We start from the raw sequence: 72,089 nt of genomic DNA on the forward strand, positions 1-72,089 counted from the left end.
CCAATCACTCTACCTAGCCATCTACATAACAGAGCTTGCATAAAAGTAAGCACACAGGTATAAAAACATAAAAGAGTACCAACTATTTTTCTTAATAAAATAATCAGACAAACTCTCTACATCAAAACCCTAAGGTTTCCAATCATTATGCTGAAACAATCGTCTCTTTTGACTGTCCAGCTGCTCCATTGGGATGCCAGCTTCTTCTGGGATCTCCTGACCCTGCATTGATGGCATGCCAATAACACTTTTGCCCTCTGTATCTTCTTGCACCCTTGGTGATAACAGGTTTTCACCTGATGACTTTGGATGACCTGATGACCAGGACTGGGCCATACCCACTTTGGTGACCAACACAATGATGAGAAACCTAATGATGATTTTGTAGCCAAAATCCTCCTTAAATTTCTATTGGTTAGGTCATGCCTGTCTGGTTGAAGAAGCATCGCTGGGGAAAGGTTTGCACTGGGATACATGAATCCACGGTACCTGGACTGCAGTTGGAGTTGTCAACAACACCTGGTATGGTCCCACCCACCGGGGCTGATGCCAGTCCTTGACCGCTACCAAGTCTTCAGGCTGGATGTTATGGAGTTGTGCTGACACAGGCTCGGAAAGGGCAACTTTTACCTCAGGGATGATAAGCTTCAGACCATGGTTAAGTGGACAACAATATCTGAATGTCATCCTAAGTTTCGGCAAAAATTGAAAATCTTAGTGCATACCACAATCTATTTACAATATCCAATATCCAACATCCCACCCTTTTGACACATGATCAGAACCATGGGTCAGTTTTGCCAAAAAGGGGGAAATGGAGTCTGGGAGTTCTGGGAAACCATCTGCATTTACGCAGACCCCAGATGAGAGATTTTTTTTGCACCATTACTTTTGCCACAGTTCTTTTTCCTTAGCATCAGCTCCTGTTTGAAGCAACGAGACATCATCAATGGAAAAAATGTCATTCTGGACAAAAAAGGGCAAAATGGGGAAGGCAGGAGGTATGGGTCTGTCAATTAGTGCATCATGTGGTTTTGACACAATGTCATCCACCCCCATACATGAATGGGGTTCAGCTGTAGGAAGCAATGTTGAAGGATTTAAAGTGACGTGGTCCATGGTTAGTAGGACATTTTGCCAGTGCAATAGTCTTGCTGGAGTCAAATGAGCAGTTTTTTCCTGAAGGATTAGGAAATGGACAGCATGCGGTACAGGCACAGTCGTAACAATATCAACTGTGGCCAAAACGTCTTCAGAAGCAGCTGCTACAGCTCTTAAACATGGTACCATAGCTCTCCCTGTGGTGTTAAGGTGTTTTGAATAATATCCTATCGGTATATAGGATATACCCTGTGATTGAGTTAAAATAGCTGACATGAACCCATCACGTTAAGAAACAAAGACGTTAAAAGGCTCGGTTGGGTTTTTGAGTTCTAAACAAGAAGAGGTAGATAGAGCTTGTTTTAATTCAGTAAAGGCTATGTCTGCCTCAGTAGTCCAAGTCAACAAGTCAGTCATGGCCAAATGTTGTCCCCCATGTGTAATGTCATACAGGGGTTGGGAGATCTCCACAAAATTTCTGATCCATGGACGGTAATAGCCTGTTAAACCCAAATAGGACATCATTTGTTTTTTATTTTTTGGTTTTGGAACATCCAGAATTGCCTGGATGTGGTCCAGACCTAACTTGTGACTCTTGTGACCAAGGTAACCAACTGATTATGATACAAGTTGCAGCTTATCTTTTGAGACTTTATGACCATTTTCTGCCAGAAAACAAAGCAATGACACTGTGTCGATTTGACAATCCCTTTGTGTAGGGGAGCACACCAAGAGGTCATCAACATATTGCACAAGTGCACTACCACATGGTGGTTGCCAGTGCAACAGGTTTTCAGATACAGCCACAGTGAACAAACTGGACTGGACACATAACCTTGAGGCAACCTCCACCAAGTATAAGGTCTGGAATTGAAAGAAAAAGCAAATCGGAACTTTGAGTCAGGGTGTTCAGGAATGCCGAAACATGCATTTGCCAAATCAATTACAGAAAACCAACACACATCGGCTGGGACCTGTGACATGAGTGTTACAACATTTGGTACAATTGGGGCTGAGTGATGAACAGCTTTATTTACTGTTCTCAGGACTTGTACTGGCCTCCAACTGCCATTTGGCTTCTTAACAGGAAGGATAGGGGTGTTGCATGGTGAATTAGGACATTCCAAAATGGCACCTTTTTCTATGAGAGAACCTAGAGGGTGCTTTGAAGTCTTGCTTTAATTGTGCATATTGTTGGTATGTTACAACTAGTTTGTCATCTCCATCATTAGCATTTATGTGTGTGTTTATGTTTATGTGCTGTTGATGCTCTGACCTGCCTCAGCTGTCTCCTATGGCTGTGTTGCCTGGAATCCTGGAGAATGAACGGTAAGCTCTTTTGATGGAGCATGTGGCCATGTTTCCTCTAGATGTTGTCTTTCTTGGTAATTTGGAGCAGGAGTGGGACAGTCACGGCTTATATGTCCATAGTCCTCGCAGTTGTAACATCTCAATCTGCGTTGACTTTTGATGTTGTTCTTGAGGCCCCAGCCTCCTTCTCTCTCTACCATGGCCTCTCATGTCGTTCTGCCAGGACTGCCCTCTCTGCCCCGTGTTTTGTATTTCCCCCGCTGGTAAAACATTAACTGAGCAGTTCATGGTTTTTTCTTCTGCTTGAGATCCAGGTCTACCTTATTCCTTTCAGCGTGCAAGACATGTATTCACCAACGCAGTCTTCAACAGGTCGGTGTATATGCCATTATCCTGGTCAATGCCAGAATGTGCTGCAAAAACAGTTTACATACGAGTCCAATAGTCAGCAACTGACTCACCTTCCTTTTGTTTCATGTTGTGGATCTCAGACCAGCAGACTCTCAAAGGAAAGGCCTCACGCACTGCATCATGGGGTAGTGGGGTAGTCGACCAACTGGTAGGACATTAGTCCATCTAAGCTAGAAAATCTGCAAAACACAGCTTCCACCTCTTGCAGGGTTATACATAGACAATAGCTGTTGCATTGCTGTTACCCACTTCTCACCTCCTGTCTTTCTCATCTGGCTGCTATGGTCTGTACACAAGGACTTCTGGCTCCCATTGTTCTTGTTCATCTTCATCTCTCAGCCGTGTTTGGGGATTTGGGAATGTTATCATGGGCAACTGAAACACATTTCCTTGGTCCCCCTTGCTCCGGAGCCAGTAATCAGGAGGCTGCTGCTGGGGGAAAAGATTTTTTGGGAGACTTGAGGTTAATTTCTGTCTTTCTCTCAGTCTACCTTTTCTCAGTCACTTCTGCAGATTCCAGAGAAAGAGCTGACAGGTCAGGATACAAAAGTGCCCCCTCCTCCTCTCCGGTTGATCCTTCAGCTGTTGCTTCAGCCCCCTGTGGAGAAGGTGTCCTTGCTGGAGGGGGCTCTGCAGGCATGGAGACAGCATATGGAGGAAGCAGAGCCCCTTCTCTTTCTCTATGTCTTCTTCTCCCCTTCTCATCTGTACACAAACCTTCACTTTCTTGTTTTACCATTAAACCTGCCATTGATTTGGCTTCTTTCAGGTTTGCTTCTAATTCCCATTTTTCAAAATCTTGCCAACCCATCTTTGTCTTCCCTACTTTCTTTTTCTTTGCATTCTCTTCTAACATGACTCTACACCTTCTTAAACCATCTGTGCTTAGTGTGTTTACTAATGGAAACACTCCTTGGGTTAAATGGTGCCATGGTAGAACTTTTTCAACCCAATTTTTTTTTGTCCCAATTTTGCTGCCATGTGTGTACTGATTCACTGGGACAGATGTGCTTTGACTTTTAATGACCTTATCTTTCACACACAGTTCACACACACTCTGATCATCCCATAAGAGTATGATTGGATCTAATCATACACACACTAACTTTGGGTGACTTGATTCAGCCAGGTGGTTGACAATTTCATTCTGACAAACTCACCCTAATAATATACTCTCTGTATATTAGCCACTGAATTAATCACTACAAAGCTTGTTCTTTTATCTTCATATATTTCCACTCATATGCTCATTTTATTTCAGTGGGACACCTTTTGCTGAGTGTGCTGTAAACTTCTTAAATGTTAGTTCCCTTTCTATTTCTTTTTTTGGGGGGGTGGGGTGGGATTGGGTCCCCAAACCACATAGGAATTACAGTATATGGACGACAGGCACTTTTGTCTTTTTGTGATGTTCACTACTACTCAAGAATTACTTGAATATGTCTAATATACACAACCACTAAGGATTTAAGTGTTACACAACATTCGCTACCACAAAGGAATTACGTGGGAATACACCATTCACTACCCCAAAGGAATTATGTGAGAGTACAACAGTCAATACCACAAAGGATTTACATGCCCTGTTAACCTAGGTTTCCAAACATTAAAAAAGGATTGATTCATAACATCGTACTCAATTATCAAAATTGATGGAGCGTCCACTGTCCACCACCCGTTCCTGAAATCAGGCGGGATCCTATCCTCTGTTTGTCAGAGTGGAACTTTACCTAGCCAGCAGTTACCTTCAATCTAGGCCCAGGCGTTGACCAGCGGAACATCCATCCCATACTCTGTGATAGATCAAAACTTTTTATGCATGAACACATGGAGAGAAGACACGGCTTGGACTTGCTTAAATACCTGGTCATCTTCCACTTCCACCACAAGGAACAAGACATCAAAGAACATTCAACATGAAAAATAACACAATAATAAAAAGGGGCAACCAAAATACCAAAGGGTGATAAACCACCAGGTGGAAAGACCACACCATAAAATCTTAAAGACAGGATGCCTGACAACTGCTCCTATCACACAGATCAAACTTGCCTAAAAATCTCTCACAAATAGCTGAGCTAAAACAGTCAGGTGACAGTACTGAACTGTGTTGCTGTAAAGTGATCAGGTAATCATTATGGTGTAGGTCTTTATCAGACTTTAGATTTATAAATATGATGCATCACTCCATTTCTCATCCAGCTGCTCTCTGCTCATTTTGTTGTTATCAAGGCAGATTTAGTGATTTGGGGGCCTGCTGCCTAAGACTATTGCCTTGCTTGCCCATTCTCTGAATGATGATGGGCTGTTGGTAGATATGGTAGAGGTTATGCTATTCTGAATTTTGGAAATAAATACATCAAATTGTTGTCATTATATTTTGAACTTCGGACTTCTCTTTGCTCTGAAGCTACTGATAATCTTCTTACCTGCTGTGTTGGTCAGCTCGGCTCAGAGCTATCATGTTAATAATAGGCTACATACAGTTTTTTGCAGATGTAGTACTTAAATTTGTCTGTGGATTTTTTTTCAGGATGGTAAGCTAACTGCTTGTAGTAGTAACACATTCTTTGCCTTAATAGGAGCAAAATGACAAGGAAAATGATGATCGAAAAATGTTGGGTAGACTGAGAATATAACTGGGACACTAGAAAATCGAGAAAGTGGTCTGAAGGGGGAAAATAGGTTTCCTTTTATTTCTACTTCTCATTTGTTTGCTCTTGTGGTTATTAATTAAACACTCACCTATGAAACACCCATGTTAATATGTTTGAAATAAACTAAGCAGACATGAGATAAAGGTGCATTTGTTATGATCTAAAGGTTCTTAGGACTCACAATGCAGATGCAGGACACAGGTGGAGATATATTCAGTTTAATGCTCAGATGGAGAAAATAATAATGGGTATCAACAGGGTCTTAAGTGTATGTGTGTGTGTGTGTGTGTGTGTGTGTGTGTGTGTGTGTGTGTGTGTGTTTGTTGGTTTGTCCTGTCTGTGTTTGGTTTTGGTTTTCTTTTTGTGTGGAGATTTACTGTAGGGTTACTCTTGCTCACAAAATACCTCTTGTTGAGGCAAATTATTGTTTAACTGTACCTAATGGAAAAGTTGTCCCTCTATTTATTATAAACATAACATTATAAATATATTGTGCCTGTCTCTCATTGATTGGGAGACAGGCACACTTGTCATGCCATGCATGTGTGCACTAGAAGATGTATGGTACCAATACGTGTCATTGAAATCAGAAGCTTGTAACTGCAGTTTGAAGGACCTACAAGGCTCATCTCACTGATGAGTCTGTGAAAATCTAAATTTGAAGGTGTAGCTTCATCTTTTGCTGACAATAAAACAAAAGGTGTGTTAATAATAGTCGGACGTTCACTGGACTTAAACATCACTGGCATCGGCAATGATACTGAGGGTAGGATTGCTTTTATTCAAGCTACAATATCTAATATGAAAATTGCTTTTGCCAGCGCTAATGCTCCTGCTAATTTTGACAAACGATTCTATTCAACATTATCTAATTTCCTAATGAATTAAGACTATTATGTAATCATTGGTGCAGACATAAATACTGTAATAGATCCAAAGCTAGACAAAGCAAATCCCTTAGTGAGCAGCTCTCAGCTCTCCTGTTCTAAGGCTTTGCCACAGTGTATGTTGAACCTCAGTCTGATGATATATGGTGATTTTACAACCCAGGAGTTATATATACTTTCTTCTCCAACAGACATAAATCATACTCAAGAATAGACTATATATCTTTTTTAATCTCTAACACATTATGCCCAATAGTGCACTCAGCCGACATCACTGTAGCATCTCTGTCTGACCGTCATGCAATCAATGTAAAGATTTTATGTCCAGGAGGTTCAATATCACCTTACTATCCCAGTTTAAACTCAAGCTACATGAATTTATCTCACTCAACTTGGATTCAGTGGGAGACTTTAGGTTTGTTTGAGAAGTTACTAAAGGTTTTATAAAAGACAATGTCACATCATTTGCTTCAAATTTAAACTGCTCTTGTTGACAAAAAACTGCTGAGCTAGAAGGACACCTGGCATCGTTAGAAAAAACACGCCTCCACTATAACAAGCAATGGGCATGCATTTCTGCTTTAAAATCTGCAGAGGGCAACATACCAACTACTTCTAATGAATACAATACCGCTTTCTCTTGTTTCTACAAAAAAAAAAAAAAGAAAAGAAAAATTGTCTAGTTCAGAAACAACTGACTTAGGAGCTAATATATCCTTAACAGAATTATGGGACACTGTACAGGAGATTAATTCTGTCAATTTTTTATTGAGGGAGGTTATATTTAATCTGGAGCTGATGAAATGATACAAATTAATTATTAATGTAAAGATCTTCAATGCAGCGCAGTCCCCTCTCCTTCCAGTCCAGAAACACCTTGTCCATCAGCGCTGGTTTAAAAAGGTGATTATGTCCTAAGAGTGAATCCTAAGACATTAAGCACTAGTAACTTATATGAAGGCTGTGCACTAGAAAGGAGAAGCACTAGAAGAAAGGTTACCGAGACTGACATGGATTCAATTTTAAACCAGGGTGGGGAGACAGCTGACCAGTCATCATCAGGGAAACCCCATTGCCAGAAAGTAAGAGCCTTCGCATTTGCAGCCCAATAGTAATGCCTAAATAAAGGAAGGCCGAGGCCACCACAGTTTACATTCTTCTGTAGGTGAGCTTTAGAAATGCGAGGGGGCTTATTGGCCCAGATAAATGAGAGAATAACTGAATCCAGTAATTTAAAGTAAGACCATGGTAAATAAGAAGACTAATAAAAAGTAAATAAAAGGCTACTGACATGTTTGCTATTGTAGTGGACTGCCTTGGCGTGGTCATTACATTTTGCCTCTGAGGAACTCCAGAGTTCAACGCCCCCTGGGCAAGTGGGGGACACGTCAAAAGACACTGTTTTATGGACCAGAAAGCATCCTACAGACGGTTGTTAATTAACTTAACTGATACTCCATGTAGGCATCTGCAAACACATTCTGCTTTTAAGTTACAGGAAGTGTCAGTACTTGACCCTTTCCATCATAAAATGCTGTGCGAGATAGGCATTCTTGAGGCCACATCCAGCATACGACAAGATGTAAGACATCTGAATGACCTCCTGGGGTCACTCAGGCACATGCCCCCCCTGCTGAGATGACAAAAGGCAGGACATGTTGTAAAGTCATTATATATCCTTGTGTTGAGACTAAGATCTGACAGAATCGCTTGGACCAAGGTTGCGAGTTAAAGTTTAACCTAATTCTCTAATCCTTCTCTTTGTAGGTAAGAGTTTCTCTATGTGCTTTGATAAAGAAGTAGGACCAACTCCCATTCTTTTATCATTTAATTTGAATGATTTAGGTAAAAGGATGTTTTATTCCCTTTTTGTGATGGAGCCCTATTGCCATCTAGTGACCTTAATTATCATTAATCTCGTAACCAACTTTATAGTTACATCTTATTTTGCATTCATTGTATAATGTTAAAAAGTAATCCTATATCTAAGTAATCACCAAGTTTGTTAGAATCCATGGTACAATGTTATGTTATGTGTGGTCATTTAACAGAATTGAGCAAAGGATCTTCAGAATGATGTGTTACGTTATAAATTGCCTTTAGGTCTCCTAACATGTATTTGAAATTACTGTGATGAGACTATAGTGGTGATGAGATACTTGAATTTATACACAACGGGTTAGATTGCGTAATTCATCATAAAGTACAGAGAAATAAATGTCTCCTAAATTACATTAGGTCTTTTAGAAACTAATGCCAGATGTGTGATCGCTCGGCGTGAAAGTTCGCTAACCCCGCCTTCCATCCGCACCCCAAATGCAAAGATAAAAACTGAGTGAGCTCTTAGCTCTTTGCTTCTTAGTGTCTCTCTTTGCTCTTCACGTTTTGCTTCTCTTTGCTTCACTGTTCAAGCCTCTTCAGGCTTCTCTTCAGGCTTCTTCTTCTAGTGCTTCTTCAGTGCTTCTTTCTGCGCTCCCTTTTACCGCGGCGCTTCTCGTGCATCTGCGCTCACAATTTTTTCTTTTCTTCAATTTTATAATTGGAGCCACAACAGTTCACCAGAGCTTTGCTGAACTTTAACTTTTGAAGCCATTTTCTTTTTAAATCTGTTTGATGCTTTTCTTTATACCAGTTTTTGGTCAGTAAAGACACTTTTGTAATTCCTTTTTTTGTAAACTCAAATTAATAATTTAAAATGACTCTGTCAGACCAATGGGACTACTTTTGATTATTTCTGCGAGTTTTAATTGAGAAGGACATTCCGCGATTCGCCATCAACTCTGCCACAGATCTAGAAGCAACACCTGCTGCACAAACTATCAGCATCAGTTGCCTGCCCTTAAGGACTTTGTTTAGAGACTTTTACCTGTTCGCCGAGGCGAACACCGAGGCCAGTTAAAGACCGCCGCACACCGACTCCACCTGCCCGGCTGCCGCCGCCTTTCAGTGGGTCACCTCGCCTGGAAGACGCACCGCAGCTCTCCCCTGGAGTGAAGCGATGACCTGGACCTCCCCGGAGAAGTCTAATCAAGTCGGCAAAAGTAGGCAGAATAACACTTTCTAGTGATCAGAGTTGATGTTGTATAGCGAAACTTTAATGCCAACTTTCTAAATTCTAATTCACCGTTCAGTGCGCATCCACACTTTAGACGGTCACGTATTTCCCCCACTATCATCCATAATTAATCATTTACATCACCCGAACATACATCACGTAGGTTCCCTTTCATTTGTTCACTGCCCCTTATATGTCATACTACTCCCTCTATTTACTCATCATGTTATTAGCCTAAATAAATTATTTTCATTTATCGCCAAGTCATTGTCTGTGGATATTATTTCATGAGAGAAACAAAATCAATGTATAAAGGATAAACGGTACAGATTGTGAGATTGATTAAAGTGATGACATGTTTTAACACTGTCATAATTTAAGATTTAATTTTCTTCTGAATGGAGAATGGTGCCCCTTTTACTTTAATGAGTGCAAAATCCAAATTCTAACGTCGTTATTAATACTGCTACACTATGGATGGCACTATATTCATACTTAAGTTTTACTATTTCATTGTAATCACATTGTAGGAGGGGAGGATTTGTAAGACTCTTCAAGTGTTGGAAACATTTTTTCAATGTCTTTAAGTCGACCATTAAGTTCACATTTTTTAAATAATTCAATTGAAATAATGTGGCCCCTCATCACGGCTTTAAAGGCCTCACACAACATAGAATCAGAGATTTCTCCTGTAGTGGTGAGGACAACTCTTGATAAGAAGATATACAAATGCCTACCCATAACTGAAACTTCTTAGATGATCCCTTAGATCCCTTAGATGAACCCCGGGGTCAGTTTATGGACCTAACTGCCTTGTTCAATTTACGACTCTTGTAAGCAGACCTAAATTACGACAGATTTTATTGCGCGACTGGCAGTTTGAGTTAACTTGTGACTCATTTGGGGCAAGGAGCTGTCAACTGAGCTCCTGCAAACACTCAAGGAGACATCAGGAGACTTCTACATCATAGAAACTGACAATTCATGTCTTTGTTGCACAACCAACATGGGACATACCCGCACATCTCCAGACTGTAAGAGAGGACCACATTAACTGATTTTCGTATTCAAAGTACAACCTACTTTGAAATGTTGTGTGTTGTGTGGTCTTATACCTACAGAACTGGGACTTTGCTTACCTGCTGATTTTAAGGTCAAACTCACAAACACAAGCTGTGCCTGTGTGTGTGTGTGTGTGTGTGTTGAAGGTTGCGACCTTTCCTAACCCCCTGCCAGAAGTGTGCTACACACTGAATGGAAAGACTTTTAGTACAGACTTGCATTTTGATATGCATCTTCTCTATCTGTATCTTAATTAACCTTCCTGGAGCTGAGCCTGAGCTGATGCGCAAGGTTGGGAAGTTCCGACTAGACATAGTCGGCCTCACCTCAACACATAGCATGGGCTCCAGAACCAGTCTTCTCATGAGGGGTTGGACTCTCTTCCACTCTGGAGTTGTCACTGGTGAGAGGTGCCGGGCAGGGGTGGCAATACTTAGGGTATGGGTGCTGTAGAGTGCTCCTTCTGGGGATTCCCTCGTTCTGCTGGGGGACTTCAACGCTCACGTTGGCAGCGACAGTGAGACCTGGAGGGGCGTGATTGGGAGTAATGGCCCCCCTGATCTGAAACCAAGTGGTGTTTTGTTATTGGAATTCTTCTCGCCACAGACTGTCCATTAGAAACACCATGTTCCGCAGTCCGCAGTTTAATGATTGACTTTGTAGTCGTGTCGTTGGACTTGCCGCCGCAAGTGTCTTGGACACTTGGGTGAAAAGAGGGGCGGAGCTGTCAACCGATCACCACCTGGTGGTGAGTTGGCTCTGATGGTGGGGGGGGACGCCAGTCAGACCCGGCAGACCCAAAGGTATTGTGACGGTCTGCTGGGAACATCTAGCAGAGTCTCCTGTCAGAAGGAGCTTCAACTCCTATCTCCGGGTGAGCTTCAGCCATGTCCTTGGGGAGGCGGCCATGGTCGGAGCTCGAGAAGCTTGAGTCCGAGTGCGCCATGTTCCGTGCCTCCGTTGTTGAGGCGGCTGATCGGTGCTGTGGCCGCAAGGTGGTCGGTACCTGCCAAGGCGGCAACACTCGAACCCGTTGGTGGACACTGGCGTGAGGGATGCCGTCAAGCTATCGGGCCTTCGTGGCCTGTGGGACTCCGGAGGCAGCAGGCAGGTACCGGCAGGCCAAGTGGAGCACAGCTACGGTGGATGCCGAGACAAAAATCTGGGCATGGGAGGAGTTCAGTGAGGCCATGGAGAATGACTTACGGATGGCTTCGAAGAGGTTCTGGACCACCATCTGGCATCTCAGGAAGGGGAAGCATGTTCTCTCACAACACTTCCGGTGAGGAAGCAGGGCCAGGGGACTCGGTGGTGGGCTCTCCCAGGGAAGGAAGCACCAGGGAAGACCCAGGGTAGAGGGAAGTCTGGGCTTCCCTGCTTAGGCTGCTGCCCCCGCGACTCGACCCCGGATAAGCGGTAGGAAATAGATGGATGGATGGATGGCATTTGTGATTCTCCAATTATAGGTTTTGTTGATAGACCTTTGGTCATATTAAGTACTTTCATACTTTGTTATATTTTGATGCTAATACCTGTATACCTTTACTCAAATAGGATCTTTAACAACCTTTAATTATATCAGAGTGTTTTGACAGCGTAGTATTACACTTAGTTATTTTCACACATATTGGCTATGTTTGTTAAACATGGTTAATACTGTTTTACTTAGTTAATGATCTGCCAAATAATTATTTGGTTTTCACATAAGTGTTTCAGCAGAGGAGAGCATCATGGTTTCAAATTTAGAAGATTTGAAGGCCTGTAGTGAACTTTATTAACACTTTAGGAAGAAATTAGATCTAGACAGTTAAAACAGTAGAAGTGATAGAAGGGAGAAGTGTTTTTTTCCTGCTTTGATGATCAAGTACCACACCCTTTTTTCACAGGAGTTATAACCCCATGAAGTCAAAGAATTTCGGGAGTCTTTTGGCTCTTTTGGCTCTTTGACTGTGAGACAAAGAGAGACTTCGAATGAGATGAAGCCTGATAAGCTGTCATCGTGATCTCATCTCAGGGACATGAGGTATCAGAAGATGATCCAGCATCCCTCACTGGTTTTCATTCCCTCATTTTTATTGTTGCTGGATTTATGTGTTTGTTGTTCATTATATGAAAGTTATGTTAGGTAGTATTTCAGAAGATACCAGGAAATAGTCAGTCCTAGTGTAAGACTTATGAGCATGGGAGTAAAAGGAAAATTCTCTGTCAGTGGGATGCTGCAATCGCTATACATCAACCATGTTTCTCATTTTGATTAAATCATCCAACATTTGCACTGAGGTTATGGTAGGTGTGGTTTTGTTGACAGTCTGTCTAGAATTGGATCTAAAAAACAATTAAAATCACCTCTAATAATTACATTTGGGCTAGAAGCTGGTATCATATCAAAAACTTTACGAAAGAATTTGGGATTGTCAATATTTGGGCCATATATATTAAGCATTACTATTTAAGGGAATCTATCTGACCTGAAATCATTAGATACCTGCCATATGGGTCTGCTGTCATTGAATTAAGGCCAAATGAAAAAAAAATTTTAACAGAAAAGGATAGCAATCCCCTGAGCCTTGCAAGTAACAGGCGCTTGAAACACCTGAGAAATCCAATTAGCTCTCAGTTGGCGCTGCTCGTTTAACCCCATATGCATTTCCTGAAGGAAAATAATGTCTGGCTTCAGCGAGTAAGGTGAGAAAAAACATGACCCCTCTTAATCACATGACCAAGGCCCTTTAAATTCAATGAGACCAATGTTACATAGCTATTGGTGCTGCTATGTCTATTACTGTCAGATAATGGCATTACCTCTGAAGTGAAAACAGTCTGGCATCCACCTGAAATGATACATAACAAAGAAAAACACAACACATATAAACCATACAATGTGCAGAACAACACATTCAAAAAGCCCCCGCAAAATGTTCCCCCAAACGAAGCACAAATGAACATCCTAGCTCGCGAGTGCTAAACACGCGGCCTGTGACCAGCTCCCACGGAAACAGCACCTAGCTAAAAAAAATGTTTTAAAAAGCTACAAGAAGCTAGCTCAACTCCGCAACCAAACATGGCTGACTGGAGTAAATAAATTGATAGTCCCATATGCAGTCAAACTAGATAATCTGAAAACACAGAGTCCTGTCGAAATAATGTGATGAGCCCTCTGCATAAACACAGAGTGGCATCATAGTTATTAGGGAGTGTTCTTTAAGTAAATGTTCAGAAATGACATTGCCTCACCCTGTATGGTGAAAATCTTGAACTGGTCCTTGTGCTTGATCCGAAGCCTCGCTGGAAACAGGAGACTGTGTTCCACCTTGAGCTCTTGCAGTGCACTCAGGACCTTGCTGAATTCACATCGTTGCTGCATCACCTCTGGTGTGTAGTCAGGGAAAATAAGCACCTTGTTGCCTTTGTATTAAAGCTCCCGCGTCCTCCGGAGTCACAGTATGTGCTCCTTCTCCCGGTAGAAGTGAACCTGGGCGATGATGGCTCAGGGTCTGGCTCCCTTCGGGGGTTGTGGTCACAGGGTCCAGTGTGCCCGGTTGATAACCACCGAAGATTGAAAATTGATTCTCTGAAGGTTTCGGTATCAAAGCCTTGACAAACTCCACTGGTTTACTCCCCTCTTCTCCCTCAGGTATGCCAACAATCTTAATATTATTGCGGCATGCCTGGCTCCAAGGTCATCCAATTTGAGCTTGAGTACGGTGTTTTCACTCTTCATGCTGGAGAAAGCCTTCTCTAAGCAGCATAAGCAGTTCTTATGCTCAAGCACCATCTCCTTGACAGCTTCCACCTTTTCGAGCAGCTCCTTTTTGGCGCTTTGGACTGCCTGGAGAGTCTGTTCTAACTTGTCAAACCTGTCATTCATGGGCTTTAGGATCCTGTCAGACACCTTCTCCCAGATTAATGGCAACTCATCCATATCGCCATCGGTAGTTTGGCATGGAGAGTCGCCGCCATCGTCAGCTTTAGTCGAAGCTAAAGCTGCTCGGGGTGGCTCGGACTTTTTGGCTCTGTTAGGCATGATGTTTCAAAAAGTCAACAAAGTAAGTCCTCGCGGCATCAGCAAACATCTCTCAATGGTTAAAATGAGAAAGAAGACTGTGGAGGAATGTGGATTTTGGCCCAGAGGAGCATCTGAAAGCCCATCTACTTCATGCGCTGCTTGACAGCACCCCTCCTCATTATTATATTACTATTACTATGTGAATTTTAGTCTAGCTTTTCTATATTTTTCCTTTTTTAAATATCTATTTATTTACTTATTTTTATTATTATTTACATTTCCCCAATTATTGATTTTTATTTATTTATTTTCTTCTTTTTAGATATATTGTTGTTATTTCATTATATTATTATTCAAATTCTATAAATATACCTATTTAATCGGAAAAGTGTAGGCTTATTATCATATATTATATTACATTACTCTAGTGTATTATTATGTACATTCTTAGGGCTCATTCAGAGCACCTACAACTCCATTCCACGACCACTATACAGAGAGGTAAAGGAGTATATTCAAAACCTCTTAGACAGGGGATGGGTCAGTAAGTCAGAGTGAGCCAATTCCTTACCAGTAGTGTGTGTGTGCAGCAAAGACAGTCCCCCTGTGCCTGTGTGTTGATTTCAGCAAGCTCAACCACAAGACCATCCCTGATCGCCACCTGCTACCACGGATTCAGGATCTATTGGACAGCCTGGCAGGCAATTCATGGTTCTCCATCTTGGACCAAGGGAGTGCGTACCACCAAGGTTTTGTGAGTGAGGAGTCAAGACACTTGCACACCCTGGGGACTCTACGAATGGGTAAGAATACCCTTTGGGCAATCGAATGCACCTGCCGCATCCAGAGGTGCGTGGAGGGAGTGTTAGAGGGCATCAGAGATGAGTGTTTATTTATTTATTTTTATTTTTCATTTATTTTACCAGGTGAGTCAATTGAGAACCAATTCTCATTTACAATGAGTAAATGAGTACGAGTGTTGTGTGCCATATTTGGATGATGTCCTTTGTTATTCTAAAACTTTTGACGAACATGTGGATCATCTCAGACAAGTGCCCTGCCAGATGTGACAACATGGCATTAAGCTTCTTCCAGCTGAATCTGAACTCTTCAAGAGGCAAATCCGATACATCGGTGAATGTTGTCAGGAGAAAGGATCCATATCGACCCAAAGGATTTGGAAGCGGTAATAGCTCTGAAGGATAAGAAACCCTACACAGTTGTCATGGTTCCTGCATCCTCCTCCCCCTCACTGCCAGTAAATTTCCACTCACCTTCCTCTGACCTGCTCTACCTGCAAGCCCCGCCCACTGCTGCAGCCTGCTCTCCCCACAGCTGCAGCTCATCAGCAATCAACCCGGTATTTAAGACACTCCAGCCCACACACTCATTGCCAGATCATCCTCTGCAGCATGCACGTCTTTCCAGCACTCGCCAAACAGATTCTCCATTGCCGACTTTGCCTGTCCCCGACCTGCTCTCCTCGCCTGACTCCTCGTGAACCTACCTGCCTTCTGTCCCCGACCACGTGCTCAGTTTCGGCATTCCGGAAATCTGACGGATTCCCTGGTAAAGACCTCTCTGCTCTGCTTCGACGATTCTCCTGCCTGATCCCTGCTGGTACTGTTGTTTCCGTGGACGGACTTCCCGGTAACCGAACCCCTGCCTGCCCTCGACCACCTCTCCGCTCGATCCCCGACAACGCTCACACACGTGTTGTCGGCTCACGGAGCTACGGGGTTTCCTCGTCACCAGCCACAGTGGGTACAAGCTTCGTGTCTTCGCTTCGTGTGATTCCCAGAGACATTGCTAGGGCTCACAGCTCGAAGAACGAACTCTCAGTCTGTATCCTGTTTTCCATTCGTGTTAGTTTTAATAAAAGTCATTACCAACTGCCAGTGAAGTGTACTGTACTGCATCTGGGTCCTCCATACACCCGTTACAACAGTCGGAGATGTCCGGACATTGCTTGGATTTCTAAGTTATTATTGGTCCTTTATTCAAGACTTTTCATGACTGGGAAGGCCCTTGTTTGAGCTTCTCCAGAGCCCCGCTGAGACAAGTAATGCCACCTAACCCCAAATAAGAAAAGGAAAAGTTCGAGCAGTAAAAGGAGAAAAAGGACAACTTCCCTCTCATACACCGTAACTTGGAAATCTGAACATCAGAACGTGGTATCCAGGTTTGTGGAGATGCTGACAAACCCTCCCATCCTGGCATACCCAATTTTTGATTGCCCTTCTGACTGCAAAGTTAGGGAGGCAACAATTATTATCATATTAATATATATGTGTGTGTGAATAATTTTTTAATCATAGTCTAGATTTTCTATACTTGCCCTTTTTTAATATCTATTATTTTTGTTATTATTTTATTTCCCTAATTATTTTTTTTTGTTTGTTTTTGTTTGATTGTTTTATCACTATTGACATTGTTTTCATTGTAACCATTATTACATTGCACCATCACTCCAGTGTTTAATACATGATAATAATTACAGTTACATAGATCACATTTAAGATCTAATGTTGATGGTGTTGAAGATGGCAAGGTAATGATGATAATAATATAATAGTAGTAAAGTATTGTTAACATCTTTCAAAATAAAAAAGTGTTATTATTATTGTTATTATCATTGCAGCTACATTATTATTACCATTACTTTTATTATATTATGCTATGGTATTAGCTTTGCCATTGCAGAATTGTATATAAAAAGACCAAGCGCACCACCAACATGCACTCAACACCTACAACCCCCCTCCCCCCAGCCCCCTACTTTATTATTTATTTATTAATGTATTTATTTTTTGGAATAACTCCTGTCGTCAGTTTTACCATGATGCCTTGCCCATCCCAGCTTCCCTGGTCCTGTCCCCCTGCCTCCTTTTCTATCTTTTTTTGAGAGTGGAGGTAAAAGAAAAAAATAAATAAATAAATAAATAAATAAAATAAAGCAGAATTGGATGGAAAACCTCCCAAAACAAAACAAAAACAAATTGAGCAAATGAATGAATGACCGCCCACCCACACGAACAAGCCACCTTCCACCGGGTCGGCTGTTCTGGATGGATGGATGGTCCGTGTTACAAACATTAAGAATTTAAACAGAAATTGAATTGAGTCAGAGGGGTTGGTGGGGATGGAGAGGGAGGGGAGGAGCTGTGATCAGTTCTGTGACTGACAGACATGCTCTGACCGACCTGTACTGTGCCTGACTGACATGCTCTGACTGACACGCTCTGACTGACATATACTGTGCATGACTGACACGCTTTATATGGGAGACAAAAGATAAATCTTGATCAAATAAAATTCTGAGGTTCCTTACAGTTGTGCTAGAGGCCAAGGTAATGCCATCTCGAGAAAATGCATCGTTGAGGTCCCCAAGCCAGACCCCTTCCTCCTCGCGACTGTGCATTGAGATCCTGTCCATGAATATCATATACAGGATTGGTGACAAGGGACAACCCTGGTGGAGGCCAACACCCACTGGAAATGTGTTTGACTTTGTGCCAGGTATGCAGACACACCTCTCACTTTGGTAATTAAGGACCTGATGGCTCATAGCAACGACCCCGGTACCCCGTCCTGCTAACTTTCTCCAAGTCCACATAGCACATGTGAACTTGATGGGCAAACTCCCACAGTCTATCCATCAGGGTAAAGAGCTGGTCCGCTGGCCCACTGTTCCATGACTAGGATGGAATCCAAATTTGCTCTTCCTGAATTATCTGAGATTGGACAATTGGTCAATTGTCAAAACTTGAATTTACTCTCTTTCTATTTCTAAGAACATTACTACCTACCTACCTACCTACCTACCTTTTGTTTTGTTGCGTTGTGTATGATAACTTCAGAAATATACTTTTTACTAAAATATCATAATCAATAATCATAATCAAAGTTATGCCGACTTCTTTTGGTTAGGTTATTTTGAATAACTTTTTCTGTTGCAAATTTCCTTGTTCACGCTTGGGAAAGAAGGCAGAATATTTTGTTTAAGACTGAGCTGTGAAAAAAAAAAGAAAAGTGTAATCCCTGTAATGAAAATGAATTGAAATGTGACTAATTATTTGACTACTGCAACAGACATTTTGGTGTCTTATATACCCATGAGGGTTGGGCACATTGTCTGCATGACATGAAAATGAAGAAATCATTCAATCAGTCACTGCATTCAATCAGTCACTACCTTCATTTTACGCTCATTTTTACTGAATAGATCTTGAACGCATCACAGTGTAACTCAGTGTAACCTCCCTGAGCTAAAATGAAGCTCCTCCTGCTGATTTCAACATGGATTTGATTTGATGGTTTTTGCCTCTCTTGGCAGCTTGAGGCTAATTCCAGAGGCCAGTCAATCATCACAGACCCTCTTGTTAAAATGCCCAAATTTACAGCAGAAATAAACATGTTTACAGCCAGATAACAAAAAAAGGTTTTGGTGTCTTCAGCTAATTTCAACATCCATGACAACAGTATGTTTAAGTGTTAAAGCTTAAAGTTGCGAAAAGTTAAGGGCATGGCTGCATTTGTAGACAAATCAGGACCACAGCATTGTCTAGGTAACATAACCATGACATAACCCCAGATTCACAGAATATAGGTGTGACAGTGGCTGTCACTATTTCAGTGGGTTTCAGGTAATTGTAACATTTTGGTGGCTTAAAAAAGACTTGTTGTTGTTGTTGTGTTTAATGGTACTTAAAGGCACCCTAAGGAATCCAGTATATAGTCTAGTTGGAGAAATAGGTTCCAAACTCCCGGTGCCATAAACTTCATCCATTTGATAACATTGTAACTGATATAAGAGGATAAAGTAGTTTCATTTGGTTATTGCATCTATTGTGAAACAAAATAGAAGAAGTTGTTAAGGGCCTAAATTGTGTCATTTGCCTGTTTTGTGTTTTGTTTTTGTTTTTGTTTTTTCCCCCAAAAAATAGTAGCTGTGTAAATGGACCTTTTCATTTGATTCTTGGTGTCAAAATTCTATGAAAAAGTCGGTTCATTTGTCTTTAAAAAAAAAAAAAAATGCCACGCGGTACATGAGAACCTATTTCTCCTGCTTTACTATTTCAGATTTTTCAGTTTATTCATTTTGTTTTAACGGTTTTCTTTCTTAGTGAAAATTAGCTTTGTGTCAGTACATTGTGTTATCACAGTTAAACATGCTGTCGGTAACTTCTATAAAAATAACTTTTTGTGGGGCGACCTCTAGCTCACCAGGTGAAGTGTGCGTCCCATATGGCTGAGGCCGCTGCAGCGGCCTGAGTTCAAGTCTGGCCTGTGGCCCTTTCATGCATGTCATTCCCCCTTCTCTCTCCCATCTTTCCTGTCTATTTAAAACCTGTCAATAAAGGGAAAATGCCCCCCAAAAAAATCTTTTAAAAAAAGAGTCATTTAAAACAAAAAAAATAACTTTTTGTCAAATTTCTCAGAACTGTCACAATATTCTCAAAGAAGTACATGAGACAAATTATCTGTTTCCGCTGGCTTCTCCTAGAGCTCATAATGGCATTTGTTACAATTTCACCCTGGGGATCAAGAAAGTATTCTACCCACCTACTTTGTATTTTAGTCATCTCCCAAATAAAACTAAAGTTTGTATATGTATATTTGTTTGATTTATTAAAGTAGAAACAAGTAACGTTAGAAAACAAATTTATTGTAAAATAAATTATGAATTACATACATTTAAAAACAATTCAGAAATATAAAAGCTATGTAAAAATGCAATCTATTCACAGTATTTACATGGAAGTGTAACAGTGGCTATACCCTCCAAGGAATGAAACCCATGTTTTGTTCCTGAGTATTTGGATATCGGTAAAACCCAGACCTGACACAGCAGCTTGGTATTACCTCTTGTGACCTGGACCTGGATTCCTGTACTGCCATGTAACAAGCTGTTTGTGTACTGCATGATGAAACTACTCTCTTCCCCTGCATGTGGAGGGTCGTCTACAGCCTGCACCAAAGTGTTTTTCCATCTCACGCTCCATTCTCCACTCACTCTTGAGCAAGACTCACAAGATACTTGAACTCATTCACTTGGGACAAGAACTCTCTCCCCAACAAGAGGGAGCAATCCACGGTTTTCCGGCAGAAAACCAAGGCCTCAGACTTGAAGGTGACGACTTTCATCCCAATTGCTTCACACTCAGCTGCAAACTGCCCATGTTCATACTGCAGGTCACAGTGTGATGAAGCCAGCAGAGCCACATAATCTGCAAAGAGCAGAAACGCAATTCTGAGTTCCTCAAACTGGACCCCTTCCTCCCCCTAGCTGCACTTTGACATCCTGTCCATGAATATCACAAACAGAATCTGTGAAAAGGGACAACCCTGGTGGAGGCCAACACAAATTGGGAATGTGTTTGACCTTGTGCCAAGTTTGCAGACACAGCTTTTTCTTTGGTCATACAGAGACTGGATGGCCCGCAGCAAGGACCCTGATACCCTATTCTCCTGCAGTACTCCCCACAGGACTCCCTGGGGGACACGGTCACAAGCTTTTTACAAGTTCACAAAACCCATGACCTCTCCAGCAGCCTCAAAATGGTAAAAAGCTGGTCCACCGTTCCACACCCAGGATGGAATCCACATTGCTCCTGCTGAATCTGAGGTTTTCGGTCGTTTTCCAGCACCCTGAAATAAACTTCACAGGCAGGCTGAGCAGTGGTACTAACATCTTTGAAATTAAAAATAGTGATATTATTATTATTAATATTATAAATTAACAGTGTTATCATTGCAGCTACTTTATTATTGTCATTATCTTTATACACTATGGTATTGGCTTTGCAATTACAGCACTGTATATATGTATGTATTATTGTTATTATTTTATTTATTTATTTTTTTAATTTTATATACTTTCCCTGTCAGCCATCCCTGTTATTTCTAACATGCACACACACACACACACACACACAAACTAACACACACACGCACCGCAAAATTGCCTTTCAACACCCTCACACGCAATGTACCAATTTGTTTTACTTGTTCGATTAATTGGTCTTGTCTTCTCCTGTAATGTCCAATTTTGCACTATCCTTTTTGTCTCACACACATTGGCTTCCCTATCATGTACCTCATCTGTCTTCTGTTGCATCGTGCAATGAAAAAACAAGAAAAAAAAGAGATTTGAGGGCTATATATATATATGTTTGTGTGTGTGTGTGTGTGTGTGTGTGTGTGTTTGTGTGTGATAGGGTAACAGAAAGAGTACCATCTTCATTGAAAAACTTTTTGTCACAAACTCACAGGCAGGCGGACACAGTAATGCAGCAGCACTCAAGATTAGGCAGTAATGTGGTCTTGTCACGATGAACTGGAGATCCGATGATGGCTACGTGAGGCCTGGGGCTGTGGCGAAGCTGGTCTTCAGGCACTGGAATGAGCTTTCTGCTGCTGGAGACCACTGAAAGGAGATCTTCGGAGAGGTTAGTGCACTTAAAGAGGCGGTCACAGAACTAAAGTTCCGAAAAAAAATTTTTGTAGAAAAACCGAAAAACCTTTGCACCTCTTTCCGTGAGGCTGGAGTGGACCAATTGACGACTGGCTGGACCTTCTCTTGGTCCATCTCTATGCGGTTCTTTGTGATTACATTGCCCAAGAAGTTGACTTGGGACTTGTGGAATTCACATTTCTTAGCCTTCACAAAGAGGGTATGTCTCAGCAACCTTTTTAACACCTCTCTGACCATTTTGATGTGGGAATCAATGTCTTGGAAGAAAATCAAAATGTCGTCAAGATAAACAAAAACATGTTTGTTTAACAAGTCTCTCAGTACATCGTTTACAAGGGCTTGGAAAACCACGGGCACATTGGTTAGACCAAAGGGCATCACCTAGTACTCGTAGTGGCCTAAGGGAGTCTTGAAGGCCATCTTCCGCTCATCCCCCTCTTGAATACGGACCAGATGGTAAGCGTTCCTCAGATCTAATTTGGTGAACACTGAGGCCCCTTTAAGTAGGTTGAATGCGGTGGAGATGAGTGGAAGGGCGTAACAGTTTATCGTGATATTGTTTAGTCTGGTGTAGTCTATGCAGGGCTAAGGGTTTTGTCCTTCTTCTCAACACAGAAGAATCCTGCTCCTGCAGGCGAGGAGGATGGGCGAATTATCCCTGCCTGAAGTGATGACTGTATGTAGTCTTCCATGACTCTGTGTTCAGGGGTGGAAAGAGAGTAAAGGCGCCCCTTAGGCATGGGGATGTGGCCTTAGCTTTGCTGAAAACGTCACTTAGGTTGTGATAACACACTGGAACCTTGTTGAGGTCGGGGTTTGAATAGTCAGTTTCATCAGTGACGTGAGCAGTGTTAGACTCAAGAAGGAAACATTTATTATGACTATATCTACTATCCCCCCACCCACTTACTTGACCAGTGGCCCAGTTGATATGAGGGTTGTGCTGAATTAGCCATTGGTAACCCAAAATTAAAGGGTGGTTAGTGGAGTGATACAGATGGAAGGAGATCAGTTCTGTGTGGCCCCCTGGGAAGCCAAGCTTCAACGGGGAGGTCTGGTGTGTGATGGAGCACAGGGGTCAGCCATCCAAGGCCATGGCTGACAAGGGCTCAGGCAGAGGGTCCATCTTAGCGCCTAACTGTTTGGCTAGTCCATGAGGTTGGTGTATGCACCTGAATCAATTAAGGCTGGGCAGGCAGAACAAGAAGATGATGAGAACAGGTTCACCTTAGTCAACTGTCTGGGGTTTGGTGTTCTGCAGCCGCTCACACTCACCAGGGTCTTCTGTGTGGGCAGGGTACCCTTAAGGGGGCACGAGGCGAGGAAATGACCCAGCTGGGCGCAGTAGATGCACCAGCCCTCTGCCAGACGACGATGTTGCTCTGAGGGCTTCAGCCAGGTGTACCCAATCTGCATGGGCTGGAGGGTGTCAATCTGGGACTTCTTCAGGGAGGATGGTTCTGGGGAAACAGCTTGTGGTCAGTGAGCAGTAGGTAGCGGATGGTCGACCATCTCGTTGCGCTGGCATCCCCTCTGTCACTCCATTAGTCGCTTGTCTATCTGCGTCGTCAGGGAGATGAAGGCATCTAGCTCCTAGAGGGGCTAGGTGGTCCTTTAAAACAGCCCATTGTAGAAGGTGTCTACAAGAGTGGGCTGATTCCAACAGCTGTCTGCAGCCAGGGTGCGAAATTCAATCGCATGCTCCATAACTGACCGTCTGCCCTGCTTCAGTGCATGCAGGGCTTTGGCAGCTTCTCTACCTGGCATGACAGAATGGACAATCTGCTTAAAAGTGTCTATGAACAGAGGTAGAGCGTTACATACCGCTGACCTTCGGCTCCATTCAGCAGTTGCCCATGCTCTGGCTCGTTCAGAGAGGTAGGAGATGATGTAGGCAACTTTGGATCGGATGCGACGGGGAGATCCTGGGGATGAGGTGATCTCTCTAGTCCACGGAACTGACCGATGACGTAGTTCAGCTGGGCTGCAAGACTGGCGCAGGTGGATTCGGTGCAACTTGACGCCTCAGCGACCTTCCAATGGACCTGAGTGAGCTGGTCCTCATGACTCAGGATCCTCTGTCCTTGTGCTTCAAGGGTGGTCCACAAGGATTCATGCTCCGCTATGTCCATCTTGGCCAGTTTTTTCTGTCACGAACTCACAAGCAGGCGGACACAGTAATGCAGCAGCACTCAGAAGTTTAGGCAGTAAGGTGGTCTTTATTTCAGTCCAAGGTTGGTTCACAGGAATCAGAAACTCACAGCAACAGTACAGAAGGATCAGGCAAAGCTCACAGGTCCGGAAATTAGTCACGAAGGTCATACATGTGGAATCAATGATCATAAATGCTGGGACGTTTGCTCACAGGGAAGACAAGATGAACTGGCACAAAGGGAAGGGAGAGCTTGGCTTATATATACACAACGGAGGGGGAGAACGAGACACGTGTTCACCTTGATGACCGGACCTGGTGCAAAGTTTTGTATAATGCCAAAAAACCACTAGATAAGATAAGTCATACAAAAGACAATATAAGATAATTAATCAATTACATGTGACTCCTGAAGTATGCGGTAAATATGACAATTCATGCTCTGTTACATGTCAGAAATGCCAAACACAAGTTTGGCAAGTTTGTTTAGCTTGATGTACATCCATCTACATTAAGGATTTGGTCTAAAAAAAATTCTATCAATTCTTCCTCATGAGAGGCTGCCCACCCCCCCAGCAAGTATTTTGGTAGTGAATGGCCAAAAGTAAGCTTTATTGGAGCAGACTAACCATGATATTCTTGTTAATATTTCATTTATTTCTAAAAAATACCCCAACTCCCCTTGTGTGTCTTTGTCACTTTGTTGTATGTTGTTTGTTTTGATTGTTTATGTGTCTGTTTTGTGTTGATGGGACAGCAAAAATGTGTCGAAATTATTTGACTGTAAATGCCGTTATACTGTTATGCTCCTAAACAATAAAACTTCAGTTTATGATAATATTAATTGCTTTATTTTTCTATTTTTTTTTAACTCCATGACCTCCTCTGCTGACACACAACTTTTCTACGATGTACAAAAAACGATATAGGAATAATGCAGCAGACCACAACGTCACCAACATAATTTTTTATTTATGCTGGCAAAGCATTGTGTGTATGTCGTTGGGTCTGCATATATGTGTATGTCTGCATGCACATGCTGTTACTCTGGCCTTCTGTGCTTCTGGGCATATTGAGCAGCATAAGACTGTCTGCTGGTGTGCTGACCCTCTTCTATCTCTGATTCATGAATATCCTTGTCTTCTTCATTTTCTTCTTCACCCTCTTCTTCCCCCTCCAGCTCTTCCTCCTCCTCCATGCCTCTCTGGCGTTGTAAAGTGCTGCGAGACTGCAAATTAAATAAGGTGAGAATTCTTAGACTAACTAACTGATGGCCTTCAGGACAACTCAAATTGGTCAGAGCGTAACTGAAGTAACTATCTAAACCTTAACAAGCACTCATTCTGTCACTACAGTAAGAAGACGTTAAGGCTCACCCTTCTGACTACGTCTGTGTACGGGCTGTGTAGTCTGTGATCTTGACCTGTGGTAGGGGCCAGTGATGAGCTGAGGTTTTGGCCTCCGGGGGAAGTCAGGAGAGGATGCGGGTGGCGGCTCATGGAGGGAGAAGGGTAGTTGGTTAGAGGGGTGTCCAGGCGCCCATCCAGTAAGTCAGTCATCTTTATCCGCCCTTTGAACAGCTATGGAGTCATAAAGACATTGTCATGTTTTGTTTTTGTTCCTATAACAAGAAAGAGATGTTAAGTGTGTTGTTGTCATCGCCTCGGAAGCTTAAAACTGCAATTATTCCGGCCTGTTTTTAGAGTAAATAAACTTTCATGCTGTGTTTTGTAAATTAGTGGATATCCTGAAGACCTATTATATGAAACTATTTACTGATGAAAGACAGTACAAACAGCAATACCTGAACAAGAACATATTTGAAGAACATTGTTTGGGCTGGCTGCTCATGAGGCCTATACTCTAGTTAAAAAACAAGTGAGGGAAAAGAGGAATCTTGAGTTTTACTAAGTGTAAAGAGCAGCTAGTCCTGGATGTGTTTTACTCCCCTTCTGTAATCCCATTTAAACTTTATCTTTAAAATATATGCCCAGTGGGTTCATGTCATGCTTATCAGTCCAATTTTCCAGATCAAAAATTAAAAATTGAAACTTGAAAAACTGGATTCAGTTTCTTAAACTAGTTTTCGTTTGTCAAATCAATGGACAATTAAGATTTTGAAGTGTTTTTTCTAATTTTCTATTTGTGAAATGTTGGATAGAAAAAGGGAGATGGAGAGTTTCCTTTTCTATTTGTGTTGAGCTGCCTGAGAGGGCGGGCTCTATGTGCCATACTCCGGATCCTGATTGGCTGGCTGGAGTGGCTTGTCCCGCCTGCATTCAAGGATTACATCCGTTCACGACAGCGCACTGACAACGCAGGTACAGATGAGTTTTGATGGTAATTCTCTCTAAATGCACATTTGTCAGAGAAGCCAACTCATAGGGAAGACTCTGTATTTAGGTAAATATATATATATGTATATATCGTATTCAGCTCGATAGCTATATATAGTGATTTCCCGTGTTGCCCAGAAGGAAAAAGCCTGACCGAATCTTCCAGCCTGACCGAATCTTCCAGGGAGGCAGACACGTTTCCATATTTAAAGGTAGACTTAAGACCTTTCTCTTCGATAAAGCATATAATTAGGGCTGGCTCAGGTTGCCTGGACCAGCCCCTAGTTAGGCTGACATAGGTTTAATCTGCCAGGGGACTTTCTATGATACACTGAGCTCCTTTTCCTTCCCTAACTCCCTCCATCTGAAAACGCTAATTTCTGTTTACTGCATTACGCTTACTGCTTAGCTCAGCCTTGTATCTGTGATAGCTGTTTGTTAGCTTAGCTTAGCCTCGTATCTGTGACAGCTATGCAGTAAACGGAGTTAGTGGAGTGCAGTTCAACAGACCCAGGCTCCGTTTTCGTGAGCTCTTAGTAGTGACAGTTCACTAAAACGCGAAAATGAAGCCTACGCTAACTCTGTTGCCTCTCCAGGGCATTCCTACTCCCTTGTTTTCTAGTTTTCCTGGATCCTGGCTGCAACCTTGGCTATGCTTGATCGTGGTGATAGCTGTGCTGGTGCTGTGACCCTGCCTTTGGTCATGCTTGTGCTGTGGCTGCACTGATACTGTACCCCCAGCTTGCCCTGATCATGGTCTTGGTCCTGGTTGCGCCGATGCCGTGATCATGCTTGACACAACCCTCTACTGCCATTATTATGAACCACGCCTCCTCTATCAATATAGGCATGAGACTTATCAACACCCACAATTATCATAGAGTGCATTTAGTAATTTTACACCTATCGTTATTGTAATATGACATGTCTATTTCCATTATTGCTATGCATCTCTACCCCTCTCTCCCCCTCTCTGCCCCTCTCCCTTTCCCTTTCCTTTTTGCCATTATTGTATTTTATTTGTTATTTACAACATCTATTGCACTTCTGTCTTCCTGGAAGAGAGATCCCTCATCATCCTCTGCCGCTCTTCCTGAGGTTTGTTCCTCTTTTTTTCCCCCTGTTACAGGGGTTCTTTTTTGGGAGTTTTTCCTCAGGTTATGTAAGGATCTAAGGGCAGAGGGATGCCGTATGCTGTAAAACCCAAACCGTGTTTTGTGATAATGGGCTCTCTAAATAAAAATGACTTGACTTGGCTTGAAAAACGTTAGCCTATGTAGCTAACGTTAGCTTTCCAGGTAAAAACATACCAGGAGTTATTAGTGCTATGCATGTCTACATGTGTCTGTGTTAGATGCTCCAGTAGCCTAGTGATGATGGTTATCATCCATTATTTGTTATTGCCATTTTGTTTAATTTTGATCTTTTTCTGATTGTTTTGCATGTTTGAAATATCTATCTATCTATCTATCTATCTATCTATCTACCCATCTATTTCATCTGTGCAGTTGAATTCAAATCTCTGTCCTTGCCCTCAGTGATGCTGTGGTCATCCTGCTCCCTGCAGATCCTCATATCTCAACTCAGGACATTCCTCGGGCACTCCTCTACATTAAACACTCAGCATTTCCAGCTGTCTTGATAAACATTTTTCAGTACAAGCTTGTTCATTATTTAGCCCGTAAATAATGTATCGCAATTACACAGGTGCAAAGTGACCCATCCTTTGTCCTTCATATTTTGTTCTACTTTACTTACCTTTATTCATACAGTACTGTAATTATTACTACTTTTTAACAGATTACACTATGCAATAGTATATACTATACTGTACCATACTATATCATGATATATCTGATATTCTCATATGCTGCTGTATAATATCATGTTATGTGCATTACTGTTACTATTACATTGCATCATATGTCATACCTCATACCGTTCTGTACTATAAAATGTTGTTACTGTTAATTTGTCTATCATAGCAGGTCTAGCCATGACCTTGGCCAAGAATAGAAGTTGGTGTCCAACTTTCATCAATGTACAAGTGTTTCAACGCTTCAAGTCAATGCTACTCTCCTCTAAATTAGAGATGTGAGTCCCTCAGTGACTGATTTTGTGTGTATATGTCCATGTTTGTTGGCAGTCCTGATGGCCCAGGGGAAGAAGCTGTCAGTCAGTCTGCTGGTGTGAGACTTGGCTGACCTGTGGCACCTTCCAGTGGGCATCACCAGAGTGACAGTTTCACTACCTTGGCCCTGTACACTGTCTCGTTCTCATCACGGATGAGTCCAACCATGGTGGTGTCATCTGCATATTTAATGATGCAGTTGGTTGGGTGGGTCAGAGAACAGTCGTGGGTGTACAGGGCGTACAGTAGAGGGCTCAAAACATAGCCTTTGAGGGAACCGGAGTTGAGTGTGAGTGTGGAGGAGTGGTGAGAGCTGAGTCTCACAGACTGTGAGCAACTCGACAGGAAGTTCTTAATCCAGATGCAGGTGGGGAGGGGGATCTGTAACTGAAGCAGTTTAGTGAAAAGAATGTCTGGGATGATCATGTTAAATGCCTAGCTGTAATCCACGAAGAGCATCCTCACATAGCTTTTCGTGTTCTCCAGGTGGCTCAGCGCTGTGTGGAGTGTGAAGGCGATGGCATCCTCTGTAGACCAGTTTGCCCTGTATGCAAACTGGTGTGGGTCGAAGGAGGGAGGGAGGTGGTCTCTGATGTGCTGGGAGACTGACCGCTCCAAGCACTTCATGATTACAGACGTCAGTGCGATGGGCCTGTAATCATTCAGACTTAAGATGGCAGGTTTTTTGGGGATAGGGACGATGGTGGAGGCTTTCAAACATGTGGGGATGGTGGCATGTGTCAGGGACAGGTTAAAGAGCTTGGTGAGGATCTCTGTCAGCTGGTCTGCACACGCTTTAATCACCGCCCCTGGGATACCATCAGGACCAGCATCTTTCCTGGGGTTCACTGCTCTCAGGTTTTTCCTCATCTCATGCTTCTGGAGAGAGAGAGGTGGGGTGCTGGAGTCGAGAGGAGGCAGTGACTGCGGGTGTGTGGTGTTGGTCTCAAACCTGGCAGAGCTGCTCAGCTCCTCTGCCAGGGTGCTGCTGGAGGATGTGGGAGGGGGCTGGCCTTTGTAGTTGGTTAGGGCCTGGATTCCCCTCCACATCTATCGCGGGTTGTTGTATGTCAGGTATCCCTCCACTTTCCTCTTGTATGTGTCCTTCGCCTGTTTAATGCCTCTCCTCAGGTCAGCTCTGGCAGTGCTGTAGAGAGCTCTGTCACCTGCCCTGAAGGCCGAGTTTCAAGCTCTGATCAGGGTCTGGACCTCGTTTGTCATTCAGGGCTTCTTGTTTGGGAAGACCCGGATGCGTCTTTCCTCTGTGACATTTTCTACACAGCACCTAATGTAGAAGAGGACAGACTCGGAGTATGTGTCCAGATCCTGATCTTCAAAAATGCTCCACTCCGTGCAAGCAAGGCAGTCCTGCAGCTGGGTGAGAGCATTTTCAGGCCAGGCTTTGATGGTCTGAGTGGCTGGTTTTGTTTGCCTCCTGAGGGGTTTGTAGATCGGGAAGAGGAGCAGTGAGAGGTGGTCTGATAGTCCGAGGTGGGGAAGGGGGGTCGCTCTGTAAGCATGCTTGATGTTGGAATAAACGTGATCAAGTGTGTTTTCTCCACTGGTTGCACACTTGACGTGCAGGAGGAATTTGGGGAGAACAGACTTCAGGCATGCCTTGTTAAAGTCCCCTGCGATAGCCCTCTGTAGTTTGGTTACCATGAGCTGAAGCTGGCCGAGTGCTGTGCTAACGTTAGCATCGGGAGCGATGTAAACAGTGGTCACAATGGCTACTGTTAGCTCCTGTGGCAGGTAGAAGGGTCAACACTGGACAGTCACGGCCTCTAAGTCCGGTGAGCAGTGGGTGTCGATTACTCTGCTGTCTGAGCACTAGTCCTCAAGCACATAAACACAGAGTCCCCCTCCGATGCTCTTACTGGAGGCTTCGGTCTGGTCGTGGTGGTGGATGGTGCAGCCTGCTAGCTCCACTGTGGCGTCGGGGATTTGCCAGGATTAGCCAGGATTCGCTTATGATCAGCAGACAACTCTCACGCTCAACCACACACCGACCGAGGACACAACCCTGGTCATTGGTAGCTCTATTTTGCGAAACGTGAAGTTAGTGACACCAGCGGCCATAGTCAAATGTATCCCTGGGCGACATCGAGTCAAATTTGAAGCTGCTGGCTAAGGCTAAACGTAAATACAGTAAGATTGTTATTTACGTTGGCGGCAATGACACCTGGTTACGTCAATCGGAGGTCACTAAAATTAACATAGAGTCAGTGTGTGAGTACGCCAAGATGATGTCGGACACCGTAATCTTCTCTGGACCCCTCCCCAATGTGACCAGTGATGACATGTTTAGCCGCATGTCAGCACTCAACCGCTGGTTGTCGTGGTGGTGTCCAGCAAATGATGTGGGCTTCGTTAATAATTGGCACTCCTTTGGGGGGAAACATGGTCTTATCCGGAGGGACGGCATCCATCCCACTTTGGATGGAGCCGCTCTACTCTCTAGGAATCTGGCCGAGTTTATTAGAGGCCCAAAGCCATGACATCCCAGGGTTGGGACCAGGGTTCAGAGTTGCAGTCTTATACGCTTCTCTGAGCTTCCTCTAGCACAGTCACACACCCATAATGTAAATGTTATAAAAACAGTGTCTGTCCCCCGACCACTTCATTTGTTTAAAGCTAAAATAAACAAAAGGGGAGTTGTACAAGAAAATCTCATAAAAATTAACTCATCTCCTGTCAAACAGCATCATAACCGGAGAATTAAATGCGGACTCTTGAACGTTAGATCCTTATCAACCAAGGCTCATTTAGTCACTGATTTAATATTGGATAACCATATTGATTTGTTATGCCTCACTGAAACCTGGCTTTGTCCTGAAGAGTACGTTACCCTGAATGAATCCACTCCTCCTGGTCATATAAATAGTAACGTTGTGCGGGACACTGGCAGAGGAGGGGGAGTCGCTGCTATTTTTGATTCAAGCTTAGCAATTCACACTAAGGCTAAGCTAAACTATAGTTCATTTGAAAGCCTTTTTCTTAGTCTTTCTCATCCATCCTCGAAAACTCTACAGCCAATTCTATTTGTCATAGTGTACCGTGCCCCCGGCCCATACTCTGAATTTCTATCTGAATTCTCTGAGCTTATATCAAATTTAGTGCTCAAATCAGACAAAATTATTATCGTAGGGGATTTTAACATTCACATGGATGTTAATAGTGATAGCCTTAGTTCTGCTTTCTCCACACTTTTGGATTCAATAGGCTTCAGTCAGTGTGTACATAAACCCACCCACTGCTACAATCACACCCTCGATCTAGTCCTTGCATACGGAATCGATATTGAAGATTCCTGCTCTGTCAGACCATTATTTAATAACTTTCAATTTTTTATTACTCGACTACAAGCCTCTCAGTAAGAGCTACTATTCTAGATGTCAATCTGATTCAGCAGTGGCTAAATTTAAGAAACTAATTCCTTCTGCTTTGACATCATTACCATGTCTTACAGCGACTGAGAACACTACTACTAACTTAAGTCATTCTCATATTGACTGTCTCATCGATAATGTTACTGGCTCACTGCAATCAGCTCTCGACACTGTTGCACCCTTCAAGAAGAAAATAATGAAACAAAGAAAATTAGCTCCATGGTTTAACCTCCAGATTCGCAAATTGAAACATCGCGAAAATTTGAAAGACAAAGGCATTCAACCAAACTAGAAGAGTCCCGTTTAGTCTGGCTGGACAGTCTTAAAGTGTATAAGAAGGCCCTCCGCCATGCCAGGGCAAACTATTATTTGTCATTAATTGAGGAAAACAAAAACAATCCCAGGTTTCTTTTCAACACTGTAGCCAGGCTGACTCAGAGTCACAGTGACGACTTTCTTTAATAATAAAATTATAACTATTCGAGATAAAATCCATCACCTCTTGCCCTCAACTGACCTGACCCTGGACTCAGATAGCCTGGCTATGGCAGCAAGGCCTGAAATTTATTTGGACCATTTCTCCCCCATTGACCTCTATCAACTCTATACTTTGATTTCTGCATCTAAGCCATCAACATGCCTGCTAGACCCCATCCCAAGTAAGCTCCTTAAGGAAGTTTTGCCCTTATTAGACAACTTTTTATTAGATATAATCAATGCGTCTTTATTAACAGGCTATGTACCTCAGTCTTTTAAAGTAGCTGTCATTAAACCTCTTCTAAAGAAGCCCACTCTCGATCCTGAGATTTTAGCCAACTATAGACCGATATCTAATCTCCCCTTCATTTCTAAAATCCTTGAGAGAGTGGTTGCTCATCAACTCTGTGACTTTCTTCAAGACAACAGTTTATTCAAGGACTTTCAGTCAGGCTTCAGAGTTCATCATAGTACAGAGACAGCACTAGTAAAAATTAATAACGACTTATTTATCGCTTCTGACACGGGTCTGATCTCTGTTTTAATCCTATTAGATCTCAGTGTCGCATTTACACCATTGACCTTCAAATCTTACTGCACAGACTTGAAAACTTAATTGGCCTTAAAGGAACCTCACTAGCCTGGTTTAAGTCATACTTATCAGATCGTTCCCAGTTTGTTCACATCATTGATCAACCCTCCGCACATAAAAAGGTCTGCTTTGGAGTGCCACAAGGTTCGGTGCTTGGACCAATCCTTTTCACTTTATATATGCTTCCTCTAGGCAACATAATTAGAAAACACTATAAATTTCCATTGTAAGCTGACGATACGCAATTATATCTATCTATGAAACCAGATGAAACTGATCAGCTATCTAGACTTCAAACATGTCTTAAGGATGTAAAAGCCTGGATGAGCTGTAATTTCCTGATGTTGAATTCAGACAAAACTGAAGTTATTGTTCTTGGCCCCAAACACCTCAGAAGCTCCTTTTCCAACAATGTAATTTCTCTAGATGGCATTACCTTGGCCTCTAGCACTACTGTACGGAACCTCAGAGTTTTATTTGATCAAGATTTATCCTTTGCCTCCCACATAAAACAAACTTCAAGGACGGCTTTCTTTCACTTGCTTTCTTTCACTTGCGTAACATCGCAAAAATTAGACATATCCTCTCCCAAACAGATGCTGAAAAATTTGTACATGCATTTGTCACCTTTAGGATTACTGTACTGTCTATTATTTGGTTGCCCCAATAAATCTCTTAGGTCGTAGGGTGGCTGGGCTCTCCCTTAGAGATAGGGTGAGAAGCTCGGTCATCCGGGAGGAGCTCGGAGTAGAGCCACTGCTCCTCCGCGTTGAGAAGAGCCAGATGAGGTGGCTCGGGCATCTAATTAGGATGCCTCTAGGACGCCTTCCTGGTGAGGTGTTCAGGGCACGTCCCACCAGTAGGAGGCCCCGGGGAAGACCCAGGACATGCTGGAGAGACTACGTCTCACAGCTGGCCTGGGAACGCCTCGGGGTCCCCCGGGAAGAGCTGGACGAAGTGGCCGGGGAGAAGGAAGTCTGGGCTTCCCTGCTTAGGCTGCTGCCCCCGCGACCCGACCCCGGATAAGCGAAAGAAAATGGATGGATGGATGGATGGATCTCTTAGGTCTCTCCAACAGGTGCAGAACACTGCTGCTCGTGTTTTAATGGGAAGCAAGGAAAGGGATCATATTTCTCCTGTTTTAGCTTCTCTGCACTGGCTCCCTGTGAAATCCAGGATTGAATTTAAAATCCCCCTCCTTACTTGCAAAGCTCTAAATGGTCAGGCTCCATCCTATCTGTCACAGCTCAAAGTTCCTTACCAACCCTCAAGATCACTGCGCTCTGAAAATGCAGGGTTACTTGTGGTTCCCAAAGTTTCCAAAAGCAGGATAGGAACCAGAGCCTTCAGCTACCATGCTCCTCTCCTATGGAACCACCTTCCAGTTTCGGTCAGGGAGGCAGACACCATTTCAACTTTTAAGGGTAGACTTAAGACCTTCCTCTTTGATAAGGCTTATAATTAGGGCTGGCTCAGGCTGCCTGGACCAGCCCATAGTTAGGCTGACATAGGTTTAACCTGCCGGGGGACTTCCTCTGATACACTGAGCTCCTTTTCCTTCTCTCAATGCTGCCATCAAAAAATCATGCATGTCTGTCAACTGCATTGCCATTTGCAAGCTTAGCTTAGCCTCAGTAGTTTAGCTTAGCCTAACATCTGTGATAGCCATGTGGTAGTCTCACTACCTAGGGCTCGCGATCACAGAGCCTGGGTCTGTTGAATTGCATTACGCTAATCCTGTTGCCTCTCGGGAGCATTCCTGCTCTCTTGTTTCCTAGTTCTCCTGGATCCTGGCCGTAACCTTGACTGTGCCTGACCATGGTGATAGCTGTGCTGATGCTGTGACCGTGCCTTTGGTTGTGCTCGTGCTGTGGCTGTACTGATACTGTGCCCCCCGCTTGCCCTGATTGTGGTCTGGTCCTGGTTGCGCCGATGTTGTGATCTTGCCTTTGGACACCTCCCAATCAACATATGCATGAGACTGTTATCATCTCCCTCAATATCATCACAGAGTGCAATTAATAATTTCACAACTACCATTGTTGTAATATGACATGCATCTGTTTCTATTATTGCTGGCCTCTCTCCCCCTCTCTCCCGCTCTCTCTTTCTCTTTCCTTTTTTGCCATGATTGTATTTCATTTGTTATTTACGACATCTATTGCTCGTCTGTCGGTCCTGGAAGAGGGATCCCTCATCATCCTCTACCACTCTTCCTGAGGTTTCTTCCTTTTTTTTTTTCCCCCGTTCAGGGGTTCTTTTTCGGGAGTTTTTCCTTGGGTGATGTGAGAGTCTAAGGGCAGAGGGATGTTGTACACTGTAAAGCCCTCTGAGGCAAACCATGTTTTGTGATAATGGGCTCTATAAATAAAATTGACTTGACTTGACTCACAGAGGCGGCTGTAGGCGATCTGTGATTGCAGCTCATCCTTCTTGTTGACAAGGGATCTGGCATTTGTGAGGAAGGTAGATGGTAGAGGAGGTCTGTGCAGCGGTTTCCTTAGCTGGGCTAGAAGGCCCGCCCAGCATCCACGCTTGCCCCACCCTACAACAATCCAAGGGGCTCCCGTCAGTCTCGCTATCTCTGGTGGGATGTTGTGAGTCCATAAAAAGGCGCTTCTGATTTCAGTTTCTGTTTGTTTTTGCCTGAAATCTAGTAGGTCTTGGCGGCTGTAGGTGAGATTACTATGGCAAAAACATATCCAGAAGAAACTCGAAAGACATAAAAAACACAAAAAGTTGTAAAGTAGCAGGGAGCCTTGGGCCGCTGTGTCTGTGTGCGCCGCCATCCAGCTCAGCCATTCTCTCTTTATATGCCGGAGCCAATAGAAGGTTTTTTTTCCCCACTTTTCCCACATTTTGTTCTGCTGTTCTAGTGTCCCAGCCTTTTTCTCCTGCCCTTGTCGGCAAATTCCACACCAGTTTTGCAGGGAATCCCTTGTTGCCCATCTCCACTAGGAACAATTAGTTCTGCCAGCCTTCATCCCTGCAGTCATAAACCAGCTACTGGTATTTGCTGGTTTACTGCTCCATTACCTCTTCACAGCCTTCCTCCCATGGTATAGTTATCTCCACCATGTGTCTTCCTGTCTTCCCTCTATTGAACAGATTGCCAAGTCTGGCCTCAGGGTGGCTTCTCTACTTCCTTAACAAAGCTAATGCTTTTCTTTGGCCTGATTTGTCTTGCACCTTACCTGATCCAAGATCTCTGCTAGAGTTGAAGGTACTTTGTCATGGCCCCATCTGTACTTCCTCGGGGAATAATGAGGTCTTGCATTGTGGCATGATATGTCCCAGTTGTTTCTCTTCCATTGCACAGCTTACACAGGGGTCCTGCCTCATCCCACACCTCTGCATGTTCGTTGGGGTGGGAAGGGTGTCATAGACTGTGCTTAGCAGGAAAGATATGGCTCCAGCTTCCACAGTTTAGTCCAAGTGGGGTTTCTTTTAAGGAGATCCCACCTTGTCTATGCTCCTGGGAACTTCAGCTTGACAACTCTGGCTCTTGTTGCTTCCTCCTCCAGGTTCCTCACTGAATGGACCATGATTCTTTGCTCCCTTGGACTCACTTTAACTTAATGTCCTGATGCCTTCTCCCTCAGTGCAAGGCTTTCCAACTCAGTTGTCCTGAGGAAATGCTCATCCTAGCTTCTCATGTATGCCCAGGCCTTGCTGTAATACTGACCTCTCCAACATGGTTATCTCTGAGGTCCCAGTAGGTCATGGTGACCCTGCATTTGAGCAGCTACTTATAACTCCTACATTCCCTCCACAGTTGTTTTTTGGTACCTTGTACGCCATCAATAACCATATAAATCTTGGCAGAAAACCATGTTGGAAAGGCCATGCCTACAACTGTCCCAGCAAACAACACTTTCGGAACTTTCTGATTGCAATGCTGGAGGACTGATTCCTGTTGTCATTCAAGACTCAAGATAACTTTTTTGTCCCAAGGGAAATTTGACTTGAATATATATATAGTGCAGAAATGTGTGCTAAGTGCATGGCACATCCAAGTGCTGATGGTAAGTGCATTCCAATACATGTAACTCTGCCCCTCATTTTACAACCTCCTGATGTCTTTCATCTCTGCTATGGCAATGGCAGCACATGTAGACACAGCAGCTGGCAGCTCCGCAAAACCTGCTACTTTTTTGCTATATTTTTATATTTTCTCGATACCATGGCCCCCTGTGGTGAGGCACGACTGTTGTACGATAGAGTAGCACTTGTCAGCATCAGGAGAAGTTGTTTGGGGCTTGGGCTGAATGCAGTGGACCATGAGAGGATCGCCACTGGTGGCCTGTGCTAAACAATGAGTCAGACCACAGGGGAGAAACAAAACCAAAAGCACCAGATGAAGAGGGGGAGGAGACCTGGTGTCAGGGTGAGACTAATCCAACCTGGACCAAGACCTGTTCCGCTACCAAGTTGTCTTCCGTCTAATGTCCACTGGCAGGAGAGAAAAGTGGATGAAATGTGATTTAAGATGTGGCTAACAGGGGATCTAGGACTGCTCTGTGCATATCTTCACAGATTCATGATTAACCCCTGACATCCTGGATCAGGCTGTTGCACTGGATGGGCAGACATTGTTGGGACATTGTTCTATTCACCTCAACTTTTGACTTGATGTAGCAGGAAAAAGGACCAATGAAATTCTGTTTTTTAAACTTTGTTTTAAAAAATGACCAATAAATCTACCTTACCTTACCTTACCTAATGTTCTAAGTTTAGTTGATTCACTGATAGAGGGCCAATTTACCAGGCAGATTATGGGTTCTTCCTCAAGAACCAGGGATCACTTTGCAACTTTGTAACCTGGTCATGCTGTGTTACATGAGAAAACCTCCATGACTAGGTCTAAGTCAGAAGTAATTTACCTATCATCTACTTATCTATTTTTACATCACCTGGAGAATAAGAATAGCTACATCAGAATGCTGTTTGTTGACTTCAGCTCAGCATTTAACACAATCTCTACCATGAAGCTGATTGGAAAACTTAACACTCTGGACTTAAGTACAACACTGGATACTGGACTTCCTCACATGCAGACCCCAGAGAGTTTGAATTGGCAGTCACACCTTCTCTACATTAGTGCTCAACACTGGAGCCCCCCAGGGCTGTGTGCTAAGCCCCCTCCTGTTCACACTGTGCACCCATGACTGCAATCCCACACATCAAGAGAACTTTAATGTGAAGTATGCTGACTAAACCACCATCATCGGCTATATTACAAACAACGATTAGAGTTCATACTGGGAGGGAATCAACAGTTTTGCAGAGTGGTGCACAGAGAACAACCTACTGTTCAATGTCAGTGAAACCAAGGAGCTGATTGTTGATTTTAGAAAGAAGGAGGCAAAGACACACACCCCTGTCAACACCAGTGGAGCTGAGGTGGAGCAGGTGAACAGCTATAGGTTCCTTGGAATTACTATCACTGAGAACCCGTCTTGGTCACCACACATCACCACCCAGGTTAAAAAGCACAGATAAGGCTCTACTTTCTATGGAAATGTAGGAGGGCTAAATTCCAGAGCAAGATCCTGGTTAACTTCTACAGAGGAGCAATAGAAAGCATACGGGCTGGAAACATTACAAACTGGCATGGTTCGTGCTCGGCCCAGGACAGGAAGGCTCTAACAGCAGGTGATTAAAATTGGCCAGAACATCACTGGTTCCCATCTTTGGAGCATCAATGGCCTTGGTGAAGTGAGGTGTCTGCACAAAACCCAAAGGAAAATAAAAGACAGCAGCCAGCCCAGCCACAGCCTGTTCACCCTGCTGCCATCTGGAAAACGATACAGAAGTATCTGCTGCCAAACCACCAGACTACGGAGCAGCTTCTTTCCCACCTCAACTCCTCCTTCAATGCCAAAAAGGTGTGGCAGGATTTAGGATCAACTTTAATTTAATGAAGCTGGGACGTTGTGTAAAACATAAAGAAAAACAGAATACAATGACTTGTGAATCCTTTCCAATCCATATTCAATTGAATACACTACAAAGACAATATATATAATGTTCAAACATAAAAGCTTTATTGTTTTTTTGCAAATATTCACTTAAATTGCATGTGATGCCTGCAACATGTTTCAAAAAAGCTGGGACAGGGGCATGTTTACCATTGTGTTACATCACCTTTCCCTTTAACAACACTCAATAAGTGTTTGGGAACTGAGAACACTAATGTTGAAGCCTTGTAGGTGGAATTCTTTCCCATTCTTGCTTCATGTACAACATCAGTTGCTCAACAGTCATTTTGCACTTCTTAATGTGCCACACATTTTCAATGGGAGACAGGTCTGGACTGCAGGCAGGCCAGTTGAGTACCTGTACTCTTTTATTATGAAGTCACGCTGTTGTAACGTGCAGAATGTGGCTTGGCATTGTCCCGCTGAAATAAGCAGGGACGTCCCTGAAAAGACGTTGCTTGGATGGCAGCATATGTTGCTCTAAAACCTGTATGTACCTTTCAGCATTAATGGTGCCTTCACAGATGTGCAAGTAACCCATGCCATGGGCACTATCACACCCCCATAACATCACAGATGCTGGCTTTTAAACTTTGCGCTGATAACAGTCTGGATGGTCCTTTTCCTCTTTGGCCCGGGGGGCTCGACGTCCATGATTTCCAAAGACAATGTGAAATGTGGACTCGTCAGACCACAGCACACCTTTCCACTTTGCCTCAGTCCATCTCAGATGAGCTCAGGCCCAGAGAAGCGGGTGCCGTTTCTGGGTATTGTTGATATATGACTTTCGCTTTGCATGGTATAATTTTAACTTGCCCTTGCAGATGTTGCAACGAACTGTGTTAACTGACAATGGTTTTCCTTAGTGTTCCTGAGTTCATGTGGTAATATTCTATACAGAATGATTTCAGTTTTTAATGCAGTGCCGCCTGAAGGATCGAAGGTCATGGGCATTCAATGTTGGTTTTTGTCCTTGCCGCTTATGAGCAGAGATTTTTCCAGATTGTCTGAATCTTTTGATGATATTATGGACTATAGAGGATGAAATCCCTAAATTCCTTGCAATTGTACTGTAGCAGTATGGCTGTAGCTGTGCGGTGCCTTAATTAGTGCCGCAGGATCAACATGTCTCTGCTGGGGGCACAGTCTATAAAGGTGGGTGGTTGTGCCCTGGGAGCTCTCTTGCCTCGAAGCTTCCGGGTGCTCCGCTTCCACCAGTAGCTTCACCTGATCGCCTCGCAGCCGGATTGCTCGGCTCGCCGATCCCGGGTATGTGCAGTGCTACATGGTTCTGTGTACTTTTCATAAAGTTTCGCGGTCATCATCAACATTGGCTCTTGTCTCTCATGCAGTGCCTGGACTTGGGTCTTTCTCTCCCTTGTCGGCGTTAATCGCCCAACGGTGAGTGTCTCTCCCCTGCACCTCATCTCACGTGCTGCAGCATGGGAGAGTGATCTGCGGTCTGCCACGTTTGTAATTATGGCGCTGTGGCGCAGAGTGCTTCTCTTTCTCACTTTGTGATGCTCATTCAGACATCGTGATGCCAAGTTACCGGCATAGTTAATTTATGAAATAAAAAATATGTCTTTCAATGGCAGGGTACACGTGTGTGCAATCCCTTCCACCAGCTCTAACTCCGCCTCCCTCGCACGCCGCGTCGGCCGGCTGCTGTTTTGCGTGCCTGTTTCTGTGGCGATTGTTCATTTCCATTCATCCAACTCTACATCTCCAACCGTGCTGTTACTGGCACTCAGTAAGGTGATTGCTGTCCCTACCCTGAGCTGTGCATATCTTAACCTTTTCCTAAGCATGGACTGAAGTTTATTAGTAAAAGTTTCTTTTTCTTTACTAGTGTGTTGCATGTGTACTGGGGTTTAGTTACTTTTGATAGTTGTTATTTTATTTTTGGTTTATGTTTGGGTTGTTTTGCATGTTTGTTTTGGCTTACCTATCCTTGATTATTTTTCTTTGGTTGCCTTGCATGTTTATTTGGGTTTATCAGTTTTGATGAATTCAAGATTATTTCTGATTATCTTTATTTGTTTTGGGTTGTTTGTCAGTTTTCTTTTGCTTGCATGTGTTGGGTTTTGTCAAGCTATGTGGGCTCATTAATTTAACCCTGATGTAAAACCCAATTTAGTTATTTGTCCTTTTTTTGTGTATTTTGCGTGGGGTTTTGTTAAGCTATGTAGGTTCATTAATTTAACCCTGATGTGAAACCTAATTTAGTTATTTGCCTTTCTCTTTCTGTGTATTTTGTGGGGTTTTGTTTAGGGGTGAGTGCTTGCGTGGTGTGTGTGTATAACGATTTTATTGAACTGTGTTAAGTAAAATAATATATTGTTAAATAAAATTAACTTAATTTTTTACGCTGGACCCGGTCTCAAGCTTTCATCAGTGAATGAACTTGTGTGCTTTTCCACCATTTTTCACCCTGTTAAATGTTCTTTTTAGGGAGTTTTTCCACATGGACAGAGGGATGTCATATGTTGTAAAGCCTGCGAGGCAAATTGTGATTTTTTTGACTATTGTACCTTATTCCCACCACAATTAGAGGGTGCAGGCGGGTTTTTTAAACACAGGTAAACCCGTTTAATGTCTGAATTTCCACTGCTACATTTACTGCTGGAAAGCGAGTCAGCCTTTCTGTCAGCTGGCATTTGTGTGTGTGTGCATGTGTGCATGCGTTGTCTTGTTGGTGAGTCGATGCAGCGTCATGGATAGGCAGGAGAACAGCTAAACAGTAGAGAGCAGCAGGAACAGAGGTCTTTGAAAGCTTTTCAGTGGTTTCTTCTCGTTATTTATTTCTTACTTATTATGTCCCCCTTTCAAAATCGGTGCTGATGTATTTGGATCATTGTTTTAGTTGCTTAGGTGGACACAGACAATAATTTTTTAAAGTGCGTCATTGCATCTCGCAGGTTAAGAAGCTGAAATTACCGCGTTTACCCGTGTGTTGCGTTCCTATCAATGCTGGTCGTAGCCGGAGGCAATAAAAACCTATTTCTACAATGTAATAATCACACATTGTTGTTTCAAGTGTTATCCACTGTGTAATTAGCATAAGCTACCTGTAGATCCTTTTGAGTGTCCATTGCTCCCAGGTTGTGGTATGTATGTCCATAGACCTCCAACGCTTTAGCATGGAAGAGCATCTCCACTGTGATGAAGTCTGTAAAAATCCTCTGCCAAAAAGAAAAAGCAATGGTTTTGTCATTGGGAGACTGCTGGAGGATGTTTCTGTAAGTGTGGTAGTGTGAGACTGACTTTGATATCCTCTAGCTTCTGTTTCTGGAAGTCTGTGATGGTTTCCTCCAGTTGTCTCATACTGCGCTGGGCATTGTTTGAAGCCTTCTGCGCATTTACCTCTGCCTGTCATTTAATACAAAATACATTTAACAAAGCTTTAGCTCACAGTAAGTATGAGCTGCTTGATGGTTCAGTAATGTGATGATATTCATAGAAATATGAAAACATGTACATTACCTGGGACTGAAAGTTCTTGTCAAGAAAATATCCCCAAGTATGTAATATATATTTTCAAACAAATATGCAAAATATATTATATTTTATATATATTATTATTATATTATTATATATTTTTATAATATAAAAAAACATGCATATTGTATGTAGTTGTGAGATTATAGCATTTTTTCTTATGTGGTGAGATCACTGTTATGGTGCTACACCAGATAAAAACAGGAAAAAAAGGATCAGTATTAGGTAATAAAGTGCAACATTTATTGTTATATCATGATATATTTCATATATTTCAGCAAGCCAGAGTGTCTCTCGATGTTTCTCTACCATCGGTTAACAACTGCACTGAAAAAAAAACCCAACAAGTTCCACAATGCTCGCATGCTTGCATGCAGAGTGTGCTCTGGGACAACCATTGTAGGCGTTAGTTGCCATGTGCTTTTGTTGTCTGACCATTAACACATACTCTTGTAGCATAATCCCACCATGTGCTTTTTTTGACATCCCAGCTTCAGTAGTGGCATCTTGGAATGTCAACAGCAGTTGCAGAAGGATATCTGGAGTGCAATGCTATACTATATAGTCCACTGACAAAGCAGCAATATGTGATGAATTGTGATGAGAACGCCTTAGCTCAGCCCTTCCCTGTACTTCCTGTTCACACACAAGTTTGCTAATGACACAGCTGTCATCTTCCTGATCACCGACAACATAACATACAGATAGACATCTCTGTAATGTAATCAACAAAACTAAGGAGCTGATTGTGGACTTCCAGAAGAGATAGGAGAGGGCCACGCCCTACCCGCGACGCAACTTCATTTCCTCGAGGTTTACATCAATGAGGACCTGACCTGGACCCACCACAAAAACACTGTCTCAAAGATTGTGAGACACTGGCTCTGCGTCCTCTGCAGTCTGAGAAGGTTCAACGTGGACTTCGGGATTTGTTGTAACTTCTACAGATGCACCACCTAGAGATTCCTGGCTGGCTGCATCACCACCTGGTACAACAGTTGCATCATTCTTAAATTCCACCGGGTCTGTCAACAGCAAGTTACCACCACGGCCACCACAGCCTTTGGAACTGATCATAGATGTTCTGAACAATGTGATTCCTCCAGCCGTGCCAGCCACCCACTCTGCTCCATGGAAAATATGCACTTAGTCTATATGTGCTGGAGGCGGTCAGCAGTCGTGACAATCCGCACAGAGCAGTTTGTACCAGGCAAGAAGTCAAGCAGTGGTGCATCCTTTTCAAAATGAAACACTTTGCACAGATACAGGATCATCTATCACTTAACTAACGCTACATCAAGAGTATCTGTTCCTTCTCCTTCCACCAGCCCTCTGTATTTTGTCCAGCAGGAGCATTAATTTCTCCTGCTGCACTACACTGTGCATGAGACAGATAGAAAGAAGATAATAAGAGTAGCATTGTAACTTTAACAAAAAGCACAGATTAAATATCCCTCATCTCTATTTGATTATTCAATCTATTTCATGTATAACTAGACTTCTTACTACTTCTTTGTAATTATCAAGCTGAACATGTTTTATGACTGAAACAATGCCAGAATTCTTTTTTCTGCTTGGTTCCTGGCTGGACTAGAGGCTGCAGCACAACAAAGTGGGTAATAACATCAATGAACATTTAAGGATACTCTCTTGCTTGCACTCTGCTTCTGAAATGCTTACAGATGCTCCTGGTGGGATATAAAACCACGTGGAGGATGGAGCAAAAACAGCGTTGCAGACATAATGTCATCGACACGTTGCTAGTGGAATCAAGGCATAATGCTCTATTATATATTTTTATAATATAAAAAAACATGCATATTGTATGTAGTTGTGAGATTATAGCATTTTTTCTTATGTGGTGAGATCACTGTTATGGTGCTACACCAGATAAAAACAGGAAAAAAAGGATCAGTATTAGGTAATAAAGTGCAACATTTATTGTTATATCATGATATATTTCATATATTTCAGCAAGCCAGAGTGTCTCTCGATGTTTCTCTACCATCGGTTAACAACTGCACTGAAAAAAAAACCCAACAAGTTCCACAATGCTCGCATGCTTGCATGCAGAGTGTGCTCTGGGACAACCATTGTAGGCGTTAGTTGCCATGTGCTTTTGTTGTCTGACCATTAACACATACTCTTGTAGCATAATCCCACCATGTGCTTTTTTTGACATCCCAGCTTCAGTAGTGGCATCTTGGAATGTCAACAGCAGTTGCAGAAGGATATCTGGAGTGCAATGCTATACTATATAGTCCACTGACAAAGCAGCAATATGTGATGAATTGTGATGAGAACGCCTTAGCTCAGCCCTTCCCTGTACTTCCTGTTCACACACAAGTTTGCTAATGACACAGCTGTCATCTTCCTGATCACCGACAACATAACATACAGATAGACATCTCTGTAATGTAATCAACAAAACTAAGGAGCTGATTGTGGACTTCCAGAAGAGATAGGAGAGGGCCACGCCCTACCCGCGACGCAACTTCATTTCCTCGAGGTTTACATCAATGAGGACCTGACCTGGACCCACCACAAAAACACTGTCTCAAAGATTGTGAGACACTGGCTCTGCGTCCTCTGCAGTCTGAGAAGGTTCAACGTGGACTTCGGGATTTGTTGTAACTTCTACAGATGCACCACCTAGAGATTCCTGGCTGGCTGCATCACCACCTGGTACAACAGTTGCATCATTCTTAAATTCCACCGGGTCTGTCAACAGCAAGTTACCACCACGGTCACCACAGCCTTTGGAACTGATCATAGATGTTCTGAACAATGTGATTCCTCCAGCCGTGCCAGCCACCCACTCTGCTCCATGGAAAATATGCACTTAGTCTATATGTGCTGGAGGCGGTCAGCAGTCGTGACAATCCGCACAGAGCAGTTTGTACCAGGCAAGAAGTCAAGCAGTGGTGCATCCTTTTCAAAATGAAACACTTTGCACAGATACAGGATCATCTATCACTTAACTAACGCTACATCAAGAGTATCTGTTCCTTCTCCTTCCACCAGCCCTCTGTATTTTGTCCAGCAGGAGCATTAATTCTCCTGCTGCACTACACTGTGCATGAGACAGATAGAAAGAAGATAATAAGAGTAGCATTGTAACTTTAACAAAAAGCACAGATTAAATATCCCTCATCTCTATTTGATTATTCAATCTATTTCATGTATAACTAGACTTCTTACTACTTCTTTGTAATTATCAAGCTGAACATGTTTTTTGACTGAAACAATGCCAGAATTCTTTTTTCTGCTTGGTTCCTGGCTGGACTAGAGGCTGCAGCACAACAAAGTGGGTAATAACATCAATGAACATTTAAGGATACTCTCTTGCTTGCACTCTGCTTCTGAAATGCTTACAGATGCTCCTGGTGGGATATAAAACCACGTGGAGGATGGAGCAAAACAGCGTTGCAGACATAATGTCATCGACACGTTGCTAGTGGAATCAAGGCATAATGCTCCACCGAAGTGGCTGTACCCTGACATCAGCAGGACAAAGCTGCCATCGATGGAGGACCTCTCTAGCCAGAGGTGCAAGAAGAAGGCCAAAAGTAGTATCGGCCAAATCACCCCAGCGACAAACTGCTCTGCTTACTGTCGTGCAGCAAACGGCACTGCAACATCTGCCCCCACACCACAAGGCTCAAGGATGCTTCATCTTTTAGGCCAAGGGGGTGCAATTATTTTTCCTTGGGGGACACATCAGAAACACAGATTTTTGTTTGGGGTCAAAGACATTTTGTCATGCTCTCACCTCTAATTTTGTCACTATATCAAATGATAGAATACATACTGCACACTTATTCTTTAGTATTTGTTTTAATTAAAATGACTCAAAACAGCATCTTATTAAGAAAACTAAATACAAGAGTCTTTAAACTAATGTACATGACTAACTGTTTAGGGTAAAACATATTCATTAAAAATACTACATTAAACAAAAAAATCGCTTATCCATACCCATTTGAAGCACTGTGCAAACTGTCTGTTCAAGTTGCACATCACTGGGGACAGTGTCCACATCACATGTAAGAAGAGCTGACTGTGAGCATTTCAGGTTCTACTACTATTTCCAACAGATTTCTGTATTTTTCTGCGTGTTTTGTATTGAAGTGACTCAAGTTATAGTCTTTTAATACAGACACGTTCAGTGCAAACTCAGCACATTGCTTTACTTCTAACCTCTGTGAAAAACACAGACTTAGCAGTCCACTCTACATTCAGCATCAACCTTACATTTTTTTAGAGCTCATTTCGAGTAGCAGGTGTCGCTGAATTTTAATTACTAATTATAATTACGGCACTCGCTACTTATGACAGGAGGAAGCAAACTCACTATAGAAGGGTTTCAAAGTAAAAGACAATTTGAGTTTTATAGTAAAATTGTGGGATGTCCTCCCATGGAGGGGCAGAGCCATCAGGCCTGCGGGCCATATAATGCCCAGGACTGTAGTTTAATTGTTTTTTATGACATCTATTGCATATCTTTACATCCAGCAATAGGGATCTCCCCTCAGTTGATCTTCCTGAGGTTTCTACCCTTTTTTCACAGTTTTAGGGTTTTTTATGGGGGAGTTTTTCCTTAGCTGATGTGAGGGTCTAAGGACAGAGGGATGTTGTATGCTGTAAAGCCCTCTGAGGCGAACTGTGATTTGTGATAATGGGCTTTATGAATAAAACCGACTTGAACTGACTTGACTAAAGCAGTGTGCTGATCTTGGGCCTCTCACCCCAAGAACCAGCCTAAAATCCTCGTAGACTCCCATTAACCACGGATCTGCTGTCACACTGCATCCACACCATCCGCTCCGGATATAGCATACCCCAAGTCAACCAAACACGAGAGGCCATGTTCATTCTCGCTTTCTTCGGTTTCCTCAGATGCTTGGAATTCACTGCTTCGACCCTTCGATACGATCCACGTCGGCACGCCTGCCTCTCAGACCTTTCTTTTTTCTCCAACAACACCATAGTCTATTATTTAAAAAGAACCAAAACCGACCAATCTAGCCAACCCACCCCCGTCTTCTACTTCAACATCCAATCAGTTCTAAACCCCTTCCTTATTCTCTCTAACTACTTACATTTCCGGACATCACAAAGCAAATCCCAAGATGACCCCCTGTTTTTTCAACCGAATCCAGCCAGGTGGTTACCCGTTTCTGGTTCCACCAACACTTCCATCAGGGCCTGTCATTGTCAGGCATCTCTCCCATGCATTACTCCAGACATTCCTTCAGAATCGGAGCTGCCACCTCGGCCTCCCGCAGCGGTATACCGGAACACCTTATTCAGATCATGGGCAGATGGTCCTCCCAAGCTTATCACCGTTACATCCGTTCTGACCTAAGAGATCTCAAATCTGCTTTTGCCTCTCTCATATAATGTACTGCTTATACCGCCGTGGCTCCTGTCGTGCCCGGGAGCCACAGCGGATTCCAACCGAAGCTTCCCCACACCGCACTCAACCATCCATTCCAATATTCAAAATCAATGTTTATACCAAATTTACATTCACGTCAATAAATTGTCAAAATCAATTCCTGTTGAGGTATGGTCCTTGCTAGTGAAATGTTCTATGTACCTCCAAATTTTCATTCCTCTTCATGAAATGGTTTGCTGGGGCTGGCATTTAGAGGGCCCTACTGAGCTCCTTTTTTGACAGCTATATACGAGACCTTTAACATCCAAAAATTTTCACCAGTCCCCATAAGCATGCCAAATTTCATGAGTTTTCTAGTATGATAAAGCTCTCAAAAAAGCGATTCATGTGATGGAATAATAATAATAAGAAGAAGACGAATTAAAGCTGCAAGCACCCTACGCCACTCGGGGTAACTGGCGTGACTCCAACAGCACCGATCTTCAATTGTAGTGAAAGTCAGAAAATGCATGCAGAAAGTTTGGACTATTAAGTTAGATTTCACACGGTGTAGTACTTCCTAAAACCACTAGGTGGCGCTAAACACAAAATCTAAGTCATCCTGGTCTACATCATGTTTAGACCAAACCATGTAAACTGCATGTAAATCAAATGATGATATTGTTACACGGCATACTTCCTGTTGTCAGTCGGTGCATTGAGTATTGCATGTTGATGTGTACAGGGCTGCAACCTGTTCACACCTTTTAAAATTTGGGGGCAATCGGTTATTGCAAACTGAAGTGAAAGAAGCTTCCTGTTTGGCGGTGAATACTGCATTGCCACAGCAACAGCATTCATTGAAAACATGATCTTCACAGCTGCAACAGCAGCTTCTGTTACCAAGTTTGAGCTCAATGTGGTCAGTCTGTAAGGTGATGCACCGAAAAACATAAATGATGTAAATTCCTGTTTCCAGTAGGTGGTATGCCGATAAGTCAAGTGAGCCATACAGATGTATTCAACTCTGTACTCTTATTAAGAATGAGAAATTTGGGGGGGACTGGACAGTGTCTGGCTGAGTTACAACAACTTCCAACATCTTATCTTACAACTTATCTTCTTCACTTTCCTACTTCTTTTAAGACTTTTGAATAGGAGCATCTGTAACTAAAGGCAATTTCTCCTTGGGGATCAATAAAGTATTTCTGATTCTGATTCCTGTTTCATGGCGAAACATCAAAGTTGACAAACTAGCCACGCCCACATGGTGTGATGAAAGCGGAAATTGAATAACTTTTGATGTCCCATGATCTTTTATTTCAGTGAAAATCGGAACAAGCAGGCAGAGAGTTTCAATCCTTCAGTTAGATATCACATATGGGGTGATACTTCCTGTGACAAACACCTGGCGCTGGAGACCACACAATACGTCATCTTGGTCTACATCATTTGTAGACCAAACCATGTGAATTCCATGTAAATCAAATGATAATTGTATTACAAGATATACTTCCTGTTGCCAGTAGGTGGTGCATTGAGTTTCATGGTTAACTGACATGTTGATGTGTTCAGGGCTGCACCTTGATCACACCTGTAAAATTTGGGGCCGATTGGTTGATGCAAAGTGAAGTTACAACAACTTCCTGTTTGGCGGCGAAGACCATGTTGCTATGACAACAATGTTCATTAAAAAGCTCTGAAATCACAAGTAGGCATCATCAAGGTCTCAACATTTTTCTTACCAAGTTTGAGCTGAATATGGTCAACCTGTAAGGAGGTGCACATCAAAATATAAAACATATAACTCCCTGTCTCCAATAGGTGGCACAATGATGAGAACTCAATTGAGCCATGCAAATGTGTTCCGGCTGGGATTCTTATCAAGCATGAGAAGTTTTGAGCATTTCGGATGATGTTTGGCTGAGTTACAACAACTTCCTGTGTCATGGCAAAACCTGAAAGTTGGAAACCAAGCCACGCCCACATAGTGTGACGAAAACTCAAAGAAGAAAGCATGTTATTTCCATAACATTTCATGTTGCCAGTAGGGGGCGCTAAAAGTAATGGTGATGGTTGTCATGTAGATGTGTTGAGGGCAAGACAGTCATCAAACATCTGGAGTTTGGTGAAGATTGGACCATGTCCCTCAAAGTTAAAAACTACTTCCAGGTTAATGGTGAGACATGGAAATGATTGGCCCAGTAACAACAACACGATGTGACGAAGACTCACAAATGTTATAACTTTTGATGTCCCAGGCCTTCTGAGAGGATTTCTAAATTTTGAAGTCAATTGGATGAAATCTGTCGGAGAAGATAGAAAAATTGCAAGCCCTGAAAATGGCCAAAAACATGCCAAAATTGCACATTCAATTCAAAATGGCTGACTTCCTGTTGAGTTTAAGGTATGAGTCCAAAAGGCTTTGTTGTAGGTCTTGGGCTGTTACACATGCCTCCCAAGTTTTGTAGCTCTAGGTAAAATGTACTGCAGGGGCTGCGTCGTTGAAATCTGTAGGGGGCACTACAGAGCCATTTTGGCACATCAGTGCAAAACAATCATATCAAATATCACATTTTAGGACTTTTGATGTGTGTGCTAAGTTTGGTGAGTTTTGGTGCATGCCTTGCCTCTCAAAAAGTGCTTCCAGTTTTATGGCGATTAATGCGTAACTTTGGCAATAGCGTTTGATGAAAACCCAAAAGTGTCATTTCTGTGCATCATGAAGGTCTTTACTGTATTGTAATTGGATATGAGGTCAATTAAGTTAACCTGCAACAGGGGGAAAATCAAAGAGTAAAAAAAGTAACTTCCTGCTACCAATAGGTGACACTTTGAGTAAGATTCAAAATTGCACTGCAGATGTCTTCGGGAACAGACTCTTATCGAATCTGTGAAATTTTGTAAAGATCTGACTATCTGGGGCGAAGTTACAACAGTTTTTGATGTCATGTCGAAACATCGAAATTGTTCACCCGACTTTGGTAACGCATTTCAACGAAAACTCTCAATATTCATCTTTAAGTGTCATCAACTTAAAGATTTTTTGAGACCATTTTGAGATCAGTCATGTCAACCTGCTAGCTGGACATCTTACTGTAAAACTTTGCCTTTCTTGTGCCAATAGGTGGTGCTCTCATTATCACTTAAAATTGTCATATAGATGTGTTCAGGGTGGGACTCCTATCAAACATGTGACGTTTAGGTCATATTGGACCATTTACAGCAGCGTTACATACCACTTCCTGTTTACTTCCTGGTTCATAGCAGAACATGCAAATTAGATGCCTCATACAGATTACACAGTGTGATGAAATGAATAACTTGAATAACTTTTGCTGTCATAGGTCTTATGAAGGTAGCCATAATATTTGAAGTCAATCTGATGAAAGCTCTAGGGCAAGTTCTCAAGATTACAACCCCTGAAAATGGCCAAAAATACACCAAAATTACAACTTCAAATCAAAATGGCTGACTTCCTGTTGGTTTTACGGAATGGCCCCAAGAGACTTTTATTGGAGGTACTGTGGGGTGTTGCACAGGCCTCCGAAGATTCAGAGCTCTAGGTAAAACATGCTGCAGGGGCTGCTTCGTTGAAAATCAGTAGGGGGTGCAACTGATACATTTCCTCCCACCCAAGCACGAGACCATTAAAATATCAAATTTTTCACCAGACCTGATAAGTCTTAATTTGATTAATACTAATGCTAGTTCTATGTTTTTAAGTGGGGTACATGAAACTGATATTATTGAAATTGTAAGAAAATTTAAAAATAAGAGATCACTTGACATACATTCCATTGATACTGTAATTATTAAAGATGTTATTGATTATATTGTCAGACCCTTGACCTATGTTTGTAATCTGTCTTTCCAAAAAGGAATTTTTCCTAACGACATGAAGTTGGCAAAGGTGATCCCAATTTATAAAAATGGAGATAAACACTATATGGAAAATTACAGACCAATATCACTTTTGCCACAATTTTTCTAAAATTATAGAGAAATTGTTTGTGAAACAATTAAATTTGTTCATTCATAAAAATAAATTATTAAGTGAAAATCAATATGGATTCAGAGAGAGCAGAACTACTGCCTTTGCAGTAATGCAAATGGTAGAAGAAATAGCAAATGCAAATGAAAATGGTGAGTGTTCTATTGGTCTGTATATTGATCTGCAGAAGGCGTTTGACACCATAGATCACGGACAGTTATTGAAGAAGCTAGAGATGTATGGAATACGAGGGGTTGTTCATTCTTGGCTGGAAAGCTATTTGGGCAATAGACACCAGTGTGTACAAATTAATGACACTATGTCAGCACTGAGAAAGATTACATGTGGTGTACCACAAGGATCAGTGATTGGTCCAATACTGTTCATTCTTTATATAAATGACATCTGCAATGTAACCGATTTTTTTAGATATGTAATATTTGCAGAGATGATACCAATCTGTTTTGTTCGGGTAAGAATTTAAAGGAACTTTTGTGTTGTGTAGAAATGGAGCTGGAAAATCTCAAGACTTGGTTTGATGTCAACAAATTATCCTTAAATATTAAGAAAACAAAATTTATGGTATTTGGGAATCCAAATGAAAGTGACTGTAATGTTAAATTAAAAATCTGTAATATTGACATTGAAAGAGTCTCTGAGACTAAATTCCTTGGGGTTGTCATTGATCAAAAGCTAACATGGAAACAACACATTGAGTATATTAAAGGGAAAATCTCAAAATCACTTGCAATCCTATATAAATCCAGAAATGTGCTAAATTCCAAGGCTTTGCATTTGATCTATTACTCATTGATTGTTCCCTATATGTCTTACTGTGTGGAATTGTGGGGATCCACTTTAAAACCACCATAAATTCAATTGTAAAATTGCAAAAACGAGCTATACGTATCATAAATAATGCTAACTATTATGCACACACAGAAATACTTTTTCTAAATTCTCATGTTATGAAATTTAATGATCTGTTTTATTATAAAATAATGCAAATTATGTTCAGAGCAAAATCAAAAATGCTCCCTGACTCAATACAGAGGTTCTTTTCAATTCAGGACAGTCCTTATAATCTTAGAGGTGTTTACAAGTTCACTGTACAAAAAGCTAAAAAAGGTATGAAAAGAAGATGTGTCTCCATTATAGGCGTTAAATTCTGGAATGATGCCGACATAAATTTAAAAACATGTCATTCTTTTTTGGTTTTTAAGAAAATGCTTTGTAAAGCTATTTTTGAAGCTTATAAGTGTGATTAATTATCTGTTGTTGTGTCTTCTTTGTTTTTCTGGAGGTTGGTGGACCAAAAAGTTGATAATATAGGATAGGCTTTAATAAGCAGTCTGCTTCTGCCTATGCCTTTTCAGTCAATATTCAACACATGATTCTTGAGTTAATGATTTTGTGATTTTGTGTGAAATGTCAATACTGTGTACAATATTTGGAATAAACTAAACTAAACTAAACTAAACTAAAAAACTTAAAATTGTCATATAGATGTGTTCAGGGTGGGACTCCTATCAAACATGTGACGTTTAGGTCATATTGGACCATTTACAGCAGCGTTACATACCACTTCCTGTTTACTTCCTGGTTCATAGCAGAACATGCAAATTAGATGCCTCATACAGATTACACAGTGTGATGAAATGAATAACTTGAATAACTTTTGCTGTCATAGGTCTTATGAAGGTAGCCATAATATTTGAAGTCAATCTGATGAAAGCTCTAGGACAAGTTCTCAAGATTACAACCCCTGAAAATGGCCAAAAATACACCAAAATTACAACTTCAAATCAAAATGGCTGACTTCCTGTTGGTTTTACGGAATGGCCCCAAGAGACTTTTATTGGAGGTACTGTGGGGTGTTGCACAGGCCTCCGAAGATTCAGAGCTCTAGGTAAAACATGCTGCAGGGGCTGCTTCGTTGAAAATCAGTAGGGGGTGCAACTGATACATTTCCTCCCACCCAAGCACGAGACCATTAAAATATCAAATTTTTCACCAGACCTGATAAGTCTGCATAGTTTCATGACTTTTGAATTTTAAAGCCCTCAAAAAGGCAATTCACTTGTGAGTATAATAATAATAATAATAATAATAATAATAATAATAATAATAATAATAATAATAATACTTCCTTCAGTTTCAAGAGGGTCCTCGCATCGTTCAGTGCTCAGGCTCTAATAATAATATTAATAATAATAATAATAATAATTCCAAGGATTTCAAGATGGTCCTCGCGTGGTTCGGTGGTCAGGCCCAGAGCACCAAACAGTGCTTGGGCTCTAAGAATAATAAAAATCCTTGGATTTCAATAGGGTCGTCACACCCTTTGGTGCCTGGGCCATCATAATAATAAAAATAATGGTTCTCGGGCCCTAATAATAAGAAAAAACTGACCAATTTCAATCGGGTCCTCGCACCCTTCGGTGCTTGGGCCCTAATAAATGGACCAATTACAATAGGGTCTTCGCACCATTGGGTACTCAGGCCCTAATTAGTACAGTGAATTGCATAGGGTCCTATTTGTCTGGTCGCTCACAATGTGCTCAAATGAAAAATGCATTATCATCAACAAAATCATGCACAATGGGAGTGCCACAAGGCTCCATCCTTGGGCTGTTGTTGTTTAGTCTACACATAAATGATCTCCCATGAGTTTGTGAGGATGTGGAGATCCAGATGTATGCTAATGACACGGTCATTTACACCCATGGGAGAGATGCTGAGCAGGTGGCAAAAACATACTAAAAAGATGAGAAAAAACATTCAAATATAGCATTGTTAACTTTGAACATAACAGAAGAATCAAAAACATTCTTGCAAGCCGTGATCTTCATCTCCACTACTGCATATCTGTGCAACTGAGATGTTGTTCAAACAAGCCTTAAAAGTCTTTAACAGCAAATCAGTAAATTATCGTCATTGTTAAATGCTGTCTAAATATGACTTAAGCTTTCAAGATCTGATATTGTTTTCAGAACATGGCCCAGACCATCAGACTTTCTCTCCTGATGGCAAAAAATGGATATTGAGTAACCAGACATGTCAACATTAATTTCACTGTGATCCAGGTTTTATGAATGTGTTGGTATGTTGATGTTTTTTTTTTTTTAAATCTGTTTGTATTGTCTATTGTTATGTAATTTTAGTTTAGTTAGTAGTTTTTTATCATGTGTGGTTAGTGTTTTTTAGTGTGAGGTATTTGTCCTGTCTGTAACTGCCCAAGGACTGTAAAACTAGCTAATAGCTAAATCTGGCATGAATCATCTATTCTCTCTTTGAGATTAATGTTTTTTATGTATGGTCCTTGTTTAAATAAAGACATGTAAAAAAAGTTTGTATGTGAAGGATACAATGCTCTGTCGATCAGCTGGGTTCATTAGTGGGATTTTCTCCAGTTTCTGCAACTCCTTCAGCTCTCTGCTCAAGTCAATGCTGAACTTCTTCAGATCCGCCTGCATGGTAGCACAGTCAGCTCACACAGCAATACATAACAAATGTCAGTTACTTTGGTAACACTTTCTATGACGACCACATCTGTTATGCATTCACAGTGAATTATAATGCATTCATGATGCTTTATGAATAAACTCATAAACACACATAATGCTTACTGATGAACTATATCATTAGTCATAAACCATATAGATGTGACTTATAATGATTTCAACGAGAGGTTGAATGCTGGGGCTTGTGATGCATAATAAGTATTTATGCTCACTTATTCACACATCAACAATTAACTGTAGTAAGGACTCAGTGTGATATGACAGTCCGTGCTGTATTATAAGTTATCATTGTATGTGTTTAGTAAAGTGAGGCACGTATTGATGCATTTATAATAATTTATGCTTTATCATAATGTTTGTTTTTGTAGGTGTTAACAAAAGTGTAATCATTTCCATGCATTTATAAGAATATATGCCGCATCATAAGTGATTAAAGCATACCATAAACTACAATACTTTGAAAATGGACAGAAAGTGGACAGAGATACATCTCTAAAATCCCTGGTGAGTATGCTGTAAATTGGCCAGCTAACCAGTGCAGGGGCCTCTGCAAGCTTACTTTAGCTACTGGATTGTTTACCATTAGCCTGGAAGATAACTGTGTGGTTCAAAGATTACTAGCTCCAAAATTAATATATCAAGAAATCATGTCTTTTCGAACCAAGCAGTCTTCAGCTAAATCATACAGTTAGCTTGTAGGCTTAATGCAAACATACCAGTGGGTAACCTAGATTGCAGATAGTCTGTTTGATATGGGGACAGTGGTTAGCTGGCTAGCTAACCACAGCACATTCAGCATACTGCAGCATACTCACTGCATTTCTCAAGGGCTGCAACAGTTACTGTCCACCTCTGACAGTGCAAAATCCCCAGTCTTTGTGAAATCTAATTCTGTGATTAAAAACTATCTGACACATTGTCAGACCTCAGTCTTTAAAACACATTTCCAAAGTATTCTAGTGTATGATAGGCATAAATCACTTGTGCTGCAGCATATATTCTTATAAATGCATGAAAATGATTACAGAATTCAGTCTATAAAACGCATTTTCAAAGTATTGTAGTTTATGGTATGCATTAATCACTTATGATGCGGCATATGTTCTTATAAATGCATGGAATTGATAACACTTTACTTAACACTTACAATAAAACATTATGATGAAGCATAAATTATTATAAATGTGTCAATTTGTACCTCACTTTACTTAGCACATACGATAACTTATGATGCAACATGGACTGTTATATTGAACTATGAGTCCTTACTACAGTTAATTGTTGACGTGTGAATAAGAGAGTATATATGTTTATAATGCATTATAAGCCCCTTCATTCAACCTCTAGTTTATAACAAGTCAAGAGCATCCATAAGACCTTTGCCACTTATAAATCATAATAAGTCAAATCTGTAATGATTTATAACTATTGATATATTGAATCAGTAAGCGTTATATCTGTTTATAAGTGTATTCATAAAGAATTTTGAATGCATTATAATTCACTATGAATGCCTTCATAATGCATAATGCGTTTTTTTCATGATTTGTGCACACATGTAACTCCAGCCTGTTCTCATTCTGATCTTGGAAAATACTTCTGCTTTGACAGTGCTTTTGGCAGAAGATCGCAGTGCCACAAGCCACCTTTCATGTCCACATGAAATGCTGCTGGACAGTGTCAGGTGAAAACGCAGCCAGTGACTGCGTTATTATACATTGGCAATGCCTGTTGTATCTGCACGTAACATCAATTGCGTTAATTGACCTGTCCATATATTAAATTAAATCAATTTTTATTTGTAAGGCCCCTTATCACAAATCATAATTTGCCTTTGAGGGGTTTACAGAATTCAACATCCCTCTGTCCTTGGAGCCTCACAGCAACTAAGGAAAAACTTTAAGGGGGAAAAAACATGGAAGAAACCTTAGGAGGAACAATTAAGGAGGTATCCCTCTTTCAGGATGAACAGATGTGTAAAAGATGTAAAGAATAGAATAGATAGAATAGAATAGAAAGAATATTAACATCTCAACAACAACTCCATAATTTCTCTATACCCGTCAATAACTTCTCCATCTCTCCCTCCCCTCAGGTTAAGAGTCTGGGTGTCATCCTCGACAGCACCCTCTCCTTCGCCTCCCATGTCAATAATATCACTCGGTCTGCCTACTTCCATCTTCGTAACATCAACCGGCTTCGTCCTTCTCTTACTCCTCACTCAACTGCTGTTCTTGTTCACAGTCTGGTCACCTCCCGTTTAGATTATTGCAACTCTCTTCTCTTTGGCCTTCCACATAAAACCCTCCATAAACAACAACTGGTCCAAAACTCAGCTGCCCGTATCATTACACGCACCCCTTTAATCCATCACATCACACCTATTCTACAACAGCTACATTGGCTCCCCATCGCATACCGCATGAACTACAAAATACTCCTCCTTCAAAGCTGTCCACAACCTTGCCCCACCATATCTCTCTGACCTCCTCCACATGCGCTGGAAGTTTGCTCCTTCGGTCTACATGTGCTTTGTGGACTTGGAGGAGACTTTCGACCGCGTTCCTCTGTGAGTCCTGTGGGGGTACTGTGGGTGCTGGGTAGCTTCTGCAAGCCATCCAGTAAAGTCAAATATGTTCTCAGTTGTTGTTTCCCTCCACCAGGGTTATCCCTTGTCCCTGATCCTGTTTGTGATATTCATGGACAGGATCTCAAGGTGCAGCCGGGGGGAGGAAGGGGTCCTGTCCTGTTTTGGGACCTCAGAATTACATCTCTGCTCTTTGCATTGTGTTACTGTTGGTTTCATCACACCGTGAACTTCAGCATGCACTGGAAGTCAGCACCTCCAAATCTGAGGCCATGGTTCTCTGCCATAAAATAGTGGATTGACCCCTCTGGACAGTGGCTCAACTTACCCCAGGCCTTCTGGCTCAAATTACACCATCCCAGCCATTTTTAACAAACTTGTGACATCAAGCAGTTTAGAGTTAGCATCATGCTAACAATATGGTCTCATACTGTAATTTACTGAGGCACTTAAACATGAGTGAAACCTTTTCAAACTTGTCTGTAATTTTTCAAGCACAAGAACCGTGATCTCTTTGAATATGAAAAAATCACTTTGAATAGTAAAAATCTTCTTTTTTTTATCTTAAATGTGCTTAGAGTATCTTTTATGCCATGTGCCTCTCTCCATCAAAGGGTGAGTTAAATGGATTATTCTTAAATGTGTGATCACACAAAATTTGTCTATGGTTGCCTGGAAACAAGTGGTGGCTAAACTTCCCCACAGGCTCAAATCTGCAAATCCTATCTGCAAGAAATGTTTCTATCAGGACAAGTCCAAAATTGTTTTGTATCTTAAAAAATGTTCTCCTGAAAAGAAAAGTCTTTTTTTAATCAGGGCTGTCTTATATTACAACCAACATGATCATCAGATGATATTAGTTTCCTGCAGATTTATCAGTATCAAAGGCACAGATCTGTAATCAAACTCACCCTTTTGTTTTTGACTGTGTCTCCATAGGCCTTTAGAGGAGCAATAACTCTCATCTCCAGTCTCTCTACCTGCAATAATTCCATATTTACCATGACAACATCTTCATTTAGAATAGTTAGATGCAGGAAATAAATAACTACGATGTCCCTTACCTGAGCCTGCCTAAAGTCCTGCACCATGGCCAGGTCCTCTGCTAGATTTTTCAGGCCAATGTGGAGCTCGGGGTCCTCTCTGCTGGAGAAGTCAAAGAGCAGAGCCACGAGCAGGTCTGCCTTGTCTCTAAGCATGGCTGTCTTCCTGGTGTAGGAGGCCAACAGAGAACAGATCCCACCCAGGTACTTCTCAGCACGTTTCACAGTCTGCTCCATACTCTTAATCTGGACATCCCTGCTGGGACAATTAAAAAAAAAAAAACAATGGCAGTGGGATATGTTTTATCATAATATATTGGGAATAAACTAGCTTGGTAATATTCTGGCAAAGCTCCCCAGGTTAAAGAGAGAAGATTTTGCTGCTACTTCTGTTACTGTGTGGATAATGTGAAACATAAAAGCATGTACTCCTACCTGGAAAAGAGGTTGTTCATGTTTGTTCTGTCGACTACCCACAGCTCCTCTGCTCTGTTGTTTGCTTCAACTGATTCTCACCTGCACCAGGTAACAGAATTATGCTGTCATGGAAACACCAACAACAGATGCTCTGAAATAGCTGTGGTGGGGGTGTAGGTGAAGTTCTTGGCCAGATGATGGCAGCAGAGTATTATTGTGGCCATCAACTGGATCTATATATACAGTATATATATATGTGTGTGTGTTTGTGTGTGTGTGTGTGTATATATAGATATATAACACTGGAAAGCAAGTTTTACTCACAGAATTACTATCATCATAGTAAAGAACCTTGTCTCTTAAATGTCTCATGTAAATTAAAAGTGCCTATACAGTAATGTAAAAATACTCTTACAAGTCAGAGTCCTACATTTAAAATCCAACATATTACTTCTATACTGTTACCTATTCAAAATATGCCTAAAATATAAACAGTAAGTAGTCTTTCCACAGAAAAAAATGGGCCCTGTTTGTGATTTTAAGTACTTTATAATATTATTAGATTATTAGTAATGATGCAACAATGCATACTTAACAGCTGCTGCCCGATATGGATAGTAATGTGGTTCCCAACTTAAGAGTACCCTCCAAATGGCCACAAGATAAATCTGAGGGGTTGAGAGATGATTAATGGAGTAGGAAAGAAAACAAAACAACTTCCTTGCCACAACACAACACCTCAAACACCCGCATTTCCTGCAGTCTTTGAAAACTCTCTGTCCGGGTTTGGCATAAATCAGGTGACCTTTTTAAACTTGTCTTGAGCTACGTGCGGAAGCCAGAAGTAACGAAACATTTAGAGTCAGTTCGATCTTCGGTGTTGAAATTGCCATCTCTAGTGACAGCTAAGCAAATAATAATTATGAACAGATAAACACAGAAGGAAAGAATACAAGGAGAAGAAAAAGCAAGCGAGGTTTAGCCCCTCTTCAAGGATAAGCAGCCTACGGGGTATGTTGACTGTAGTTTTTGTTTGTTAAAAGGTTTTCAATAGCTATGAGTTTAATATTAGAGATATATTTGCCCGTTTTATTTTGAGCAATATACCATGTAAGGTGAGTGTATATAATTTTAAACTGCAGATAAAAATGTTTTACAAGTGAGTAATCACTTGAAGGCAAGCTAAAAGTTATACTGTCTTATAGGACATGTAAACATACAATTTTATTTATTAGGGCCCGAGCACCGAACAGTGCTAAGGCCCTCTTGGAATGCAAGGAATTATTAGGGCCTGAGCACTGAATTGTGCGAGGACGTTCATGAAACTGAAGGAATTATTATTAATATTATTATTATTTGGTTATCGCCACAAAGGCCCTCTTAAAACAGAAGGAATTATTATTAATAGGGCCCGAGCACCAAACTGTGCGTGTTGTGGTCACAATTTTCCGATCTTCCACCACCGCCACCCACAACATTACACAGAGCAGCCCCTAGACTGTGTTCCACCTAGAGTTATGAAAATTGGTAGGTTTATGCAGCATATCACAAGACAAACAAAAAAGTCAGTTGGAGCCATACTCTAAACACAACAGGAAGTCTGCCATTTTAAATTGAAAAATAATTTGTCTGCAATTTTCCAGTGTTTTCCAGATCCAACTAGTCCTACAGTTTTCATTGGATTGACTTCAAAATTTATAAATCCCATCTTCAGGTGGGGGCAAGTTTAGTTTGTGACCCATTTTTGATTTCATTTAACGGTGTGGAAGTTATGGGGCCACGAAATTTCCATGTGTTGTGGCCAAAGAGGAAGTAGTTTTTGTGTCAGTTGTACATGATCCAGTCTGCATGAAACTTCACATGTTTGATGACAGTCCTGCCCTGACCACATCTATATTACGATTTTAAGTGATCGTGAGAGCACCACCTACTGGCGCATAAAAGAAAAAGGTTTACACTAAGAGGTCCAGCTCCTAGCAAATTGACTTGATTGATCTCGAAATTGTGTTAAAAGTCATTATGATGTTGGTGATGATGCGAAATGAATATTGTGCATTTTCATTGAATGGCGTTCTTGTGACGCCATGGCGAATTTCGATGTTGCGACATGACATCAAAAACTGTCATAACTTGACTCCAGATGGTCAGACCTGAACAAAATTTAACACATTTGATGAGAGAACATTCCTTGAAGTCACCTGCATTGCAATTTTGAATCACAATCATAGCGCTACCTAGTGGTCACAGGAAGTTACTTTATTTACACTTTAATGTTTCCCCAAGAGCAGGTTAACCCCAGCGACCTCATATTCACTCATAATACTGCAAAGACTTTCATGATACAGTAAAAAAAAAACTTTTTGTGATTTCATCACACGCTGTTGCCATGGTAACACACTACTCGCCATAAAACAGATAGCACTTTTTGAGGGGCAAGGCATGCACGAAAACGCACCGAAAGTTTTTATTTACATCCAAAATCCTAAATTGTGATATCTGATATGATTTTTTTGCATTCATGTGCCAAAATGGCTCTTGAGCACCCCCTAGAAAATTTCAACGAAGCAGCCCCTGTGGACTGTTTATCCTAGAGCTACGAAACTTAGGAAATGTGTGTACAAGACCAAGACCTACAAAAAAGCCTCTTGGAGCCATGCCCTACACCCAACAGGAAGTCAGCATTTTAATTTTAATTTTCATATTTTTTATAATTCTAGCCTCTGTAGAACCATCTCGTTCTACAGATTTTATCTGAACGACTTTACATCCGGACCATAGTATTCCCTAAAGTTGGTGATGTTACTTTGTGTGCCGTTTTTGATTTCATCAAACGCTGTTGAAGTTCTGTCGTGTTCTTCGCCATAAAACAGGAAGTTGTGTTTGAGGGTTTAAAGATGCTTAAAATCTCACGAAACGCTGCATACACATCAATTGACCTGTAATGTGTTATTTGATATGATGTGCTCTGTAGTGCCACCTATTAATTTTCAACGAAGTAGCTCCCGCAAACCCTTTAACCTCGAGCTACGAAACTTGGAAAACATGTGAAAGCCCAAGCCCACCTACAAAAAAGCCTCTTGGAGCCATGTCCTAAATTGTATTTAAAATTTTAGGCATTTTTTTGTCATTTCTGCTCGAGCCAGATTGATTGTTCAATGTACCTATATTATCACTTGATATAAGCTTTATACAGACAAAATGGAGCAAATCAGCCTCAGCTCGTATTTTTTACCATATGCGCTGACAGGAAAACTGTTCACAGACCATATAATGCAGGAACTGATGTTGGGGTCTTTTAGAAATAGTTGTATTACATTCTTTGTCCAGCAGATAGAGCTCTTACTCCATTGCTGGCCCTAATCTCAGCACTGTAAAAGGAGCAGAGTAGAGCAAATACAGTCCTTTTTCACACCTCTGGATGCTACAGGTTTGAATTTACCACACACACACACACACAGAAAGAGAGAGAGAGTCAGAGAGAGACAGAGTCAGAGTGCGGTCCTATTCCATATTTATATTACATATGTTACATGTTATATTACTCTCAGCACTCAAGGACATGTGACAGAGAGCATTGCAGAGCAGTGGACGGTGGTGCAGTCAATCAGAGGTTTTTTTACGGTAAGCAACATTGAAATACATACTGTTATGTTTAAAACCAATGGCCTCTTCTTTCTGCAATCGAACAAGATGATCTAAGGTTCCAGGGTACAGGAGAGAAGCACTACCAATCAGCTGACTTTATTGTATTTAGTAATTATCCAGACCCTCTTTGCAGCATTATATTTAAGCAGTAACGAAAGACACATTTAGGGACTTATTTAGATTATCAGGAAATAGGAGAAATATACTGTCATTTTTCCCATGTTTGTTGCTTTGAGTTAGCCCACAACAGCATTGTAAGTGGCAGATCAAAATGCGCACACACACCTGCTGAAGTGACTTAGGTCATCTCCAGCCATAGCACTACATGGAGGAAGTACTAATTCACTGCTGCGCTCAGTGTTGCACTTTCTCAGAGAGACGCGGCCAAATCAGTCAGCGTCCAGCATGTAGCCCCGACGTGCATGGAGGTGCGAGGGCCCGTTCATAGCTACTTGCAGCTTTAATTATTATTATAATTATTATTTTTCTCTCAAATGTATTGCCTTTTTAAGGGCTTTAACAAAAAAGTCATGAAACTTTGCAGACTTATCAGGTCTGGTGAAAAATTTGATATTTTAATGGTCTCGTGCATGGGTGGGAGGAAATGTATCAGTTCCGCCCCCTACTGATTTTCAATGAAGCAGCCCCCGCAGCACATTTTACCTAGAGCTGTGCAACACCCCAGTACCTACAAAAAAAGTCTCTTGGGGCCATAACGTAAAACCAACAGGAAGTCAGCCATTTTGATTTGAAGTTGTAATTTTGGTGTAATTTCACGTTTGATAGGAGTGCCACCCTGAGCACATCTATATGACAATTTTAAGTGATAATGAGAGCGCCACCTATTGGCACAAGAAAGGCAAAGTTTTACAGTAACATGTCCAGCTCCTAGCAGGTTGACTTGATTGATCTCAAAATGGTCTCAAAAAATCTTTAAGACATTGATGATGCTTGAAAATGAATTTTGAGAGTTTTCGTTTAAAAGTGTAACCGAAGTTGGGTGGACAATTTCGATGTTTCGACATGACATCAAAAACTGTTATAACTTCGCCCCAGATAGTCAGATCTTTACAAAATTTCACAGATTTGATAAGAGTCCAGGCCTGAAGACATGTGCAGTGCAATTTTGAATCTTACTCATAGCCCCACTTATTGGTAGCAGGAAGTTACTTTTTTTACTCTTTGATTTTTCCCCTTGTAGCAGGTTAACTTAATTGACCTCATATCCAATTAGAATATTGTAAAGACCTTCATGATGCACAGAAATGACACTTTTGGGTTTTCATCAAACGCTGCTGCCAAAGTTACGCATTATTCGCCATAAAACTGGAAGCACTTTTTGAGAGGCAAGGCATGCACCAAAACTCACCAAACTTAGTACACACATCAGAAGTCCTAAAATGTGATATTTGATATGATTTTTTTTTTTTGCACTGATGTGCCAAAATGGCTCTGTCGCACCCCCTGCAGATTTCAACAATGCAGCCCCTGCAGTATTTTTCACCTAGAGCTATAAAACTTGTGTAACAGCCCAAGACCTACAAAAAAGCCTCTGGGAACCATACCCTTAACCCAACGGGAAGATGGCCATTTTGAATTGAATGTGCAATTTTGGTGTATTTTTGGCCATATTCAGGGCTTGCAATTTTTGGATCTCCTACAGATTTCATCCGATTGAATTTAAAAATCCTCTCAGAAGGCCATCAAAAGTTATTACATTTGTGAGTTTTCGTCACATCGTGTGGTTGTTATTGGGCCAATCATTTCCATGTCTCATCATTAACCAGGACGTAGTTTATAGCTCTGACGGACATAGCCCAATCTTCACCAAACTTCACGTTTGATGACTGTCTTGCCCTGAACACATTTACATGTCAACCAATGCCAATACTTTTAGCGCCCCCTACCAGCAATATGAAATGTCATGGAAATCACATGCTTTCTCCCTTTACGGAATGCTCCTACAGATTTTATTTGATTGACTTCAAATCTGGTGACAAAACCTGTAAGACCTTAATGATGCCTCCCTCTGAAGTATAGGTTTTCCATTAACGCTGTTGCCATGGAGAGCCAGTGGTAGCCGCCAAAAAGGAAGTTGTTGTAACTTTAGTTTACATTGACTGATTGGCCCCAGATTTCACAGATGTGGTCAGGCTGCAGCCCTTAACACATCAACATGTCCTTTAATATGACAATCACTGTGCCACCTACTGGCAACAGGAAGTACGCCTCATACCACAACTATCCTTTGGTTTTCATGAAATTCACAGGTTTTGGTCTACAAATAATGTACACCAAGATGACGTAGATTTTGTGTGTCCAAAGGAAGTAATTTACCATGTGAAATATCTCACTCAAGGGTCCAAAGCATCCCAAGACCTATAAAAAAGCCTCTTGGACTCATACGTAAGCGTGAGTTTGAATCACACGTTGCCATGGCAATGCAGTATACACTGCACTTCCAGTATACACTGGAAGTTATTGTACCATCAATTTGAATCAACTGACTGGGCCAAAATTACACAGGTGTGATCAGGGTGCAGCCCTGAAAACATTAACATGTCAAATTACATGTCATACATTAATGTCATACTCACTGCGCCACTGACTGGAAGTGAACCCTGCGAGACAATTATCTTTTGATTTACATGAAATGAAATGGTTTGGTTAAGAGTGCACCAAGATGAAGCAGAAATTTGGTGTGCATTCGTCCCACCTAGTGGTCACAGTAAAAGTAACGCCTTGTACTTCATGTACGGCCCACAAATACTGCCATTTGTTAGACAATTAGTTGAGTTCAAATAATGTTAGCTTCCATGTTAATGCCAAAAAAAAAATCAGCCGGAAACAGCAGGGAATTGAACCCCATCCCAGTAAACCAGGAGTAACATTACCAGTGCCTTTTGCTTTTTGTGGCTACATGGAAGGCAAAGCAAAACCTGCATTAGCAACAGTATCTGAGAGGCAGCATTTCGGACTGTTGTATCATTGTAGTATGTTGTGGATGTCATCTGTTGAAAATTGTTCGATAAGTCCACTTGTTAAGAAGTGATATGGCACATAAATGTTGGTTACATATAGTTTTTAAAAATGCTGTTGTAATGCAGGAAAAGAAACCTTTTTTGTGTATTTTTCAGTGCAACAACTATGACAAATCATAACTGTGAGAAATCATGCGATAATATATAATACATGTCATGTTTATTATTTGTTAGACTGAACATATATGACAAAACAGAACTCAAGACAAACATGCAGTTATATGAAAGAATGTATTTTTGTTTGGTTATATATTGGTTATATAAAGAAAACATATTACAGAATACAGAAGAACTGCTCAAGAACAAGACATATGCAAATGTCATCATAGAATAACACAACATCTGTAAGTGTGCAGTTGTTTGTGTATGCCAGTTTAGAACATTCTACTTGTAAAAGAATATAGCACCCCCTCATGGTCACTAAAATATGTTGGCAGCACTACTGATTCATCATAATGTGTTGTTTTAACATAAACATGATCAATTAATGTGCCTTTTTTGGTAGTGGGTTGTTTTACTGCCTAAACATACCCCATATCTATTATGTTTTGTGCTGATTTTTGATGATCTACAGATGTCATCACTGAAATCTCCTATGACAGCAATAGTGTGACTTTGTTGATGTAGCCAATCAAGTAACTTGTAAAAAATTTCTTTAAACAAAGTCAAAGGATAAAAATCACTGCTATGATTATGTTGTGCATCACAGACTCGTATACTAAACATTCTATATTGATGTCAGGTACAGAAAGAATATTGTACATCAGACTGTCCGCACTATAAATGCCATTTAACAAACCATCCATTACATCAACATTTTTACACAACATGACACAAGCATTTTGTCCCAATAATAGCTGTTCTGCCAAACAAGTGTCATAAGTTTTGTTCTGCACATCTTCACGGTATGGAAGGAACAACTGCATGATACTTTAATAAAATGGTTCTTTATTTTTTGTCTCAGAAAAATGCTCGTAACAAACAACAAAAATGTGACAAAACCATAATTATTGTTTAGCAATCCTGCTCTTGCATTTTTCATTCTTACTCAAAACACAGTATTGTGAGGCAAATGTTGCCATACACATGTCATTAAATACATTATCATTTGGCCTGTTCTTATACCCGTCAACAAAACTGGTCATCCACGTCTTCTGTTGTAAGAACATTTGATGTTGCCTTTTGCCTCAACACATTTAAAGTCAAACTCATTTTAACCATTGTCCCCCTGGTACAAATACAACTTTCCGCGAACACTCTTTCAGATGCATATTCGCAAACCTGAAAACAGCCTCTTGAGCACTGACATTCCTGTTATGCAAATAAACAGTACCTAGATTTTTCAGAGCCTCTTTTGCACTAGCAACTCCATGTTTTGCTGCTTCTCTTTGGGCATTGCCCAACAACAATCCCATCTCCCTTTCTGCCTTTGAAATATAAGAAATTATGTTTTTTACACATGCATATGCATCAACCACATACTGGATGTATTTGCATTCCAACATTTTAATAATGGCTTGCTATTCTGATTTACCTAAACTTCATTAACCTGCCTTTTCAACACAACATAGGTATTTTTACCAAAAGATTTATATGCAGCCTCAAATGTTGCTTGATTTATACCTAAGCTCTCAAACAAATGTTCAACACTATCGTAGCTAATTTTGTCATTGGAAAGAGCCTTTTTAATTGTTTGCATAATCTTGGTTGCTTGTGTAGAATCTTTGTGACTATGATTTGCACATACACATTGTGGTAAATTATCTGAATTATGTACCTCAGACTTGCAATTTGTTTTGGTGTCTTCATTTTTGTTGCGACATATAAATATCCTAGTGGATGCTGGCCTGGGAAAATTGAAACGACAAATAGTGTTCTTCTTTTTACAAGTTTTTGAATGTTGCTTTGAATGCTGCTGTACTGATGTGACCATTTCCAATAATGTGTCATCATCTCATGGTAGTTCACGTTACATATTTATCTATAAAATGAACTACTTCCTCATCCATGTTCCTATCATTTAGTGGAGCTTTTTCTATCCAAAAGAGACAATGAACATGAGGTGAACCACGCTGCTAGAATCCAACTTGATAGAAGTAATCTTTTATTTTACTAATTGGAGGTGATGGGGATATTAGTACTTCCCTCAAAAAATAATGCCAGCGAAAATCAAACATTCGCGTTGCAGTGACAGGGTTGCAACACAACAATTCACACCTCTCTGCCCACTGTAAGTCTTCAAGTGTTTGTGTCTACCTTCTTGTTTTAAAATACAAGAAAGAAGGTTTTGCCGACACATATCAGCAGAAGAAAAAGAACAAAATCAGGTAGGAACACCAAACTGCTGAACACAAGCCAACAGGTACGCTGTGCTCCAAAAAAATGGGGTACCTCTAATTGATTTAGGGAAACGATACCCATCATCAAACTCCAACAACTTTTTTAAAGACTCTTCATTCTGCAACAGATCATCACTTACCTTTCGTGATGCACCACCCCCTTTTCCTTTTCGCAATGCTATTGATACATTTGACACAACCTGTTCTAGCTCTGACATGTACTGAGCAAAAAATATATATTCTACATGTCATGCAAAGCGCCCATCAGCATGTAGAACCCTATTATTGAAATAACATGACAATGCCAAGCAATACAGTCTGTTCTCATGGTATGTAAAACACTGGAAAACATTTGGTTTCATTTGCCTTATCAGAAAGCATCTTAACAGGATTATTACCCTCAGTTGGTGCCACATTCAATATATCATCAAAATATTGATCTAATGATTCCTGACCAATGTCAACAGGCATAAGGCATGTATCCTGGAACATACAATGCTGCTGTCTATCATGCAAAAGTTCATCTTCACCTACATCTGTAGATACTTTTGTGCTTTCTACATTACTTTCACTTTAATTTTATAAAAATTATTTTTTTTGTTCCCTGCAAAAGTCATTTAGCCAAGCTTCACTGAACTCTACATCTTTGTAATGCACATTTGTCCTTTTTAAATAATGCAATGCTTGCCTTATGTGTGTTGTGTCAACATACTGATATTCATAATGCCCCTTATATGTGAGCTCACGCTTAAGTTTTACAAGCAGTAAAGATCCTTCCATATTAGAATGGGGCAGCAAATTGTTAGTCTGCACAATATTAGCTGGAACACATGTCACCGGTCCATGTACTCCATTTTGCCGACCTTTAGGTAAAGCTAACATTTTCATAATTGGTATATGTAAGACAATTAAATGCTGTTCTAAGCTATTCAAACATGCCAATTTGTTGGAATAGAATCAACTGCTATATTGTTTTGAGCACTTTCAGGTGGCATTTTACCTTTATTACTTTTATAATGACACGTATAACAAATCCACAGCTGACCTTTGGCTGTATTTAACCAATGATAAGGTTTTACACACTCTTTACAACACTTATCTAAATAAAATTCACCTATACATTTATCTGCAACTGAAGCTACTGCTTTACTCTTCTCATAATAATCTCTTTTAGAATTTAAAACCTGGTGTCTAAACAACATCTTTGGCAGATACAACACACAAAACCAGGTCCAATTTTTACTTTCTCCAAAAACTGTTCCATGACAACTTCAAACTGCCTAGATTTTTCTTTTTGCTGTTGCATCCTCAATTGGTTTCTTGCTTTAGCACACCATAATACTTCTTTGTACTCATAGCTTTAACATTCTGCCTGTGCAGTAGATTGTCACAGTATTTACTAATACTCAGGGCTTTGACATTCTGCCTGTGTGATTTATTGTCACGGGATTTACTAATACTCAGGGCTTTGACATTTTGCCTATGCGAGTTATTGTCACAGTATTTACTAATACTCACAGCTTTAACATTCAGTCTGTGTAATTTATTTTCATGCTATTTACTAATAATCATGACTTTTACTTTCTGCCTGTGCATAACATTTTTTGTGGTATTTCCCTATATTCATGTTCTTACATTTCTCTCTATGCAACACATTGTCCCTATATTTTCCAACAGTGTTTTTCTTCACATTCTCCCTATATAACATATCATTCTGATACTTTCCTGGATTTATTGTTTATACTGTCTCTCAAAGCAACACATTGTCCTGATATTTTGTTTTCTTTTGACATGTCTGTTCCCTTCTCAAATATTTAGAAAAACAGTACTTACTATTTGAACTACAGCTGTTTGCAGAAGTCTGTGTTTGTACTTTGGAATGCCTTCTAGTCATGTGTTGTATCTGTGAGAAGTTATCAGCTCTGCACAAATTAAAACAAACATGCTTATTAGTTGATTTCACACAAACTACTGGTTCAACATGATTATTGTCATAATGTTTTAAGTAAATTCCCTCATTAAACAACATTGTAGTCTTACAACTGTATTTAAACCAACTATCATTATTGTATGTAAATATATCCACTCCGAAAAAGATTTGCTGTTGTTTAAAATTCTTTTACTGTGGCACAAATATTAACAAAGGAAGAAACCTCAGGAAGAGCGGTAGAGGTTGATGAGGGATCCCTCTACCAGGACGGACAGACATGCAATAGATGTGGTAAATAACAAATGAAATACAATCATGGCAAAAAGGAAAGAGAAAGAGAGAGGGAAGGAGAGGGGGAGAGAGGCACAGCAATAATGGAAACAGACGCATGTCATATTACAATAACAATAGGTGTGAAATTATTAAATACACTCTATGATGATGTTGAGGGTGATGATAAGAGTCTCATGCGTATATTGATAGGGAGGTGTCCAAAGGCAAGATCATGGCATCGGTGCAACCAGGACCAGACCACGATCAGGGCGAGCAGGGGGTACAGTGTCAGTGCAGCCACAGTACGAGCACAACCAAAGGCAGGGTCAGCACAGCTATCACCACGATCAGGTACAGGCAAGGTTACGGCCAGGATCCAGGAAAACTAGGAAACAGGGGAGCAGGAATGCTCCGGAGAGGCAACAGGATTAGTGTAATGCAGTTCAACAAACCAAGCCACAGGTAGTGACCACATGGGTATCATAGATGTAAGGCTAAGCTAAACTACTGAGGCCAAGCTTAGCAGTAAGGGTAATGCAGTAAACAGACATGCATGATTTTCAGATGGCGGGATTAAAAGAAGGGAAAGGAGCTCAGCATATCATAGGAAGTTCCCCGGCAGGTTTAAACCTATGTCAGCCTAATTATGGGCTGTTCCAGACAACCTGAGCCAGCCCTAATTATAAGCTTTATCAAAGAGGAAGGTCTTAAGTCTACCCTTAAAAGCTGAAATGGTGTCTGCCTGGTTGGATGGTTCCATAGGAGAGGAGCATGGTAGCTGAAGGCCCTGGTTCCTATCCTACTTTTGGAAACTTTGGGAACCACAAGTAATCTTGCATTTTTAGAGTGCAGTGATCTTGAGGGTTGGTAAGGAACTATGAGCTGTGACAGATAGGATGGAGCCTGACCATTTACAGCTTTGTAAGTAAGGAGGAGGATTTTAAATTCAATCCTGGATTTCACAGGGAGCCAGTGCAAAGAAGCTAAAACAGGAGAAATATGATCCCTTTTCTTGGTTCCCATTAGAACAGGAGCAGCAGCATTCTGCACCAGTTGGAGAGACCTAAGAGGTTTGTTGGGGCAACCAAATAATAGGGAGTTACAGTAATCCAGCCTAGAGGTGACAAATGCATGTACTAATTTTTCAGCATTTCTTTGGGACAGGATATGTCTAAATTTTGCAATGTTACACAAGTGAAAGAAAGCCGTCCTTGAAGTTTGTTTTATATGGGAGGCACAAGATAAACCTTGATCAGATAAAACTCCAACATTCCTTACAGTTGTGCTAGAGGCCAAGGTAATGCCATCTAGAGAAATTACATCATTAGAAAAGGAGCCTCTGAGGGGCCAAGAAAAATAACTTCAGTTTTGTCTGAATTCAACATCAGGA

The 72,089-nt window shown here is 41.4% G+C and overlaps 1 protein-coding gene across 1 annotated transcript; it reads right to left on the bottom strand.

Annotated features, from left to right (window-relative positions):
- Positions 1–25,161: 25,161 nt before the first annotated feature.
- LOC121961011 (CBY1-interacting BAR domain-containing protein 2-like) lies at positions 25,162–59,516 on the bottom strand. The gene is made up of 9 exons (XM_042510915.1): positions 59,490–59,516; positions 59,076–59,310; positions 58,923–58,991; positions 55,269–55,370; positions 42,512–42,517; positions 42,293–42,397; positions 42,097–42,210; positions 25,496–25,699; positions 25,162–25,347 (listed from the first exon to the last, which is right to left on the bottom strand). The coding sequence occupies exons 1-9, from the start codon at positions 59,507–59,509 to the stop codon at positions 25,162–25,164; spliced, it is 1,041 nt and encodes a 346-aa protein (XP_042366849.1). The 5' UTR covers positions 59,510–59,516.
- Between the last annotated feature and the right edge of the window lie 12,573 nt (positions 59,517–72,089).

The sequence above is a fragment of the Plectropomus leopardus genome, chromosome 21 (assembly GCF_008729295.1).
Source record: "Plectropomus leopardus isolate mb chromosome 21, YSFRI_Pleo_2.0, whole genome shotgun sequence".
In the NCBI taxonomy this organism is placed as follows: domain Eukaryota; kingdom Metazoa; phylum Chordata; class Actinopteri; order Perciformes; family Serranidae; genus Plectropomus; species Plectropomus leopardus.

Bases quoted from the DNA above. Each gene is read 5' to 3' on its own strand.
- LOC121961011 (XM_042510915.1), bottom strand. From the start codon at position 59,509: ATGAACAACCTCTTTTCCAG. The intron at 58,992-59,075 runs GTAAGGGACATC...GAATTATTGCAG, and splicing joins AGGACTTTAGGCAGGCTCAG to GTAGAGAGACTGGAGATGAG. The intron at 25,700-42,096 runs GTAGCTTATGCT...ATGACTCCATAG, and splicing joins ACACTCAAAAGGATCTACAG to CTGTTCAAAGGGCGGATAAA.